At 35.9% G+C, this 72089-nt stretch overlaps 3 protein-coding genes and 1 long non-coding RNA gene across 5 annotated transcripts; 3 read left to right on the forward strand and 1 right to left on the reverse strand.

Annotated features, from left to right (window-relative positions):
* Positions 1-10606: 10606 nt before the first annotated feature.
* LOC130940373 (uncharacterized) lies at positions 10607-12669 on the forward strand. Of its 2 annotated transcripts, none has more exons than XR_009070292.1 (3): positions 10607-10761; positions 10853-10907; positions 12174-12669. It is a non-coding gene; the product is annotated as an uncharacterized LOC130940373 (long non-coding RNA). The 2 variants fall into 2 exon arrangements; XR_009070293.1 differs by lacking the exon at positions 12174-12669 and adding an exon at positions 10996-11102.
* A 2926-nt stretch (positions 12670-15595) lies between these two features.
* On the forward strand, positions 15596-16663 carry LOC130939624 (uncharacterized). Its single transcript, XM_057867714.1, has one exon. It carries the CDS (start codon positions 15596-15598, stop codon positions 16661-16663), a length of 1068 nt encoding a protein of 355 aa, XP_057723697.1.
* A 14921-nt stretch (positions 16664-31584) lies between these two features.
* Positions 31585-34499, forward strand: LOC130941802 (uncharacterized). Its single transcript, XM_057870396.1, has 4 exons — positions 31585-31934; positions 32423-32634; positions 32899-33169; positions 34070-34499. Exons 1-4 carry the CDS (start codon positions 31671-31673, stop codon positions 34352-34354), a joined length of 1032 nt encoding a protein of 343 aa, XP_057726379.1. The 5' UTR covers positions 31585-31670; the 3' UTR covers positions 34355-34499.
* Positions 34500-35212: 713 nt separating this feature from the next.
* Positions 35213-44270, reverse strand: LOC130941648 (cyanate hydratase-like). The gene is made up of 4 exons (XM_057870209.1): positions 43855-44270; positions 43298-43369; positions 35903-36011; positions 35213-35667 (listed from the first exon to the last, which is right to left on the reverse strand). The coding sequence occupies exons 1-4, from the start codon at positions 44124-44126 to the stop codon at positions 35623-35625; spliced, it is 498 nt and encodes a 165-aa protein (XP_057726192.1). The 5' UTR covers positions 44127-44270; the 3' UTR covers positions 35213-35622.
* Between the last annotated feature and the right edge of the window lie 27819 nt (positions 44271-72089).

A 72089-nucleotide genomic window follows, 5' to 3' on the forward strand; every position in this document is an offset into this window, starting at 1 on the left:
GAAGAGAAGAAAAAGAGACACAGAGAAAGAAGAAGAAGAGGAAGAGGAAGAGAAAGAGGAAGCACAGAGAAAGAAGAAGAAGAAAAAGAGGCACAAAAAAAATGTGAAACGGCGTGTTTATAAATGACTTGTATGACTTGTATGAAAAAACACTTGTACGTGGAGAATTACTCTTATTTGAAAGTAAAATTATCATATTGCCTTAATCAATTATCGTTACAAATTTATCCTTCTTTCGTTTATGTAAATCACAACGGTATTTAAATTTTGTATGAAATATCTTGTGACCTACAAGATCTACGGTCTTTAAATTTAGTAGTTTGAATTGTTAATGAATTACACCATTATAGGCTACAAGTTATTAGACTCCCTACAAAAAACAAAAAATCCACGGCTATATGATTTAAAATGAAAATATCTGCATAACTAAAACCCTGAAGTTTCCAACTATTTAATAGGAACCGCATCTAACTAACATAAGGTTGGGAAAACTAAGATTTAGATCAGAATCTATCTAATAGTGGAAACACTAAAAATAATTTTTTCAAAACCTATGCGATTAAAATAGGCAACATTAAAAATATTTCAAACAGTAAATATAATGGCAAAAATTAAATAATCAAATATCAAAATTTTATCATGAAAAAATCCTCACAAGAGGGACAAATTTCTCCCTCGTCGACTCAAGTGAGAATAGGCTGTTTTATCAAGCCCGCCTTCTCTTTGCAAGAATCAAACTTCATTGCAAGTAAACTCGTAGTCATTATATCTGAACTATTATCATCAGTATTGATTTTCTCAAGTGCATATGACTTCATCTCAAGCGCTTGACGTATCCAATGATATTTCACCTCTATGTGTTTCGATATAGAATGAAACGTCGAATTCTCGCTGAGATGGATAGCACTTTGACTGTCACAAAATAACACAAACTTCTCTTAATTGATGTCTAACTCTTGAAGAAATTTTTTCATCCACAAGAGTTTCTTAGAAGTTTCAACAACAACAATGTATTCTGCCTACGTAGTAGACAAAGCAACACATTTCTGAAGTTGGGATTACCACGACATAGCTCTCCCTGCAAAAGTCATCATATAACTAGAAGTAGACTTTCTTGAATCAAGATCCCCAACCATATCCGTATCTGTGTAACCATCCAACACAGGTTGACCACTCCCAAAGTATAAAAAAATTCTGAAAGTATCATTAAGGTATATGAGAATCCACTTCACTGTTTGCCAGAGTTCCTTGCCAGGGTTAGAGAGAAACTGACTAACAACTCCAACAGCATGAGCAATATCTGGCTTGGTGCAAACCATAACATACATCAAACTACCAACTGCAGATGCATATGGAATCTTCTTCATTTTTGTTTTCTCTTTCTCACTTGTAAGACATTGCCGCGAACTCAGCTTGAAATGACTAGCAAGTAGAGTACTAATAGGTTTGGAATTACTCATGCTAAATCTCTCTAAAAGCTTCTCAATATACTTCTGTTGTGACAACCACATTTTTTCATTCTTCCTACCACGAGTGATACTCATGCTAAGAATTTTCTTTGTAAGACCCAAATACTTTAGAGAAAAGGATTTGATAGAATTTTTCTTAAAACTTTCAATGTTCTTAGTGTTATGACCAACAATCAACATGTCATCAACATAAAGCAAAAGAATTATAAAATCACCATCAGATAATTTCTTAACATATACATAATGATCAGAAGAAGTCTTACTATATCCATGACTTTCCATAAAGGAATCAAACTTCGTGTACCACTGTCTTGGCGCTTGCTTCAGCCCATATAAGATCTTGTTCAACTTACATATAAGATGCTCCTTTCCTTTAACCTTGAAACCTTCTGATTGTTCCATATAAATTTTTTTATCTATGTCACCGTGAAGGAATGCAGTCTTCACATCAAGCTACTCAACCTCTAAATTCAAGCTAGTCGTCAATCCAAGCACAACTCGAATAGAAGACTTCTTCACAATTAGAGAGAAAATCTCCTCAAAACCAATACCTTTCTTTTGCTCAAAACCTTTCATAACCAATCGAGATTTGTACCTTGGTCGTGAGACATTTTTATCCGCTTTTAATTTGAACACTCATTTATTCTTGAATGCTCTTTTACCACCCGACAACTTCACCAATTCAAACGTATGATTCTCATGCAAGGATTTCATTTCTTCTTATATGGCCTTCAACCAATCTTCTTTATGCTCATCAGACATAACTTTCTGGTAGCTCTCTAACTCTCCAATCTCAGTGTTTATCACATACTCATAAGTAGAGTATTTCTGAGAAAGATGACACTCTCTAGTAGATCTTCTCAATTCAGACTCATCTGGTAATTCAGGTGAAATTTTAACATCTAGTGAAACTTCTACATCTAGCACCTCAGATTGAGGTGTAAGTTCATCATGCAAATCATCACCATCATTCAACTTGTACATATCTCCCATCAACAGTAAGTCTAGTGAAAGAACCAGGTTCATCATCAGCAAAACGTCTAATTGGTATTGTTGGCTTATTTGTCTTCTCAAGATCTTCAATAGTTCGGTCTTCAAGAAAAGTCACATCTCGACTTTTAATTATTTTCTGATCACATAATTTGTAACTAAATTTTTTGTGACCATAACCCATGAAAATACATTGCTTTGACTTTCTATCAAGTTTGGACCTTTCACCTCTTGGAGTGTGAATAAAAGCCCTACAGTTGAATACTCGTAAATGACTATAGGAGACATCTTTTTCTCTCCAAACTTTCTCTGGAATATCACCGTTTAGTTGAATTGAAGGAAAAAGGTTGATCAAATCTACCACAGTTCTCATTGCTTTTCCCCAAGAGGATTTAGACTACCATGCATGAGAGAGCATACACTTGACTTTATCATTGATAGTGCGATTCATTCTCTCTGCAACTCCATTATGTTAAGGAATCTTAGGAACTATCTTGTCAAACTTGATCCAATGTCATATACAATACTCTTCAAATGGACACTATATTCACCATCATTATCTGCTCAAACACATTTCAACTTTCTCCCTATTTCTCTTTCAACACTTGTATGAAAGTGTTTGAAGACACCGAGTACTTGGTCTTTAGATTTCAAAATAAAAGCTCACATTTTTCGAGAATAATCATCAATAAAAGTAATAAAATATGATGCACCGCCTAGCGTCTTAACATCCATAATGCAAACATTAGTGTGAAATAAATATAGAACATGTGATCTCCTATGAGATCTAGAAACTATGAAATGATACTCTAACATGCTTTCCAACAAAACAATGAGTACAAGTATTTAAAGTTGTATATTTCACGGAAAATGAGTACTTCTTGGCTAAGGCGCTTAGTCCTTTCTCGCTCAAATGACCAAGACGTATATGGCACAAATCAGAAGAGGAATCATCAGTTACATTCACCTTTTCTTTGCATAACTTTACTTGCAACCGGTAGAAAGTAATGAGACTATTGTCTTCTTTAGCAACAATGAGAGCTTCTTTGGTAATCTTGCATTTTTCACTACCAAAAGAAGTGCAATATCCCTCTTGATCCAATGCCATCACTGAAATCAAATTAAATCGCATATCTGGCGTATGCCTAACATTCTTCAACTGCAACTTGCATCCCATGTTGGTTTTAAACCACGTATCACTCATATCAATGATATCACACACTCCTTTATCTTCCAATTTGATCTTGCCAAAATTTCCAACAGTGTAGAAAGTGAAAAATTCACACCTCGAAGTGACATAACATGAGGTGCCAGAATCCATAATCCAAGTGGAATCATCACAGACAAGATTAACATAATTTTCATCATATGTGATAAGAACATCTTCATAAATAATAGCAACAATTTTTTTATAATTTTCTTTACCTTTGTCTTTGTTTCTTTTTCTTGATTGTTCTCTTTTCAAGAACCAACAATACCTCTTGATATGTCCCAACTTTTCACAGTGGTGACAAATGAACTCCTTTCTTAGCTTGTACTTTTTCTCTTGACTTACTTTTACTCTCTGACCTGTCAGAATTGTGAGGTTTTCTACTCTAACTGGGAGGATGCATTAATCAAATCCCGCTCTCTTCTTATCGCTTCTTCATTTAACATGCTCTCTTTCGTCATTGCTAACGTCAACTTCCCTTTTGGAGCTGAATTAGTCAGTGTTATAACCAAAACCTTTTAACTATCAGGCAAAGAACTCAACAATAACAAGACTCTCAACTCATCATTTAAAGTGATTTCATTATTTGTAAGTTGGTTCACCGTCTTCTGAAAAAATGCTCAAGTGCTCCGACATTGAGTTACTTTCAATATACTTCATATTAACAAGCTTCCTAATCAAGAACGCCTTGTTTTGTATATTCTTCCTTTTATATAACTCCTTCAATTTCTTCTATATCTTCTCGGCATTCGTTTCGGTGCCAACATGTGGATACACGCTAAGATCGAGCCATTGCCTAATCAAAGCAATTACCTTCCGATTCAACTTCTTACATTCAACATTGAATTTAGTACTTTTGGATTTATCCCCCTCCACAAGATCATGCAAGTCCTTGCTATACAAATCTCTTTCATGAGGTTCTTCCAAATCGAATAATTTTTGAAATTTAATTTGACCATATTTGACACATGAGTATTTTTTTTCCATTTAATCAGAGAAATAAACAATCAAAGTTTTGAATATTACTTTATTGAAAAAACTAAGGTTTAGATAAGAACATATCTAACAGCGGAAGTACTAAAAATAATTTTTTCACAACTTGTACGATTAAATAGGCAACACCAAAAAACTCTAAACAGTAAATATAATGGCAGAAATTAAATAATCAAATACTGAAATTTTTATCGCGAAAAAATCTTTAAAAGAGAGAAAAAAATTCACGTGAACTAGTCCAATAAAATCTTACACTATTAAAATAATAGATACACAATTAATTTTCTTAATAACATTAGAGTATCTCAATAATCAACAAAATACTTTATCAAAATTGATAAAATTAATATAAATTCTCCACAAAAATAGATATCTCAAATTAAATTAAAAAAGTTAATATAACTAACAAATTATATCCTAATATTATATCTTAATATTTGTTATTGCACCAAAAATAATATACTAAAATTTCATAAAAAATAAACAAATTTACCAATTTAGTATGTATAATATTAAACTGCCCTTTTTTCTTCTCTTCTCGACGCTGAAATCCTCTCTCCCTCTGCTTCATTTTTTTTTTCTTTCAAAAAAAAAAAAAGAAGAGTCTCTCTCTTCGTTCATGCGGCTTCCTCTTCTTATTTTATTTTTATTCTACTTTAAAATGTGGATTCCACTTAAATTGGGACCACTAACACATGATTCTAAAGCAGTTTAGCACGAATCTACCTAATATCCATATAAACATTGAAATTTAACTGGACACATTCTTCATATTTATACATTTCAATCGAATCTTCTTATTAGAAAATCTTACTACATAACCAACCAAAAAAAAAAAAAAATACAAAGGTACAATATCTCATATATATGCTTTTTTCTAATTTTAAGGCAAATATCGCTTATTTTATTCACACAATCTCTATGAATGCCAACTAAATCACAAAATGTACACAAAATCACAATATCGTTGAATATAAAGATTTAATAATGTTATTTGTTAACAGTTTAAACTTTAAAGTATACAGGATATTACGTCTAACGATTTATATAAATTAAAATCGAGACAATATGACAATTTTCCATTTTTGTTTACATGGATAAAAAGTACACATCATACGAGTAAATATCACCTTACAATCTACCTTAGACCATCAGAAGACATATCTTAGTGGCTTGCCACAATGCCACTTGCTAGAGATAATTGTGTCGATACCTTGGCTTTGTTTTTGTTTTTGTTTTTGTTGTTTGTTTCGTGGCTATCTACTAAGGGGATCAAGAAAGGGTCCCAATGGATTCTCCGTTTCTTTAGCCGTGAAAAAATTTGTCAACCACCCTTGTCCCCTTTTTTTACCACAAAATCCAACCTTTTAGGCTAAGAATTGACGTCTTTTAGCTGGCGTTTATTTTGCAGGATTGCGATTAGAATCTATTATATTTGGTGTGTGTTTGGACTGTGGTTGATCAAACTAGAGTTTGAATAAAAGTGATTTTATAGAATTAATTTTTGGATAGAAATAGGTTTGTGTCAACATAATTTATGTTTGGCAACTCTTTACCAAAATTGATTTTGATAAAATAAATATTGTTTGGATAATATTAGTTAAAATCACTTTTAGATAGATAATTACTTAAAAAGACATGACATTAAATTATAATATTATTTTTTTATACATGTTTAATTTTTTTATACTTTTTTATATGTTTTTTATATAGTATATTTTTAATACTCTTAGTATTCTTTTTTAGTACATTATAATTTTTAACTATTATTATTTATGATTAATTTTTTTATTTAATTTATTTTACCTAATGGGATCAATAGTTTTTATTATAAAAAGATAATAATAAATATAATACACAAAAATTATAACTATAAAAATATATAATGTCAAATAAAAAAATTAATAAAAAATATAAATAATAAATAATAAAAAAAGAGTTCATATAGAGAAGAATAATAAGAATTCTATAAATAATACAATAACATGTATAAAGGATAAAGTTGGTAAAAGAAAAATAAATATTGAAGGTATTGGCTAGAAGCACGTTAGTACAACGGAGAAGTTAGAAATTATTGCTTCTTGTAAACGTGATTTTAAGAACAAAATCACTTCTACGTTTATAGAGGAAAAAACTAACCAAACAAAAAAGTGAAGCTTTCAAGAAGTTCTAACGAGTTTTTTTCCTTAAAATTTTAGTTTTTAGCATATAAAATTTTAATTTTTTTAATATTTTTAAAAAATAAAAATATAAGAGATTAAAATTTTTGAAGATGAAAATTGAAATTATAATAATATTTTTTTAAAAAATACTCACTTTCAAACTCTTCAAATACTCATTCTATTCCATTTTCTAGTGAAGACAAAATAAAGAACAAAACAATGTTAGACAAAACAGTAGCAGTTTTTTGGTGAACTCTCCTTCTCCAGCTGCAAAGCAATCTCGCGAGAGTTAAAGTGACAACGGCGGTGATGGCAATGGAGAACTCTCCTTCTTTGGCATTGCAACAATGGCTTGTCATCATCGTTTTTTCTCTTTTTTCTCCGATCATTTTCTGGTTCTCTCTTTCTCGTTGCTTGAGATTTTTCTGTCTCCTCCGTCAGAAAATTTGCTCTCCTTTGTTTCTTCTCTAGCTCAACAGCAGCGACGGCAACGCCACCTTTTCTTGCCATCGTTTTCTTCTTTTCTTTTTTCTTTCTCTTTTTTTTTTCTCTAAGTTTAGAGTAAAGTGACAATTAGGTCCCTCCTGAGGATTTTGCGTTCAGACAATTTAAACCTTGAAAAAAAGTAACAAATAGATCCTCCAAGATGTGAGACGTTGGACACGTCACATCCTTCCGTCAGTCCATATAACAAAACAAAACGGAATTGCTTTGCTGTCCCGTTACGTGAACTGACATGTACGTTACTGCCATATCTGTAGTGGGACGACGTCGTTTTGTAGATTCTCTTCTTTTATATTTGTTTCACTTTGCCCTTAACCTCCAGTTACCCACTGTGATAACCTACTAACCCTAAGGAGAAGCTGAAGTCAAAGAGTCTTAGCTTTGCAATAACAAAAGTGATGATTCTTCTTCAACGTACCGGCAAGGAAGAAGACGTCGTCAAGGGAACCGATGTTAGTGGGGACATCCTCGAGTCAGGTAAAAAATGGTGATGCTTTTGTCAGTTAGTGTAACCCTTTGTCAATTACTTTCATGGTGGTCTCGTTGTTTGGAACAAATTGTTTAATCTTGTGCAAAGTATGATGGTCCCAAAGTTTTCAACTTATTTGCATGACACATTTTGCCACATATAGAATTATTTATGCATTTGTTGCTACTTTTTGGGGCTTCTGTTTATTTGTATATAATTGCTTAAACTAATGATTAGCAGAAAGACTAGTATCACTTTATGTTATAATAAAAAAAAGACATACATGTTCCTGATTCTTTAGTTAATTGTTGTAGCAATTTAATTGTGTTTCTACTTAACAGATGAATGAATTTGTTATTTCTGTGTTCAACCATGGGAGAAAATTTGTGAGGAACAAACAGGGAGAGTTGAGTTACCAGGATGGGTTAGTTGAGAGATTTTCAGAGATGGATCTGGACCTTATGAATTTTTTGACTTGAGAAAATTGTTCAAGAGCTTGGGATATAATGATTACAAAGCAATAATGTGGTTTGATTCGAATGCTGCTAATTTTGAAGCCGGTTTGCATCTTATTTTTGGAGATTCAGAGATCAATACTTTAAGGGAGCACAAAATACAAAACAAGGAGTGTGAGGAGTTTTATATATTTTTTAAGCATGATATTATTCGTGGTGAAGATGCTATAGGGTGTGATGAAGCTGGTGATCCTCCTATTTTTGATGATGATAGTAATGATGATGATTACGAGAGTACTGAAGATAAGTTGTACAAGTTCCCACCACCTGGTGTTGACCAATCAAACACTGGTATTGAAGAGGAGTATGCAAGAGTGATAAAAAAGAAGAAGGCTGCGGACAGTAACCGTTCTCCAAATGGAAAGAAAGTTACTTCTCTAAAAAAAAAGAAAGTTACTAATGAAGAGACTCATGTACTTAGCAATTTCCCTAAACCTCGAAAGAAGAAGGAATATAAGAAGGTGAGAAGGGGTTCAAGACTGCAACAACGGACTACAAAGCATGTGGGGAACTCTAAGTCAAGTTAGACCCTAATTGAACTTGGAGATGATGAAAATGAAGAACATCATGAACATGCAGAAAATACTGAAGAGGCTGGGGATGACCCTTTTGTTGGATCCTTTTTGGGGGAAACACGTGCTCACAAGGAGTCAGCTGATGAGAAAGTGTTTGACTATGAATTAGACGACTTTCACACTCCTGTTGGAACCAACGCAAAGAATGATGTTCACAAGACTGGTTTTGATGACTTTTCGGAGGGTGCTGAATTTGGAGAAGTGAAGCTAACAATTGGTATGAAATTTGACACTTTGGACTAGTTCAACAGGGCGCTAAAAAACTAGACAATAGCTCAAGATAGAGAATTACAATGGCTAAAGATTGACAAGTTGAAGTCAAGAGTCAAGTGTACTGAGAAAAACTATCCCTTCTTAATTTTTTACTCATGGAATTCATGTGAAGATTGTTTCTAAATCAAGACTTTTTTTTCCTGAGCATACATGCAATCGAGACTTTGGAAATAATCAGGCATATGTTAGATGGCTTACTAAAAAACTTGAGAAGCGATTATGGACACAGCCAAAGCTCACATAAGAAAAAGCATTAGAACACATAAAGCAGGATTATAACATGCAAATTCACTACAAGAGCATGCAAAGAGCACTTAAGAAGGCAAGGGAATTAGTAATTGGTAAGAAAAGTGAACAGTATAAAAATTAAGAGATTACCTGGCTGAGATATTGAAAAGTAATTTTGGCAGTACAACCTTGTTAGGAGTTGAGCCAATTTTGCAATCTCCTCCACTTTTTAACAGACTTTATATTTGTCTAGATGCATGTAAGCAAGGATTCAAGGCAGGATGTCGCCCATTAATTGGGTTGGACGGGTGTTTTCTAATGGGCTATTATGAAAAACAATTATTATCTGTTGTGACTCAAGATTCAAATAACCATTTCTATATGGTGGCTTATGCTATGGTTGCATTAGAGACCAAGAAAACACAGAAATAGTTTCTGACTCTATTGCTAGAAGATTTGGAAGATGTTCAAACACACGGATGGAACTTCATATTTGACCTGTAAAAAGGTAAAATTTTTACATGTATTCTCCACATGTTAGCATGATTTGACTGTGTATTATGCTTATGGTACTGAATTGTATGTGTTTGTTGTTAGGGTCTGGTTCATGCACTTCGAGAAGTAATATCCAACGCACATCACAGAAACTGTGTGATGCACATCTGAAAAAACTCATTGAAGCAATAAAAAAAATAAACAAACCAAATGTGTTGTGTAGGAGTGTGCTAGATGCACAACTGCAGTTGAGCTCAAAGCAAGTACAGAAAAGCTAAAGAGAATAACTGAGAAAATATGGGCCTATTTGGCTAAGTTTGAACCTGCTGTGTGGGTCAAAGCATACTTTAGCCACTAGTATAAGTAGATAATTTGACCAATAACATGTGTGAGGTCTGAAACTGAAGGATTGTGGAGTATAGGACAAAACCAGTATTGACTATGTGTGAAGAACTCAGATATTATATGTAAACCCCGGTTAAATTAGTAAATAATTAGTCAATAAATTAATTTTTAATAAGGAAGATTAGAAATGTGAATATTATATTAAATTAGGATAGAACTCATCGAAACGAGAATTTTGACACCAATTTCGAAGAAATCGGTCCAAGATTAGACCGAACGAGCCGAATCGGTTGAACCGGGCCCAAACCGAGCCGTGGCCCAACCGGACCAGCCCTTTAAGTGAACCCACGTTCTTCTTCTCCCCATTTTTGGCAGCGTCGAAGAGCATCAGGGAGAAGAAAGGAAGAACGTCAAAATTGTTACGTTAACTTCCGATCCTCGTAACTTCTCCGTCCGAGCTCCAATCGCCGCACCGTTTGCGGCCACGCGTTCACCGCGTCGAACTCTACATTTCTACCGGAACAATTTCATAGGTAACTCATTATTTTACACTCAGCCTTCATTCTCCCCAATTTTCGAATTTTAAGTGGGAATGTTGAATTTCTTTGATTTCTGATGTTTTAGGATCCAATTAGCTTGAGAAAAATGTTTACTCTTGCTTATGTGAAGCTTGGGTAAGGTGAGGATACGATAATTTTATTTTAATTTCATTAAATTTGAGCTTTGAGTATTAAATTGGATATATATGTGTTATAAATGTGTATTAGGTTGTGAATAAATAATTGGAGCTTGAAATTGTGAATATTGGAACTTGGAGGAAGCTGATTAGTTGAATTTTGAGGGGCTGCCTTAGTTTTAAATAATTTGCTTTGGTCGTTACGTGAAAATCGGCCAAGGTATGGTTTAGGTTTCTTGCATTTAATATATAATGTTCTGTGAAAAGTTAGGCTAGATGACCATAGGATAAGTTGGAATGCAGGTGTATGTTTAATGTTTAGTAATTTGTCGATGAATATATTTGGTTGAAGTTTATTGAATAATTAGTTATTAATTTTGGATGGTGAATGTTGTTATGTTAATTTGGAGAGAATTATGGTTGAATGTTATTGTTGATGAACATGGTTGGTTAGGTACTTGTTGATTAACTAATAATTTGGTGAATTATTGATTCGAGGCATTTTGTGTTAGAAGTCTAGGATTTGTGAACTATGATCCTTAGTTAAATTTTGGTTGTTGGATTTGAATATTGTATGAGTATAATTGTTGATCTGAGGTAGATTTATTGTGGTGACTGATATGATGATGAGGAAGGGTATGTTGAATTGAAAAGAAAGCAGGTTTGGACCCGAAAAGGGTGGCAAAGTCCGAGTTTTAGAGGAGATGCTGCCGAAATTTTATAAAAATTAGAGATGTAGTTTATATGATTATTTAAAAAGATTTAGATTCAAGGGTTATATGATTTGATTTAGAGTTATTAGGAAAATGAGCATGTTTTAAGTTTGATTTGTTTAGAAAAGAATAAATTATGTTTTGAATTGGAGCTATTGATGGACAGAGTGAGAGGTGTGATAATGAAGGATAAGGATTGATTATGTTTAATGTATGATGATGAATGAGATGCAATTGAGAATGATGTGGATGTTGATGAATTATAATTGAATTATTTATATGGCTTATGAATTTGAATGATCTGAGATACGAGATTCCCTGGATAAAGTGCCGTGGCTTGCCACCACGTGTACCAGGTAGAAAACTCGATACTCTGTTGACCCTACAACGTAAGTGTGACCGGGTGATGAGCGGATAATTTATACGCTTTTTAGCATTGTTTTTAGGTAGTTTTTAGTAAGTTCAAGCTACTTTTAGGGATGTTTTCATTAGTTTTTATGTTAAATTCACATTTCTGGACTTTACTATGAGTTTGTGTGTTTTTCTGTGATTTCAGGTAATTTCTGACTGAAATTGAGGGACTTGAGCAAAACTCTGAAAAAAGGCTGACAAAAGGACTGCTGATGCTGTTGGAATCTGACCTCCCTGCACTCGAAATGGATTTTCTGGAGCTACAGAACTCCAAATGGCGCGCTCTCAACGGCGTTGGAAAGTAGACATTCAGAGCTTTCCAGCAATATATAATAGTCCATACTTTATTCGGAAATTGACGATGTAACTTGGCGTTGAACGCCAAGTTCATGCTGCTGTCTGGAGTTAAACGCCAGAAAAACGTCATGATCCGGAGTTGAACGCCCAAAACACGTCATAACTCGGAGTTCAACTCCAAGAGAAGTCTCAGCTCGTGGATTGATCAAGCTCAGCCCAAGCATACACCAAGTGGGCCCCGGAAGTGGATTTATGCATCAATTACTTACTCATGTAAACCCTAGGAGTTAGTTTATTACTTACTATTGTATTAGACATCTTTTGACAGTTTAATCTCTTGACTGTTTAGCCTTTGATTATTCGATCTCTTGATCACTCAGGGGGCTGGCCATTCGGCCATGCCTGAACCTTTTACTTATGTATTTTCAACGGTGGAGTTTCTGCACACCATAGATTAAGGGTGTGGAGCTCTGCTGTACCTCAAGTTTCAATACAATTACTATTACTTTTTATTCAATTCTCTCTTATTCTTATTCCAAGATATACGTTGCACAACACTTTGATGAATGTGATGATCCGTGACACTCATCATCATTCTCACTTATGAACGCGCGTGATTGACAACCACTTCCGTTCTACCTTAGGCCGGACGCATATCTCTTAGATTCCCCAACAGAATCTTCGTGGTATAAGCTAGATAGATGGCGGCATTCATGAGGATCCGGAAAGTCTAACCTTGTCTGTGGTATTCCAAGTAGGATCCTGGGAATCCGGAAAGTCTAACCTTGTCTGTGGTATTCCGAGTAGGATTCCGGTATTGAATGACTGTGACGAGCTTCAAACTCCTGAAGGCTGGGCTTTAGTGACAAACGCAAAAGAATCAATGGATTCTATTCCAACCTGATTGAGAACCGACAGATGATTAGCCGTGCTGTGACAGAGCATTTGGACCATTTTCACTGAGAGGATGGGATGTAGCTATCAACCAAGGGTGATGCCTCCAGACGATTAGCCGTGCAGTGACAGCGCATAGGACCATTTTCCCGAGAGGATTAAAAGTAGCCATTGATGATAGTGATGCTCTACATACAGCTTGCCATGGAAAGGAGTAATAAGGATTGAAGAAAGAGCGAGTAGTGAAGTAGAGTTTCAAGAGGAACACAGCATCTCCATACACCTATCTGAATTTCCCACTATTGATTTACATAAGTATTTCTATCCCTCTTATTTTCTTTTTATTATTAATTTTCGAAATCATAAATCAATTTAATCTGCCTAACTGAGATTTACAAGGTGACCATAGCTTGCTTCATACCAACAATCTCTGTGGGATCGACCCTTACTCGCGTAAGGTTTATTACTTGGACGACCCAGTATACTTGCTGGTTAGTTGAACGGAGTTGTGAATTCAACTGGTGCCATAATAATGATTTCATACAAATACAAAGAATATGGATCACAATTTCGTCCACCACCGGGCACTATATAAATTCCCGGGAATGTTACCCCCATTGAGCAATATTGATTATTTGAGAAAAAATCTATGCATAGACTCTTGGGGATGCACGTCGGGGGACAGTCTAAGGACAATTCAGACTTGTCGGGTTGGCTGGATAACTGACAGATGAGCCTCATCAGCCATAGGACAGGCATGCATCATATGCATATTACTTGAATTACTTGCTTGTGTATTAACTGGGTGTGCCTAAATGTACTTTCCATGTTAAATGTATATTTGTTATCTGCAGTACTTATAATCTTCTTGTGCTTGCCTTTGTCTGTTTAGTTGTCTGTGAAAATGCATGATGGAGTCGGAGGTATGGAGGAATGGCAGAATGGGATTTAGATTTAAGGTTAAGTTAAGTTAGGTTTAAATATCCTTAGTAAACTACCTTTTATGGTTTCTGTTTAATACTTTAAGCTCTACAATCTGAGTGTCGGCGTTCTAGGATTGCCTCTGGCATTCCCAGGACCTTATATATTATGTGTGTGGCACCTTTACCATACTGAGAACCTCCGGTTCTCATACCATTCTATGTTGTTATTTTTCAGATGCAGGTCGAGAGGCATCTCGTTAGGCGTCTGGACCCTTGAATGCTATGATGTGTATATATGTACTTGGTTTTTTCTCCGCATAACTTGTTCTTTTGATCCTCCTAGAGGTTTATGGAGAGGCAGGATTGTGTATATGTACTTTTGGGTTTTGGATATGTATGTATATATATGTAAATATTCTCCGGCCAGTCTTGACTTCGCAGGCTGAGTTAGGAGCTTGTTATTTTGTATCTTTGGCACTCTATTCCTACTTCTGTTATCATATGTTTAATAGTTATGGTTTCCTTAGCACGCAGGTTAACCCGTTCCTTGAGCGTTGCGCTTTTATTTTGTGATTTTGTTTCCTCTTTTCTTCACGGCTCCTAGCATATTATAATTCTTCTGCTATTATATGTACTTATTTTATTTTAGAGGTCGTAATACCACACCACCTCTGTTTTACGGCTTAAGCGTAAAGTTTAGCATGGTAGGGTGTTACATTATGGTATCAGAGCAGTTCGTTCCTATAGAGCCTGAAAGACGGACTGATTGTACTTCTGTGCATTCTCTGTATATGTGTTTATGTGCTATTAGAATATCTGATTGATATATATGGCATAAACGTTTGTGAGCATGCATTTGGAACTTAAAGCATTAGACCTGCGATATTGAGACTGATCAACTTAATATCACTTGTTTGGTGTGTATAGGGACCAGATGTCGACTCGCGGACGCGGTCGCGGGCGAGGTAGAGGTAGGACAGGCAGCGTTACTCCTGCCTCTATAGGGACTGATCCAGTAGACTTTATGGCTGCCCTGGAAAATATGGCTGCAGCTATGCAGGCGACAGCCAAGACACTGGGTAATCAGATAAATCAGGGTAATCATGGGAACAATAATGATGAGGGCGGTCCAATGACACTTGCAACATTTCTGAAAGTTCACCCTCTGACTTTTAGGGGAACCTCAAATCCCACTGATGCAGATAATTGGATTCAGGCTATGGATAGGGCGTTACAGGCACAGCAGGTTCTTGAGGAGCAATGGGTTGAATTTGGAACTTATCAGTTGCAAGGTGAAGTTCAGTATTGGTGGCAAGGAACCCGACGTATCCTGCAGCCTGATGGTGCTGCGATTCCTTGGGAGGTTTTCCGGACAGAGTTCTATAAGAAGTACTTTCCTAATTCAGCCAGAAATGCCAAGGAACTTGAATTAATGCAGTTAAAATAGGGACAGATGACTGTTGCTGAGTATACTAGTAAGTTTGAGGAGTTATGTCGCTTTTCTCGTATCTGTCAAGGTGCTCTTGAAGATTTTGCTGAATGGAAATGTATTAAGTATGAAGGAGGTCTTCGGAGTGATATTTTGAGCTTTGTTGCCCCAATGGAGATCAGGGTATTTTCTAAATTGGTGAATAAGAGTAGGGTGGCTGAGGACTGTGTGAAGAAGGCGGCAGCAGAGAAAGAAAGTTTGAGGGTGCCTTTTCAGAGACCTTCTGGGTGGAACTTTGCTCCGAGAGGTAGAAATTTTAAGCGTGGAGGTTTTGTTCCACAGCAGACTCAGGGACAAGGTAATTACAGAAGGCCGAATACTAATTCTAGTCAAGGAAGAAGGTTTGGGAAGCAGCCACAGCAGGATCTGAATTGTCAGAAGTGTGGAAAGTATCATCCTGGAGTTTCGTGCAGATTAGGACTTGGAGTATGCTATTCCTGTGGACAGCCCGGGCATATAGCCAGTAATTTCCCAGAGAAGAAGAAGTATGAGACTGGTAGGGTGCAGCAGCCAGGGAGAGTATACACCACTTCTACCATAGGTGCTGAGGGATCTGAGATACTTATTAGAGGTAATTGTGAAATGGCTGGTAAAATCTTAAATGCTTTATTTGATTCAGGAGCGTCTCATTCATTTATTGCATTTGAAAAGGCCCATGAATTAGGATTGAGAATGGTGGTTTTAAGTTATGATTTGAAAGTATATACTGCTACTCATGAAGCTATAGTGACTAGGATAGGATGTCCACAAGTTTCCTTTCGAGTACAACAGCGTGAATTTGTGCATGATTTGATTTGTTTGCCTATGACTAGTCTTGATCTCATTTTGGGATTGGATTGGTTATCCAAGAATCATGTTTTGCTTGATTGTTCTGAGAAGTCAGTACAGTTTATGCCGGAAGGGTCAGAAGCACCGGTTGTGGTGAATAGTTACTATTTGAATTCTATGATAGTAAACTGTTCTGGAACTAAATGTCAGGGTATTATGTTATTAACTGCGGGAGTATCAGGTGATGATCAGAGTTTAGAGTAGATTCCGGTTGTATGTGAATTTCCAGATGTGTTTCCGGATGATATTAATGAATTCCCACCTAACCGAGAGGTTGAATTTGCAATCGAGTTGGTGCCTGGAGCCGGTCCAATTTCGATTACTCCTTATAGGATGTCACCTTTAGAAATGACTGAATTGAAAGCTCAGCTAGAAGATTTGTTGGGTAAGCATTTTATCCGACCAAGTGTTTCTCCGTGGGGAGCGCCAGTGTTACTGGTAAAGAAGAAGGATGGGAGTATGCGGCTGTGTGTCGACTATCGGCAATTAAATAAAATCACTGTGAAGAATAAATATCCGTTGCCTAGAATCGATGATCTAATGGATCAGTTACAGGGTGCCGGTGTGTTTTCTAAGATTGATCTGCGATCCGGTTATCATCAGATAAGGGTTAGAGACGAGGATATTCCGAAAACCGCTTTCAGAATCCGTTATGGTCATTATGAGTATACAGTGATGTCTTTCGGATTAACTAATGCCCCTGCAATATTTATGGATTATATGAACAGGATTTTCCGATCATATCTGGACAAGTTTGTTATTGTCTTTATTGATGACATTCTTGTTTATTCTAAGTCTGAAGAGGAACATGCTGAACACTTGCGAACTGTGCTGCAAATTCTGAGAGACAGGAAGTTGTACGCTAAGTTATCTAAATGCGAGTTCTGGAAGAGTGAAGTGAAGTTTCTCGGCCACGTGGTGAGTAAGCAGGGAATAGCTGTGGATCCTGCTAAGGTGGAAGCAGTGATGAATTGGGAGCGACCAACTTCAGTGACAGAGATAAGAAGTTTCCTAGGTTTGGCGGGGTATTATCGGAGATTCATTAAGGGATTTTCACAGCTCGCCTTACCTTTAACTAAATTGACTAGGAAGGATACGCCTTTTGTCTGGACTCCAGAATGTGAAGAGAGCTTCCAAGCATTGAAGCACAAGTTGACTACTGCACCTGTATTGATATTACCTGAACCAAGTGAACCGTTTGAAGTGTATTGTGATGCATCTCTGAAGGGTTTAGGGTGCGTTCTGATGCAGCACCAGAATGTTGTGGCGTACGCCTCACGGCAGTTAAGGCCGCATGAAATGAACTATCCGACACATGATTTAGAACTTGCTGCTGTTGTGTTTGCTTTAAAGATCTGGAGGCACTACCTCTATGGCGTTAAGTTTCATGTTTTCTCAGACCATAAGAGTTTGAAGTATCTTTTTGAGCAGAAAGAGTTAAATATGCGTCAGAGGAGGTGGATGGAGCTTCTGAAAGATTATGATTTTGAATTGAATTATCATCCAGGAAAAGCGAACGTTGTGGCGGACGCTTTGAGTCGAAAATCTTTATATGCAGCTTGGATGATGCTACAGGAGGAAGAATTACTAAGGGCATTTCAAGGTTTGAATTTGGAAATTAGAGAAGAATCTGGAATTTTGTGTTTGAGTCAGTTGCAGATTTCAAGTGATTTTAAATCAGAACTTATGAAGGCCCATCGAGACGGTGAAGCGTTACGTAAGGTATTACCAGCAGTTGAACAGGGAAAACAGTGGAGAGTGTCAGAAGGTCTGGATGGTTTATGGAGGTTCAAGAACCGGATTATTGTACTAGATATCGGAGACCTGCGACAGAGTATTTTGAAGGAAGCTCATAAGAGTGGATTCTCAATTCACCAGGGAGTACTAAAATGTATCAGGATCTGAAAGCGATGTTCTGGTGGCCAGGGATGAAAAATGATGTGGCATTGCATGTATCTAAATGTTTAACGTGTCAGAAGGTTAAAATTGAGCATCAGAGACCATCAGGAACCCTTCAGCCTTTAGAGATTCCACAATGGAAATGGGAGAGTATCGCAATGGATTTTGTGATAGGTTTGCCTAGAACCTGGTCTGGTTGTGACGCTATTTGGGTGGTTGTGGACCGATTGACGAAATCAGCTCATTTTCTTCCTATCTGAATAAGTTGCACAATGGAGGAATTAGCACGAATGTATATTAAAGAGATTGTCAGGTTGCATGGCGTGCCTTCTACCATTATATCTGATAGGGATCCTCGTTTTACATCAAGATTCTGGGGAGCTTTTCAGCGTGCATTTGGGACTCAGCTAAGTTTGAGTACTGCGTATCACCCTCAGACAGATGGTCAGTCAGAGAGAACTATTCAGACTTTGGAGGATATGCTAAGGGTTTGTGTTTTGGACCAGCCAGCAAGCTGGGATCGGTATATGCCATTAATAGAATTTGCTTATAATAATAGCTATCATGCGAGCATTGGAATGGCTCCATATGAGGCTCTGTATGGCAGAAAATGTCAATCTCCATTGTGTTGGTATGAAACTGGAGAAAGGAGTTTGTTAGGGCCTGAGATGATAGCTGAAACGACTGAGCAGATAAAGAAAATTCGTAGTCGAATGCTTATAGCCCAAAGCCGTCAGAAGAGCTATGCTGATCAGAGGCGAAAGCCTTTGGAATTCGAAGAAGGAGAACATGTCTTTTTGAAAGTTACACCAACCACTGGAGTGGGAAGAGCTATTAAGACTAAGAAACTAAATCCCCGTTATATTGGACCGTTTGAGATTCTGAAGAGGATTGGGCCAGTGGCTTATAGAATTGCCTTACCGCCATATCTTTTGAATTTGCACGATGTGTTTCATGTGTCTCAGCTTAGGAAGTACACTCCTGACGCAAGTCATATTCTAGAACCAGAACCAATCCAAGTGAGAGAAGATCTAACACTTCCAGTGATTCCAGTGAGAATTGATGATACTAATATTAAACGATTACGCGAAAAGGAAGTATCATTGGTAAAAGTGGCTTGGAGTCGAGCTGGTATCGAGGAACATACCTGGGAGCTCGAATTAGATATGCGAAAGGACTATCCACATCTCTTTTCAGGTAACTAGATTTGAATTTTGAGGGCAAAATTCTTTATTAGGTGGGTAGGATGTAAACCCCGGTTAAATTAGTAGATAATTAGTCAATAAATTAATTTTTAATAAGGAAGATTAGAAATGTGAATATTATATTAAATTAGGATAGAGCTCATCGAAACGAGAATTTTGACACCAATTTCGAAGATATCGGTCTAAGATTGGACCGAACGGGCCGAACCGGTTGAACCGGGCCCAAACCGGGCCGTGGGCCCAACCGGACCAGCCCTTTAAGTGAACCCACGTTCTTCTTCTCCCCATTTTTGGCAGCGTCGAAGAGCATCAGGGAGAAGAAAGGAAGAACGTCAAAATTGTTACGTTAACTTCCGATCCCCGTAACTTCTCTGTCCGAGCTCCAATCGCCGCACCGTTTGCGGCCACGCATTCACCGCGTCGAGCTTTACATTTCTACCGGAACAATTTCATAGGTAACTCATTATTTTACACTCAGCCTTCATTTCCCCCAATTTTCGAATTTTAAGTGGGAATGTTGAATTTCTTTGATTTCTGATGTTTTAGGATCCAATTAGCTTGAGAAAAATGTTTACTCTTGCTTATGTGAAGCTTGGGTAAGGTGAGGATACGATAATTTTATTTTAATTTCATTAAATTTGAGCTTTGAGTATTAAATTGGATATATATGTGTTATAAATGTGTATTAGGTTGTGAATAAATAATTGGAGCTTGAAATTGTGAATATTGGAATTTGGAGGAAGCTGATTAGTTGAATTTTGAGGGGTTGCCTTGGTTTTAAATAATTTGCTTTGGTCGTTACGTGGAAATCGGCCAAGGTATGGTTTAGGTTTCTTGCATTTAATATATAATGTTCTGTGAAAACTTAGGCTAGATGACCATAGGATAAGTTAGAATGCAGGTGTATGTTTAATGTTTAGTAATTTGTCGATGAATATATTTGGTTGAAGTTTATTGAATAATTAGTTATTAATTTTGGATGGTGAATGTTATTATGTTAATTTGGAGAGAATTATGGTTGAATGTTATTGTTGATGAACATGGTTGGTTAGGTACTTGTTGATTAACTAATAATTTGGTGAATTATTGATTTGAGGCATTTTGTGTTAGAAGTCTAGGATTTGTGAACTATGATCCTTAGTTAAATTTTGGTTGTTGGATTTGAATATTGTATGAGTATAATTGTTGATCTGAGGTAGATTTATTGTGGTGACTGATATGATGATGAGGAAGGGTATGTTGAATTGAAAAGAAAGCAGGTTTGGACCCGAAAAGGGTGGCAAAGTCCGAGTTTTAGAGGAGATGCTGCCGAAATTTTATAAAAATTAGAGATGTAGTTTATATGATTATTTAAAAAGATTTAGATTCAAGGGTTATATGATTTGATTTAGAGTTATTAGGAAAATGAGCATGTTTTAAGTTTGATTTGTTTAGAAAAGAATAAATTATGTTTTGAATTGGAGCTATTGATGGACGGAATGAGAGGTGTGATAATGAAGGATAAGGATTGATTATGTTTAATGTATGATGATGAATGAGATGCAATTGAGAATGATGTGGATGTTGATGAATTATAATTGAATTATTTATATGGCTTATGAATTTGAATGATCTGAGATACGAGATTCCCTGGATAAAGTGCCGTGGCTTGCCACCACGTGTACCAGGTAGAAAACTCGATACTCTGTTGACCCTACAACGTAAGTGTGACCGGGCATTATATAAATTCCTGGGAATATTACCCCCATTGAGCAATATTGATTATTTGAGAAAAAATCTATGCATAGACTCTTGGGGATGCACGTCGGGGGACAGTCTAAGGACAATTCAGACTTGTCGGGTTGGCTGGATAACTGACAGATGAGCCTCATCAGCCATAGGACAGGCATGCATCATATGCATATTACTTGAATTACTTGCTTGTGTATTAACTGGGTGTGCCTAAATGTACTTGCCATGTTAAATGTATATTTGTTATCTGCAGTACTTGTAACCTTCTTGTGCTTGCCTTTGTCTGTTTAGTTGTCTGTGAAAATGCATGATGGAGTCGGAGGTATGGAGGAATGGTAGAATGGGATTTAGATTTAAGGTTAAGTTAAGTTAGGTTTAAATATCCTTAGTAAACTACCTTTTATGGTTTCTGTTTAATACTTTAAGCTCTACAATCTGAGTGTCAGCGTTCTAGGATTGCCTCTGGCATTCCCAGGACCTTATATATTATGTGTGTGGCACCTTTACCATACTGAGAACCTCGGGTTCTCATACCATTCTATGTTGTTATTTTTCAGATGCAGGTCGAGAGGCATCTCGTTAGGCGTCTGGACCCTTGAATGCTATGATGTGTATATATGTACTTGGTTTTCTTTCCGCATAACTTGTTCTTTTGATCCTCCTAGAGGTTTATGGAGAGGCAGGATTGTGTATATATACTTTTGGGTTTTGGATATGTATGTATATATATGTAAATATTCTCCGGCCAGTCTTGACTTCGCAGGCTGAGTTAGGAGCTTGTTATTTTGTATCTTTGGCACTCTATTCCTACTTCTGTTATCATATGTTTAATAGTTATGGTTTTCTTAGCACGCAGGTTAACCCGTTCCTTGAGCGTTGCGCTTTTATTTTGCGATTTTGTTTCCTCTTTTCTTCACGGCTTCTAGCATATTATAATTCTTCTGCTATTATATGTACTTATTTTATTTTAGAGGTCGTAATACCACACCACCTCTGTTTTACGGCTTATGCGTAAAGCTTAGCTTGGTAGGGTGTTACATTATATTATGAGAAGGATGGCAAATCACAGGAGACTTTTGGGTGGGTATAAAAAAAAGATTGCACCAGTTCAATAAATAAAGATGGAGATGCTAAAGAAAGCTAGTGATAAGTGGCAGCCACAATGCATTGGTGATGATGATCGAGTCAAATATGAAGTTTAGTGTGATGGGAGGAAGGTGTATGGCAATTCACAGGTCATGTCAAAACTTCCTAATTATAGAACTTTTTGGATTAGATATAGACATAGTTTGTTAGCTGGATCTTCTGATTTTGTTTGTTGTTGTTGTTGTTTACTTGTATGTGTCAAGAATACCATGTGTGCATGCTATATTTGCTATAGCCTGAAAAAATGAGCGACCTAAAGACTATGACATCCATCGTTGAAATGACCTCATTTAACGCTACATACTAATATTGTGTTCAACCAGTTCCAAGTGAGTAATATTGGAAGAGGGCAGAAGGATCAAGAATTATTTCACCCAAGCCTAAGAGACCCATTGGACGTCCAAAGCTACATGTAAGAAGAAAAGATCCTGTTGAGCCACTGCTAAATGCAAATAAATTTAAGAGAAGCTGCACAGTGACTTACACCAAGTGTGGTAAATCTGGCCATTACTTCAAAACATGCAAAAGGGATCCAGTAACTAAGAAAGAAAAAAAAACTAGATCCTCGTCAAAGAATAATACACATGAAAAAGTACCGCTATCTCACAATGCTCCCCAACCAAAAAATCAAGAATCCATTGCTGAACCTAACCCACAGCCATAGGTAGGCATTTTTATTAAGGATTTAGTTGTTTGTTAGCATTTTCATTAGGAATTTAAATGTCATATCACTAACTTGTAAGGGGTTTAATGGTCATACTATTAAAATGGTTAATCAATTATTTAGATGTTTAGTCTGATATTGGAGCAATTGTTTTATTCATATCTATTTAATCAAATTCAATCTAAGCAGAAAATGCTAACCCTACTGTCACTACTCAAAATGTGGAACCAACTAGGTCTGTGACTAATGGAGCTGCCACTAATACAAATATTGCAAATAATTCTGATGATGTTGTTCAACATAGAACTATAACAACTAGATCTGACATTATTATAACTATGCAACTGTAAGTTCTTTGTGGAGGATATTATGTCTACTATATTTGTTTGTTTAATATCAAATGAATATGGATCATGTTGAATTTTTTTTTGTGAACATTGCAAGGCCAATTGAAAGATGCTGTAAAAGAAAGAAAAAGGAGGATAAGAAGGTCCACAGGGTTTAGGCCTCCTGGTCAAGTCCAATTCCAGTTCAGGCTTCCTAAACAAGCCCAAGCCCAATATAGGCCTCTTGCTCTAGTCTAGAACCAAATCAGGCTTTCAGCCCAATCTCAAGGCCATAATAAGCCCCCTTCAACAACAACTACCTAAGAAAAAAATCCAACTCAAGTCCAGTCAAAATCCTCTAGCCAGCCTTATTCAGAAAAAAATAATCTATTATAAAGCCTAAACAACCTCCACCACAACAACCAACAAGCTCAACTGATGGTATTTCTGCAGAAATTTTAGCTGCAAGAATATTTCACTTTATTCCTACCCTTAGATTTAAGCCTTAGTTGAAGTTTTCAATAAATGAAACTATAGTATTTTGGATATGATGGATTAGTAATTTGGATATAATCGACTAGTATTTTGGATATACTTTTTTTAGACTTAATTCCGGTTTTGAATTAAGCACAGTATATTGTACAATTATGATAATGTTGCTATGTAAGTTTTTTTTTTTTTGATTTAGTAACACAAACAAGTGTTCAATCTCTTTTTGGATGAACCCCTGCAATTAAAAATAATCTTTTGGAAGCTTAGATAATATAACAATGCTTTTATGCCTGTTATAGTTATTTGATTCTTTCATTTCATCAATGTGAACATCAAATTCATTAACACCAACATCCATCATAGATCATACAATGATTCAAAAATAGTTATTCATGATCGCATTCATAATAATATAATTATAAATACTACTACATTCATACTGCAACTATCTAATTTGATTCACCCAAAATTCTTGCCATACACATTCACAATAATTGCAATTAAAAAATCAGCCATAAAATACATAACATTGCTAAATCTACTACCATTAATTTTGGTTGGAATTTCTTTATTTCTACAATTCATTTTCAATCTCAGAATTCTCTCATCCAAATCAATTAATCTATTCTCCTCTACTTAGAACTTTGAACCTCCATATCTCCAGCAACATCATCTAACCATCTAAAGAACTTGTAGTATGACAACTTGTACTATAAATAGAACAAAAAAATATACCTTGAATGACAGCTATGAATTTCAATCTAATGGAATACTCAAAACTCAAATAATAAAAACAATTTGAATTAAACACTTATCTTATAGTTTGGGCATCCTAAGAACAATCTATCTGGATTCTCTACTGTTTCAGATTTGTATATTGTTGTATATAGCTGACAGTTACACTTGGGCGTGATTTTATTACTGAAACCTCTTCCATGTGTTGAGTCACCCCTACAATTTCCACCGCTGCCTTCATTTCTTTCCCTTTGGCGCCTCGTGCTTCTAGAGCTTTCGGTGGTAGTCATTATACGTTGTGCTATGGTTTTGTTTCAGAATGAATAATTGGGGATTCTAAAAAATTAGGATTTCGGACATTTTAAATTCAAACAATATAGAAGGATCAATTTGTCCTCATCATCTATAGTAATTTCAATGTGGTATTTAACAGACACCTCAAAACTTTAACAGTCCACGTTAGAGGCGACGTTAGTTTTACTAACAGAATGATGTAACGTGTTCACGTTTCATTTTTTGGGGGATCTATTTGTTACCTTTTTTTAGGCTCTAAATTGTCCGAACGCAAAATTTTCAGGGACTTAATTGTCACTTTACTCTTCTTTCTTCTTTTTATTTTTCTTTTTTTTTTTGGTATATGTGTTGAGTAAAAATAAGATAGATTTTTTTTGTTTTATAAAAAAAATGAGGTGAATTTTGATGATGAAAAAGAGAGTTTTTGTTTTTGTTTTAAAAAAAAATTAACAAGATTAGGATTTTTTTAATTAACGAAAATATTTAAGTAATTTTATTTATTTCAGTTTTTATATTTATTTTAAATCAAACAAAATATTAAAATATAATTTAATTATATACAGTTTACACTCAATATAATAAAAATTTTTATTTTTTGTCTCTCAATCTTCTTTTTAAATGTAACCTTATTGTTTGTGTCCGTCACAAAGAATTTTTTACACCCATACTTGTTCGGATTTTTTAAAGGGACAAAAAACATTAACTCAAACCCATAGACTGCTCAAAACAGGTCTGATTGATAAAGCTTTAATTTGGTCATTCCATTAATTTAATTTAGTCCTTTAAATGTGATTAAGTTAAGCATACTAAATAAGTCTCCCTCTCTCTCTCTCTCTTTTTTTTTTTTGTCTTGAATAAGTCTCTTAACAAGATACTGTTTGGTTACTTTTTGTGTCCTCCAGAAATATTATGATTTATGATAGATGTCCATTTTGTTGAGACACAAAAGTTTGATGAATATAAAAGTACATCAATACACATAATACATATTTTTAGTTTATTTCTTTAAAATTGCAATATTAAAATACAATTTTTGAGACACTAATTTTTTTATTTTTTTCTTATTATTTTTAAAACTTTTAGTTTGTTATTTATGTTTAGTTTGATAAAATTTTTATTTTTCAAAAATAACTTATAAAAATTAGCTTTTAAAAAATAACTTTTTAAAAATTGTAGTATCTATATTTGGTAAATTAAATAAAAAAATAATTTTTAAAAAATATAAACAACAACAATTGTAGTTAATAAAATAGTCTTTATATTATAATAAACATAAATATAAAACTTAAATTTAAAAATTAATTAATGCATGAAATTATATTAGACTTTTTAATTTTGATGAATACAAGTTATTTTTAAAAAATTCTATCTTAAACGTTTTCAAAAACATTCTTATCTTTCAAAAATTACAAACACAAGTATATACTTTTTTTTATTTACTAAACACAAAATAAATAGTTTCACAAACATCTCTTTATAAAATTTTAGCAAATCAAGTTTTACTCTAACCCTAATGTCTCTTAACCCCCCTCTTGTTATGCTCCACCTTTCGTGCTCCTACCACTGTCTCTATTTTTGTCTTTGCCTGTCTCTTTTTCTCTTCATGTCACCAATTTTTTTTTAATAATTGTTAAATTAATTATTAAATTAGAATCGTTGATGGTAGTAATTTCACTAATTTGGGTTGAGAAATTAGTAGTAGTGTAGTGAAAAGCAATAATACTAGTGGTAGTAGTGAAGTAATGAAAGAATAAAATTGACATTTGTTTTAATTTAGTATATCATGTATATCATCATCAAATATAGTAAACAATGTGTACATCTTTATATGTGTAACTCTTTCTATATTTGTGTCTTGAAGAACACTAACCTACCTAATAATTTTGTCATTGCACTAATGGGAAGACGCTAGTAACCAAACATTGCCCAATAATTTTGACATTTCTGGTTTGATAAAATATTTTATAATACTTTTTATGCTCTCATACATTACAAAAAAAATATTGAATACCGTCGAGTTATTATTAGGTTTAGTTTTGATTTGTACTGACAGATTTATTGTCGAATTTTCTAACAAAAAAGAGGAAAAATTCGTCACCATAAAAGATTATTGTCGAAAGAAATTTTCTATCGCTAAAGTCGATGGTAATTATTGGCGCAAAAATATAACTCAACGGTACCAATATTACTGTCGGATTTACCATCGGTATATTCTGCCGGTATAATGATTTTATGCGTCATTTTGGTCATTTACTGTCTGAAAAATCCAACGATAAAATTGGGTTAAAATTCACACGCGGAACCCTTTTCCCTCATTTGTCCGAACTCTCTCTCTCTCTCTCTCTCTCTCTCTCTCTCTCTCTCTCTCTCTCTCTCTCTCTCTCTCTCGTCTTCTCTCTCCCTCGTCGTCGAACTGTCACCATCGCCATGCCGGGAGCTTGTCGGGACCTCGTTGTCAACGTTGCCGCCACCTAGAGTACCCACCGAAGCCACCGCGCATGTCGTCGTCGTTCTGCTGTTGCTGCTGCTATTCCCGCTGCATCCTTTGCCGTGGTTGTCGCTGTCACTGCCGCCTCTATCACCACCACATTAGAGAGACCCTCCAACCACTATCATCGGATTTATTGTTGGTATGATTTTATTTTTTACATATTAAATTTATGACTTTAGCATTTGGTTAAGGTTTAGGTTAAATCAGTGGTTAAATTTGTTTAATAAAGTGTGTGATTAGGATTTGTTGTGTTAATTTAAGGGTTAAGTACGGTTTTGGTCCCTAACGTAAAGATCGAAAATTTATTTCGTTCCTAGCCTTTTTTTCGCTACAAAATGGTCTCGAAGGCTTAACTTAGTTTCAAAATCGTCCTTCAGAGCAACAACAAAAGCAGAATTAGAAGCAGAAGCAATCCAGAATCAAACCATAAACAGAATCAAATCAACAGCAATAACCATTTCCTAAAATCCACTCACAGAAAATTGACATTCGGCTAAACTAATCCATAATCAAACCGAAAACAGAAATTGAAAGCAAAATGATAACTTGAATTATGAAAAAAAAAAACAGAAAACATTATTCTTCTTCTTCTTCAATGAAATCAGAAACAAAAACAGAAGAAATAGAAGTGAAACAACATTGTCTTCTTCTTCAATGGAATCAAAAGCGTGGAACGGGTTCTCTATGGGATCAAGTTGTCCGCGGCGCACAGTCCAAATCCACCGTCGAGACTCTGCAATTGCCGTCGCCGCCATCGTCTGCCTGTTCCGCCTCCCTTGCCGCCAACGTCGCATCAGTCTCGGACCAACTGCCTACTTTAGATTCCTCGCCACCAAAGGCCGTAGATGCCTTACCGCTAGTGGACAACTGAAGTGTTATGATAGCTCCTCGTCGGAATGAGCTCTGGTTCGAGAAGGTCCGAGACAAGGAAGAAGAGAAGGAGGGGAGAAGGTCGCAGCGGCTCTGGGGTTAGCGCGAAGGGGAGAAGAGCAACAACAGCGGCCCTTCCCCTTTCCTTCCCCACCTTCTCTTCCCTTCCCTTCCCTTTCCTTCCTTCTTCTATCCTCTCTTCTCTTCCCCTTTTCCCATTATTCAATGTTTTGTTTTTTTTTTTTTAGTTAGAAATATTTTTAGAATAAAAATGTAAAATTTGGTAAAAATAACGATTTTAAAATAAACTAAAATTTTTGAGACCATTGTGTAGCGAAAAAAAACTGAAGTCTCTATGTTAGAAACCAAAATCGTACTTAACCCTTAATTTAATGGATATAAAAATTAAATAATATTAGAATATGTTAAATAAGATGAGATTAAGAGTACTTGAGTTATTAAATAATGAATGTAAAAGTATTAAATAATGAATGTAAAAGTGTACCTACAAAAAGTATTCAAATGCTTAAGTGGGTATTATATATTCAGTGTGTATATTATAAAAGATAAAATGTCCTACCTTTATAGCTAAGGTGAATTACACTTTTGTCAATCATTTTCATTGAATGGTAATACAGTATTAAACTATAGGAAAGTTATCAGGTGTACCTAGGAACATCGGTGTTTCAGTTGTTTTAACCGTTGATTTTAATTAATATATATTATATATATTTTTTATAATTCAGATTAACGGTTAAAATAACTAGAATACCGATGTTCCCGGTACACTTGATGACCTTCCTAAACTATAACGCATAAAGCCAATTAATTGCTTTTGAATTAGGTTTTACCAGTATATCAAAAACATTTTACATCAAAATTAAATTCAAATCCTATTAAACATGCAATTGATAACATTTACCAAATGACCTTGGTACTTGATATTTGATAATGAAAGGAAATAGTATTATAATGTACACGTTGTATATTATGGTCCTGTCTGGTTCTGGACCACCGGTGATCCATCTAAAATCTGGTAGTTCCTAAAACCAAAAGTCCAAAACCCTGTTCGTCAGATTCCAGTTCCACCACTAACCCTGTCCGCCACTGGCGCCACATCCTCAAACTCGATCTCTTCGGCCAACAACCTCTGTTTTATCCGAGGACCACAATCTTACTCCTCGATTCGGTTGTTTTCGAGCTGACATTTTTTAGGGATCAAAACCAAAGGAAAGATTAGCAGTGTAAAAAATTTAAAATTTAACATCAAAAATATTTTCTTTCCTCTAAAACCTAATTCACAATCAATTTCTAAATGTTCTCAAATGCATACTTCGAGCATATAATAAGAATGATTGGAACATAACCTTCAATTCTTCATGTTAGGGTTCCGAAAAGCCGATGAATAAAGATGATGATGATTCAGTACATCTGGTTAACCAAAGGAACACAGTAGAGAGAGAGAGAGAGAGAGTACGAGGTTGTCTTGGCCCTCAACTGTGATTCCTTTGATTAAAAAGATGGAACGAACCAGGGCTTCCGATCTCTTCTTTTCACAGCAATGGGGAACAACCACACTAGTTCGGAATTTATAGGGAGAGTGTGCGTGGAGCCCGTGCCCTCTTTACACTTGCTTTTGGGCTATGGCCTCCATCACAAGCCGGAATAACCACTACTTGCTTTACGCACTAAATCACTAATCTTTCGAAGGCCCAAAACAAAAGAATAAAAACTCATTTTATTTTATTTTTACCTTGTGGGATAACGGGAATTGGGAAATGGGAATGATAAAACAATATCTATCTATTTATATATCTATTATAGTATTTACTTTTTTCTGAAAATCGAACCGAACCGGACGAATTAACCTTGAACCGGTTTTTGGTTGGTTTGGTTGAAGCAGAAAACCACCTGAAAAAACCGGTAAAAGAAAGGTCGAACCGGTAATAAACCGATAGAACCTGCCGGTTTTTTAAAAATTTCCGGCTTTTTGCAATAAAAAACAAAAAACCCTCTCATCTCCAGTGAATTCACAAACCAAACCTAAACGGACCCAATCAGAGACTAGAGCAGCCCCCACCACCATCTGCCAGTCGCCCTCTTCGCCTCGGCGTGGAATCTCTGTTCGGAGACATCGCCGCCGCTCGCGTCGCCCACCTCACTGTCACACGTCGATCATCTTGTCGGCTCGCCTCTGCGCTCTCCGGCCTCTGCTCACCTCGGCTCCTTCCTCACTAGCCACTGCTTGCTTCAGTGCTTCGTGGAGTTTTATTTTCAAAATTTTTATTGAGGTATTCTTCAATCTTCAATGCTTCAGTGATCGTTGTCGCCGTCGTTGACGCAACCAGCGTCGGTCATCTCACCCGCGGCCCTCTCCTTGCTACTTCACGGTTCCATTTGCTTCGTCTCTGTCGCCGGCTCGCCGCCCAAATCACCTCTCTGCTCGCCTCTTCGTTCTCCGTCGCGAGTGATGCCGCTCCTTGCTTCTTCGACATCGTCCATGGTAAGCTCCTCGCCTCTAACCTTGTCGTTCTTCCCTGACTCCCCCTATATGGACGCCGTGGGTTCTTCAGTTACTCTTAAATTAATTTTGGGTTCATCTTTTTTTTTTAATTAATTTTTAAGATTCAGAGCTGAGTTTGGAATTGGATTATTTGTTTGATTTGTTGAATGCTGATGTGATTATGAATTCAATTTAATTTGAATTCTTAGTTTGGAATTGGATTCAATTTAGTCTTTGTTGCTAATGTGTTTTCAGTTTAATTTGGATTCAGAAGTCAGAATCACGTTCCTGATTAATTGATTAGAATTTCAAAAATTAATATGATGATATGCTTTGGATCTCTTATATTCAGCAGGTTTACAAATTTGTAACTGAATTGAATTTTGTTTTGTATTAGAATTGTATGATTCTTAGTTTGAGGATCTCTACCATTCTTATTGATTTGGATTTCTGAAATTATATATTAATTTTTTAATAATTTTATTGTATATTTAAATAAATCAGTTTAATTATGATTCGATCTCAATTAAATCATTGAACCCGTTATTTGACCGATTGATGTCGGTTCGGTTCTTGCAACCATTTTTTTCTTACCCTGTATTGATGACCTACCAATGTTGAAACTCCATAATAAAAAAAATATTGATTTGTATATTGTGTCTGACGCTACTGGTATACTTTTGAACAGAAGGTACAAGAAAATATTATTTTAATTTCCATAGGTGAATTTTCATTACAATAACTAATATTTAAGATCGTTGAGTCACCAAAAACAAAATATCTTATTATTTAAGATCATTGACTAGAGCATACAAGAGTCACTCATTTGTGATCCCTTTTGTTCCCAAAACAATAATGCAACAAAAAAGAACATTGATTTTCTTATTGGTTGCCTTGATAGCGTTGGCATACAGGGCAATCCAGCCGCCTCCCCCAAGAACATGCGGTTCACCGGGTGGTCCGCCCACCACAGCACCAAGAATAAGGCTTAGAGATGGGAGGCATTTGGCATACAAGGAACATGGTGTTCCTAGAGAATTAGCCAAGAACAAGATCGTCTTCTTACACGGCTTTGCTTCTACCAGACATGATACTGTGATTACAGTGAATCTTCCTTCGGTATTCTCCTTTAATTCATATGATGCTTTTTTTTTTCATACAGTAGAAAGGGTTGGAATTAATTTTTTTCCCTTTTTCTTATGTTTTTTCATGTAAAGTTCTCCCATTTCAAACAACAACCATTCAAACCACCAAGACCAGCCTCAATACAGAGATAATTTACTTGTGTTTGAATTGGCGTCTCCTGAGACTTTTTTAAAAAAAATATTTACTTAGTAAATATTTTATAAAGCATTCTTAAACTTTTAATTTTTAAGAAAGACATATATTTCTTGTTTAAAAATACATTCTTAAGTTTTTTTATTACTAGTATTTTTAATAATCATATTTTAATATCCTCAAAATTTTATAAAAATGTTTTGTTCCCAAACAAAGGCTTAAGAAGCTTTTGATTTGACCAGTTTGACAAGTAATTGAATTTACTTGGATTGATTCTAGATTTTGTAAAGCCTCCCTAAATAACAATAATTGATGATAATGATCACTAGGGTCTTCTAGAGGAACTGGGAGCATATATAGTGTCTTTTGATAGACCAGGGTATGGGGAGAGTGATCCGGATCCGATCAGAACACCCAAAAGTTTGGCTTTTGATGTTGAAGAACTTGCAGATAAGCTGGGACTTGGACCCAAGTTTTATGTTTTTGGATATTCCATGGGAGGGCAGGCTGTTTGGGGTGTCCTCAAGTACATCCCTCACAGGTAAACAAAATATTTTGTTACTATCTCATTAACCTTTTAGAAAGCCAGTCTAAAAATTTATATTTCTACAACGATTAGATAAATGTAAGCTTAACTTTTCATACACCTAGCTAGATCAAATTCTAATAACATAGATATACTTATACTTAATATTTATATCAATTGTAGCACATATTATTATTTACAACATTTAATACAATTTATTTGAATATAAGTGTTTGCTCCTTTATGACAAGAATATATAAATGCTACACACTTGCACAGACTTGCTGGAGCAACACTATTGACCCCAGTTACCAACTACTGGTGGAATGCTTTCCCTTCTAACTTGTTTACAAAGGCTTACTACAAGCAACCTGCACAAGACCAATGGGCTGTTGGAGTTGCTCATTACTTACCATCGCTAACATATTGGTGGATCACTCAGAAGTGGTTTCCAACATCAAGTGTTGTGGAATACAATCCTGCTATTTTCTCACAACAAGATTTATCCATAATTCGCTCTTCTAATTTTTCAAAAGGTCGAGAAAATCAGGTAAGTATTTCAATTATTTAACTCTATTTCTCCATGTTTAGCAAATAAATATAATATTGCAATCTTTTTCCCATACCCAAGTATAGTGATATGCCACACCTTTCACACCAGATCTCGTCACACATTATATTTCATGTTTATTGGGTTTCGACGCTACCTACTATTATTTTTTATTCTTTTAAATGGGATCGATGTTCTAACTAGTTAAAGAGAATTTGAAGATTTATTATTATTATTATTATTATTATTATTATTATTATTATTATTATATTATTATTATTATTATTATATCCCTAGAAAAAAGGCAATAAAAAATCATTTTAAAAAATTTACAATTTTCAGTTTATAGAAAAGAAAATTAATATTATATCGTAACATAAGTCTTAAAAAGAAAAACATATGTTTAAAAAATTCTTTCAAAAAGGATAATTTAGGAAAAAAATCTTCTTAGAAAAGTCTACCCAAACAAGTTTTTAGTAGCTTAAAAAATATTTAAAGAAAATTATTTGTAATTTGAACGAAATATACCTTAAAAATTACAAATGAGGGGGACCCCAGTATGTTATAAAATTGATGTTTTAAAAGTTATTAGTAAAATAAAATATCTTGTAAAATAAACTTCGAGAGACTACCCACTCTTAAATTATTTATTCAAAAGGTAGTATTAAGTTTAATATGGTACAGAATGAATCCATATCTTAATGGTTAAATCTTTTACATTTTATTTCAGTTTGAAAGTATGTGTTTCACTCTCATCCCCTCCCCGATTAAAAGAGAAAAAAAAATCTACGGAGATTAGATGTTCTAAAAAGTTAACCTAAAAGATAAATTTGAATATATCTAAGAGAAAGCCATTTGTTTGTTAACAAGATGTGATGTACGTTCTTGTTATCGTCACAGGCGGTGCAACAAGGTGAATCTGAATCCATTTGCCGTGACATGATCATTGGATTCGGAGCTTGGGACTTCGATCCCCTCAAGATTGATAACCCATTTCCAAAGAATGAAGGCCAGGTTCATCTATGGCAAGGTGAAGATGATCAGCTTGTTCCTGCTATGCTACAACGCTATCTTGCTCAAAACATTCCATGGATTCACTACCATGAATTGCCAGGTGCAGGGCACATGTTTCCGTTAGGAGACAAACTCAATGAAGTCATTCTCAAAACACAATTACTTATATGAGTATTGCAAGTGCAGAATTAAAGAATACTTTTTGTATTATTTTAGTTAAATTTGTATAAATTATTTGGTGGATATTTTAGAATATTTATTGTTATCTTTTTTATATTAGTTTTAATGTTTGAGAATTTTCAAGTCATTATAACCATTAGTGAGTCTTTAATTCGACTATTGGGGTGTGTCTAAAATAAGAAAGGTAATTTTGTGCGTATTAAAATGTCACTTTTCGTAAAATCATTGGATCTCATTAAATAAAAATTAAAAGTTGTTGCAGAAAAAAATATTGATGAATTTTAATAAATATAAAATATATTAATATATTTTTTAATAAATTTTTATTTGGATGTTATTAAGTTGATTAAAAAAAAATTTTAATATATTTTTTTTATATTTTAGTGTGATAAATTTTTTGTAATAAAAATAAAAGTATTAAAAAAATATAAAAATATCTTTTTTATATATTATTGTACTTAAACATAATTGATAAATAAAAAAAATTTTGTATGAAATATTCAAATATAAAATTATTTTTATCTTTTTAAAATTTTTTTAAAAAGAATAACTAAATATTTTTTTTAAAGTTCATCCAAACAAGTCTTAACAAGTCTTAAGTAGTAGTGAGAGAGGTAAAATTTACAAGCTGTTATTTTTTTCATTTTTTATATAAACACATAATTTATAACAAATATAACTTCAGATTAGACATTGTATCCATCAAACCACATTTTTATTATTCATAAATTTTTACAGATTTTGATTTTAATATTTTACTTTTTACATAAATTATGTAGTTCACACTTCACAGTTTCACATGTCTCCAGCTACTATTTTTCATAAATTTTGAACTTGAGAAAACCTATTGGTAAATGTAATTATTGATAAACATACCTAGGTTTTCAACAGCAAACTTCAGATATTTTACAATGTTGGACGGAATAAGGATGAACATTTTTAAGTTTCCTTGACTTCAATAAAAGCTTATTTACTGTTAAAAGACTTGAGAAGATACAAACGCCATTAATCCCAAAAGCCATACACGGCCAAGATTGGCTAGTCTAAAAACTTGTACATTATTTTGTTTTGGGTCAAGCTAGAGACACCCAAAAATATTTTAGGACTTACCTTTTATTCTGGCTTTGACACACATAAGCCGCACAAACAAGACAACAGCTAACAAAAACATCATGCAGTAATACGAAACACAGGCAGAGAGGAATGACTGTGCGGAAAGACGGACAATTTTGGTATCGGTTGACGCATCGCGGCACTCATTAATTTCTGTGTGGCCTTTGTCTTGAAACCATGTGCTCTGATTTCTGCTCACAATGGGAAAGTTTGGACATAAGTATAGCAGTTAGCAAAGTGAGACACTCTTGAGGCTGCAGAATTATAGAAATTTTCTGTTATCCCCGCTTTTACATGGTATTAGCATTATTTTCCTGACTTTTTGTTTTGTTTAATTTTATCTTTATTTATATTTTTCCGTTGTGTGGATCATTGTTCCATGCAGCAAAATCTCGCAAGAGAAAAAAGACATAAGATGCAACTCACCTGCTCCGAATATGGCAAAAATTTTCCATCAAATGTCAGGACCACACGATCTTTCCCATCTACTCCCTTGACTTTGTCAACTGAGCAGTAGAAATCTATTGCTGACGTGCTGAAAATGAAAATTAACAAAAACTATTTGTTAGGCAGGGAAATCTTCTAAAAATAAAATGTTCAGTTTGCTTTCCACAAGAATTTTATTATTTGCTGAGATCTTAAGCACGTTTATGTGAAAATGTTCCATTATAGATTGGACAATGGAGATAGTAAAGACTAAAGAAGGATAAAAGGTGATAATAATGTATGTCATAAACTGTGAGTGGTAAACTTTCAATCTCCAAAAGAAAGAACTTCAAATTTCTTCACTTCCGACTTTGCTCCTTCAATTTTAACTTGCACTCTGATAACAATAAGAAAAGGAAGGGTGCAGGAAGATACGTTTAAGAACATATGAATGGACATGCAGGACAAAACAATAACCTGATATTCTAGGAGAAAGAGATAATGCTGGCTAACGAGGAAATAACATATAAGGAATACGATCATTAAATCACAGCATGTCTGTGTGTGATTAAGCCTTGCGAGGTTTAGTTCCCTCATCCGAAAATCATTCATAAGCATCCGGTTGTAACAAACACAAGATCAAGGTTTCAATTAGACTATTAGAGATCATTAACCAGGACTCAGTTTCAGAAAAACCAGAATGTCTCTTGGTGTCTTGTCTGAAATCCTCCTAACAAGACATTATTAATAAACACAATTTAACATTAAACCTTTTAACAATACGATATTCCCATTAGCTTCGGAATAAAACTCTTCTCTCACGACACTTCTAAGGAAGACTGAAACTCATTATTTAGACCATTCTTTTAGTTTAAAAAAAAAAAAAAATTAGTGCTTCCAATTAATTTGGACTTTTGTCAAGTTGAAACACTCATTATTTTTATTCCTGAGTGCTTTTTTATTGTTAATAATTTTTTAAATTGAAATTTATTTTTAAATACTTAGATTATTGATTCTGGTGCTATAGATAACATTTTATTAAATTTATCTTGGTTCATCTTTTACACTCAAATTTGTTTTATTATTGTTCATTTATCAAATAGTATTACTATTTTTTATAAATGCAATGTTCAATTTTTACCATCTTTAATTTTTCATGATATTCTTTATTTACTCTATTTCAATTTTGATATTATCTCCATTTCAAAAATTACTTCCGTATTCAAATGTATACTCACCTTTTCATTTTCTTTTTAAAGACGATTGATTTAGGTAGAATGAGAGAGGGATTATATGTCTTTGAATGCAACTTCACTAATAATTCATTTACTATACATCCCGTAAATTCCATCCAATTCTCACCCATTATACCTTTAAATATATAGCATTTTCGTTTAGAATTATTTTTTAGACAAAAGCTTAATCATTTACATAAATATTTTTCTTTTATTTCTATGCATCATGATGAAACTTGTGACATTTGTTATCTTTCTACGCAAAAAAAAAACTTTCATTTTCTCAAAACTTTAATAAAGCTAATATAAGTTTTTATTTATTACATTTTTATTTCTAATCATAAATATTTATTAATTATTATTGATGATTTTAGTCGCTTTACATGGATCATTTTATTAAAATCAAAAGGAGAAGTGCAAAATCATATAAAGAATTTAATTAATTTAGTTGAAACATAATTCAACTCTAAAGTCAAAACTGTCAGTTCCAGTAATAGACCAGGATTCATTTTACATGATTTTTGTACTGCAAAGGGCATTATTCATCAACGTAGTTGTGTTGAAACCCTTAACAAAATATAAGGGTAAAATGCAAGTATCAACATATTTTGAATATAGCCCGTGCTCTTATGTTTCAATCTAATTTACTATCATCTTTTTGGTCTTATGCTATTAATCATGCTGTTTATTTGCTTAATAGAGTTTCATCATTTGCAATTAATTTTAAAACACCATTTGAGATTTTATTTAATCATCCATCAAATTACCATGAGTTTAAAATTTTTGGATGCTTATATTTTGTTGGAGGTAAATATCAAATCGGTACCCGAAAGATTTTGACGCTGACAAAATGGTACTTAACTTTTGCTATTGACAAAATTTGATTGTCACTTGGTCCGACAGAAAGCTCAAATTGTTGTGATGAAATTTCTCCCCATTTTTTCTTCTGGCCAGCTAACTGACATCTTCACTAAATTTTTGTCTCCTCAATCATTCCATCTTAATCTAAATAAACTTGGTGTTCTTGATATTTTTCATCCTCTAGCTCGCGGGAGCGTATTAAACTTCTCTTCCACATTAGCCAATGACAACAACAAAAAGGTTTCACAACAACCCACAAATTCAATCCAACAGAATACATAAATTTAGCCATAATTTTAGCTTTTATAGTTTTTATTTATTCTTACCTTATTTTTATTTGTTCTTATTTTATCTTTATTTGTTATCTTATCTTTATTGATTTTTATTTTTCATAGACAATGTTGTATATATATTCAGTTTTATCTTTATAATTTTTTAATTAAGAAATACAAAGCACAATATTTTTTATCTTGTTTTTCTTATTTTGTGAGAGTTTTACTACTACAAGATCTCTGGATCCTTTGGTTTTACCATCCAAAGTTTTTGGAAATGATTCATTCAATGAGATTTATGACATTGATTATCACTTTGATATTTCTTCTCTGGAAACACAGGTGCCTTTAGTGGTGCCAAAGAAGACAAAAGCCTTTATTAAGGAGGTGGTTAGACTACACGGATTTTCCAAGTCTGTCATATCGGATAGGAATAGGATGTTCATAAATAAGTTTTAGTCCAAACTATTCCAAGCCGCAGAAAAAAAAATTCAAGTACAGCACGACATTTCATCCATAAATAAATGGTCAAACCAAAGTGGTGAATTGCTGTTTGAAAACTTATTTGCGGTACTTTGGAGGTGGCTATTCGAAGAAATGGATGGGTGTTTTAGTTTAATACCTCCTATAATGTCTCATCCCAAACAACACCATTTCAAGCACTTTATAGGATGCCGGCACTAGTTGTTTTCCATGGAGAGACATTTTACATCACATGTCGAGGAAGTGACAGCATTGATCGAAGCCAGAAATGCTGTTTTGGCAAAGCTAAAGATGCATTTGTTGCAGGCACAGCAGCGGATGGGCATCAAAGGGATGTGGAGTTTAAGTTTGGCGAGTGGGTTTATTAGAATTTGCAACCTTATCGGATGCGGACACTAGCTCGAAGGTTTAATGAAAAGTTGAGCCCGCGTTATTATGGGCCGTTTGAAGTTATTTGAAAAGATAGGGACGGTGTCATATAGGTTAGCTATGCCTCTAGGATGCAGACTTCACCCGATCTTCCCGTTAGCAAGTTGAAAAAGGATGTCCCGTCACAGCAATAAGTGCAGGCGCTTCCATTGGATTGGCTGAGGATGGTGAGCTGGTGATGAATCCTTCTCAGATCGTGGCATCGCGTACCGCAAAGGATGGGGCTGGAGTATTTGGTGTGCTGGGAGGGCCTCTCTCCTTACGAAGACAGCTAGAGCGAGTAATAATATTGCGGGATACTTTTTTTGGTGTTTCACCTCGAAGACAAGGTGATTGTTCAAAGGGAAAGTATTGATATAGAGACGCATACTACTATCAGGTTTAGGCTGTGTTACTAAAAGAGAGGTAAGTAGAAATTAAGTGGCAATTTAAAAGTTTTTATCATAGTCTAACTAGCTGATATGTTGTTAGACTCTATTACTCACTGCCTATAAATAGTTAGGTTATAGTTAGTTTAATTTATTGTGCATTTTCTATTGTGAATTCTGTTAGAAACGGGAGAGAATCCCTCTCCCTGAGTTGTTAGTTTTAACTGTGTAGAATCTTCTAGGAAATGCTAATTGGCAATTTCCGTGCACCAATAAAACTTACCCGTTCTGCTAGGCTGCGTTTGTTTTTAGAGACAGGACGGAGACACTAAAAATTATCTTTTGTGTATTGTGTTTGAATACGATGGACAAGACACTAATGTAATGTCTAGTATTATGCTTGGATACACATGGACAAGACTAAAATATTATATGAAATGACTAAAATAGCCCTGTAATTCCAAATTTTCTACATCAATACAAATTAATTTAATAAAAAAATGAGAGTACGTAGGAGTACAGACAGAACTTGAAAAAAATATTTGAAGAGGCAAAAAATTTTAATAAAAAAATATATTAGTATTTATATTAAAATAAAATTTATAAATATAATTATTTTATTTTAAAATTTATTATTAATATGTAGGAATACATATGGTTAAGATTAACAAAAAAAATAATTTTGAGTTTGATTAATAAAAAATTTTGTTTAAGTTAATAAGCCAAATTAAATTTAAATAAAAAAATTAATTTTAAAAAAATCCATTTTTACATGAAAAAACAATTAGTTTTTGCATATAAAAATCTATTTTTATTTAAAAAAATTAATTTTTTTTTATCTAAAAACTGATTTTTCTTTATAAAAAACTGATTTTTTCTTTAAATTATATAAAATCAATTACAATTTATAAATTATTTTTTAGCATTTTAAAAGATCAATTTTATTTTTAATAATATTTATCTTTCAAAAGTTTTAAGATTAATTATTTTTGTTATTATTTTTATTACAAATCAAATAATATAATATAAGATTAAAATGGTATTGAAGTAAAACGATAAAAAGAAAAGAATTATCTATCCCCAATAAAAAATTCTACAGAAAGAAGAGAGTACTTGGAAAAGAGAGAGAGAGAAAGAACAGGAAGAAAAAAGTATCTATGAACAACCCAATAGGAAAAATAAGAAGGGGTAATAGTGGAAAAAAAGGAAAACAAAATTTATAAAATTGGCCGTGTCCACTCTTCCAAATCTCGTGTCCATCATTGTCCTTCGTAAAAGAGTGGACACAAAAGTATAAAAAACTGTCTCGGAGACAATATGTCCACTGTCTATGTCTCTGCTTCCAAACACTTTTTAAACAAGTGTTGTCCATGTCTCCGTATCCTGCCCCCGAAAACAAACGCTACCCTAATGTTGGTTCTATCGTAAAAAGCAAGGTTCTGAAATCGGTTTAAATCGGTCAGTTAGACCGGTCGAACCATAAACCGACGAAGAAACAATTCGGTCAGTAGGTAACTAGGTATAATTGCCTATTTTAGAAACCGCTTTCAAACTGCTGAACTGGCCAAAAACCGTCTAATCGATCCGAATTGGAACCCAATCGGTTTTCACATTTGAAGCTTGTAAAACGTCGTTTCCTTCATTAATCAGAGAAAAAAAAACGGTAATTAACCTGTAACTTTAATGGCCTAATTCCCTAAGGCCAGAAAACCCAAGGTTTAGTGGTTCCACTTTCATGCATCTTCTTCCTCGCACCCAACCGCTGCACATCCTTCTGCTACCATCTCGCCTCCCTTTCGTCAGAGAAGCCCCTTCTGTCATCATCTTCACCACTCCTTCTATTATTGTTTTCGTCTTCTTCTTTGTTGAATTGTATCCGTGTTATCTTTCATCATTTATTTTTTTATTGTTAACCTTCTGCCTTCTTTAATTTGTTGCAAGAAGTAGTTAGAGAGGACGACGACACAATGTCAAAAATGAGAAGGAGATTACTGAATTGGTATTAGTGTATTACTGTATTAGAAAACTTTTTTTTATTATATTCATTGGATATCGAGTTAGGTCCAAATTTATGGTTACATTCTTTTTTTTTTCCTTGTGATTACATTTTTTACATTAAAAATTTTATCTTTCACTTGTTTGTACCCAAAAAATAAAAACATTTTATCACTTATATTTTTAAGGCAAAATAAAAAATATTAATTTAAACATCAAAATTAAGGAACCTTTACATATTAAATATCGAGACAAATAACTTTAAAGAATAAAAAATATTAGTTATTGTTATTATTATTATCATTATTATTATTATTATTATTATTATTATTAAATGATAAATATTTTTATTGTTCGCTGTTTATTTCACAATATATATTATATAATACAATAATTTTATATATATTATTCATTTTATTTTAATATATAATTTGTTTGATTACCAATTAAATAAATCGAACAGTTTAATTAAACTTTTGAATTGGTAGTTTTAACGATTTAATTTTCAGTTTAATTTTTAAAATCTTATTTATATAGGATTGTGAGACTTTAGTTAGTGTTATACTTTTAATTTTTTATTTTTAGGATTTATATTAGAATATATTTATATTTAAATGTGTTTGTTTATAATTTTATATATAATTTTAGTATGACTCAATTATTTCGAATGAACTACGGTTAAACTAGTTGAACCTATAAAACTGTAAATCAATAATTAAAACGGTTCAATAATTGGTTCAATTTTAAGAACCTTGCTAAAAAGAATTCTAAAATCCTGATTTTAGAGTATATTACATCAGCACTTTGAATTATTAATTTAAATTATCAGTTAACAATGCTTAATAATTTGTACGCTTCATATTGAAAACAAGGTGGATACAAAAATGTCCCAACCCTGATTGAAAATGGCATAACCACAAGCATATGATATGAATATCAATACATAATGTATTATCAGTTGAATATTCTCTCTAACATAGAAACCATGTTTCAATAAGCCTCAACATATTTAGGCTGGGTTTGGTAAAGCTTTTTCAGGAAGTGTTTGTGCTTTTAAAAAGCACAAGCACGTCATTTTGCGTTTGGTAAATTAAAAAGCTCAAATGCTTATGCTTGCGGCTTTTAAAAGTTAGGGGTGTTTTTGAAAGCACCTAGGAGGGAGCTTTTCAAAGCTGGCTTGTGTTTTTTAAAATTTAAAAGTCTAATATAACCTCATATGTTAACTAATTTTTAAATTTAATGTTTGCATTTATGTCTATTATAGTATTTTTAAATTTTAAAAGCTATTTTACCAAACACAATTGATGTTACTTATGTTTATTAAAAATTGTTTTTGATTTGATTTACCAAACATAAATGCTACAACTTTTAAAAAGCCATCTTTTAAAAGTTAACTTTTATAAACTATTTTTAAAAAGTAAAAACTTTACCAAACTAAGCCTTAGTGCACATTTTTATTTGTAACTTAAAGAATATATATAACATACATAGCCTACTGCGTTATAAGAAAATCAAAATTGATTTCAGCGGCAAGAGTTAGTGTCAATTTTTCAATAAGGACCAGTCTTGACAATAATTTAGAGAATTCCTTAGACCTAATATCCTCTTTTTAAACAATAAGCTGTAAAAATTGAATGGCATAGCATATATGACACTGCGGCATAGCATTATCAATATAAAAAAGCATCATAAACAGAGTATAATTTGATCAAGCAAGAGAAATTTATAAAAAAGAAAAAATTCGAAACTTACATCCCATCACCAAAGTCTTCATTGATTATTTCTTTAATGCTCTCCCCAAAATGCATAACAGCTTCATTCAACCTATGAAAGAGAATATCAATAAAACCCGAGAAACTAAGCTTCCAAAAACTGCAAGTAATATGATGCATCATGCGTAATACATTCCTAATATTAGAAACCAAAAAAGCGAGTAACACAGGTCCACAAAGTACATGTAAACCACTTGGAATAATGAAGTATGTCACATATTCCTTGAGTGAACAGAAGCATTTTATATTTAGCTCATATAGAATTGAATGCCACTGCCTCCATTCCCCTTTTATCAGTCACTAATCTCGTACATTCTTGAATTAATTTATCTAAGTTTATATTCAGATACACTGATCCAAGAATTTACCAAATTTCGTTGTGACAAATAAAAAAGAACAAAGACAATAGCATTAATCCTTATCCATTCTCAGACACTGATAAATGGTTTCAATTCTACACCATGTTTCATAATTAATTCATTTTTTGAACTTAAACCAAATTTACAGCACCGAAATGTGAGGAGCAAGAAGAAGAACCTGTATACAGTGGGGTCTTGGATGAGGTGAGGGTCATAAGACCTCAAGGGAGGCCTCATCATCTCTTCCAAAAGATCATCGGTCAGCTCGGGGAGGGCTGCCCGGAACTTAGGGGCAGTTTGGGGTTTGAGCTGAGCTTGTCTTTTGAGGAGCTGGGCAACATACACGTTGGTCAGTCCGGTTTCCTCCGCTAACTGACTGTACGACTTGCCGTTCTTCTGCTTCACAGCTTGGAGCTTTTTCACTACGCTCGCTTTGCTATTATCCTCCATACCTAAAGATGATTAACAAATAATGGTTCAATAAGAAATAGTGTGTTCAGCAGTGATCAGATTATTGTGGACTATGAAATCATTATTTATCATGTGGGGAGCAGCGGCCCAGACAGCGGCAGAGATGCGGAGCTCCAGCATTAACCCCTCATCAAAAATCGTTATTTTATTTTAATTATAATTTATAAAATATTTATAGTGATAATTATTATATATAAATTTTATTTAATTTTTTTAATAAAAAATTTTATATATTTTTATATATTATTTCGTGCAGTATATGAAAATATATACTAATTTTATTATAAAAATTAAATTTTTATATTTAATAATAGAGTTGAATTGGCATATTTTTAAAAATATTTTTTAATTTATTTTTTTAATACATTAAATCTAATTTATTATTGTGAATTAATTATATCAATTAATTAATTTAATTAGATATTCAAATATTACACAATTTATTATAATCAATTAATTAATTATAACAAATAAATTAAATCAAATTAATTATAACAAATAAATTATACAACTATTGATTTAATTAATGCATATTTACACTAAACCCTAAATCAATTATAACTAATTAAAAAATTGATAGATGTAATTTTTTCTTGAAGATATTTTTATTTTATTTAATTAATTAAACTAAATTAACTATAATTAATTCCCAAATATATGATTTGAGGTAAAATTAATCGCTTGTTATTTTTTATGTGGGAGAGAGAGAAGTGTATAACAAGAAACTGTGAATAGAAGTGTGTTTTACATTGGTATGGGATGTACAAATCGGATGCACCGATTTGTTTGTTTTATTTTTTTTTTCAAACAAACAATCACAAATCGGACGGTCTGATTTGTGAATTCGAAAAAAAAAATTTTAATGTTGAAATCGGACCGTCCGATTTTTATTTTAAAAAATAAAAAAAAATAAAAAATACAAAACAGACCCTCCGATTTGTAATTTATTTTTTTCTCCAAATAAATCGGACCCTCCGATTTGTAATTTATTTTTCTCTTCAAACAAATCGGACCGTCCGATTTGAATAAAACACCATATCAAAAAAAAAAAACACCCAGTCTTCCAATAATAATGTATTACACATATATTTAAACAATATAAAAAAAATTAGCCAAAATTAATCACATTAAAATAGGGCAAATCACTTAATTAAGCCAAGGGTAGCAGAAGATTACACAAATCAGCTAAACCAAAAACTGGTTCATGAATCCACCAATGCATATTTTTATATAGTTCGAATTAGTTTGTTTCGAACTTCATTTACATGTAATTCGAATCACCTAAATTCGAACTACACACACGCACACACTTACTAATTCGAATCAATCTGATTCGAATTACACAAAGCTTAATTCGAATCAAGGTGATTTAAATTACACCCAAGGACGAAGTCCCAAGTAATTCGAATCTGGCTGATTCGAATTACTCATTTGTTAGCTATAGTAATAATTTGAATTGGGGTGTTTCGAATTACACTTAGTTTGCCTATAAAAGGAGTTCGAACCACCCTCATTCGAATCACTTTTCCAAACTTATACCCCACCAAATCCTAGAGAAAACGAACCAGATTTGCTCCGACAAAGGCTCGAGCAAATACTAAGCCGATGGGGGACAATCTGGAAAGACTATATCGTTTGGATGAAGTAGCTCATATAGCCGGGGTCATCAACGACAAGGTTAGTAGTTAAAGTTTTTTTTAGTGGTTTTGCAAGTGGTTTTGTAAGTGGTTTCGCATGTGGTTTATTGTAGTGGTTTATGTTAGTGGTTTATGTTAGTGGTTTTGCAAGTAATTTTGTTAGTAGTTTTGCATGTGGTTTATGTTAGTGGTTTTGCATGTGGTTTATGTTAGTGGTTTTGTTTGTGATTTTGTTGGTGGTTTATGTTAGTGGTTTTGCTAGTCGTTTCAGAAGTGGTTTATGTTAGTGGTTTATGCCAGTGATTTTGCATGCGGTTTATGCTAGTGGTTTTGCTAGTGGTTTATTTTAGTGGTTTTGTTTGTGGTTTTGTTGTTGGTTTATGTTAGTGGTTTTGTTAGTGGTTTCGGAAGTGGTCTATGTTAGTGGTTTATGCCAGTGGTTTTACAAGTGGTTTATGCTAGTGGTTTATGTTAGTGGTTGTTAGTGGTTTTGTTAGTGGTTTGCATGTGGTTTTTGTTAGTGGTTTGCATGTGGTTTTTGTTAGTGGTTTATGTTAGTTTTTTATATTAGTGGTTTATGTTAGTGGTTTTGTAATTAGTTTTAATTATGCGGTCCTTCATATGCGCAACCCCAGCGATGCATCTCTAGCATGCGGCGACAGCAGGCAATGCGACTCGACGACAGGTACGTTCCATACTTGCAGATGGCGGGATTATACCATCTTGCGAGACTGAACGATAGATGGTTCAGATTGGATGAGTCCCTTGTCAGTGCTTTCGTCGAGCGGTGGCATCCAGAGACGCACACATTTCACTTGCCATTCGAGGAGTGCACGATCACACTACAGGACGTGGCGTACCAGTTGGGGTTGCTGGTCGACAGACGTTATGTCAGTGGTTGCTTGAAGGATTTCCAAACATAAATCCAAGGTGGTCGTCCAGCTTGGGTGTGGTTCCAGGAGTTGCTTGGTGTGTTACTGATGAGCGGATAATTTATACGCTTTTTGGCATTGTTTTTATATAGTTTTTAGTAAGTTTAAGCTACTTTTAGGGATGTTTTCATTAGTTTTTATGTTAAATTCACATTTCTGGACTTTACTATGAGTTTGTGTGTTTTTCTGCGATTTCAGGTAAATTCTGACTGAAATTGAGGGATTTGAGCAAAACTCTGAAAAAGGCTGACAAAAGGACTGCTGATGCTGTTGGAATCTGACCTCCCTGCACTCGAAATGGATTTTTTGGAGCTACAGAACTCTAAATGGCGCGCTCTCAACGGCGTTGGAAAGTAGACATCCAGGGCTTTCCAGCAATATATAATAGTCCATACTTTATTCGAAGAATGACGACGCAAACTGGCATTGAACGCCAAGTACACGCTCCGTTCTGGAGTTAAACGCCAGAAAAACGTCATAATCCGGAGTTGAACGCCCAAAGCACATCACAACTCGAAATTCAACTCCAAGAGAAGCCTCAGCTCGTGGATAGATCAAGCTCAGCCCAAGCATACACCAAGTGGGCCCCGGAAGTGGATTTATGCATCAATTACTTACTCATGTAAACCCTAGTAGCTAGTCTAGTATATATAGGACCTCTTACTATTGTATTAGACATCCTGGATTGTATTTTGATCTAGTGATCACGTTTAGGGGGCTGGCCATTCGGCCATGCCTGAACCTCTTGCTTATGTATTTTCAACGGTGGAGTTTCTGCACACCATAGATTAAGGGTGTGGAGCTCTGCTGTACCTCAAAGATTAATGAAGTTCTATTTTCTTTATTCAATTCTCTATCTTATTCTTATTCCAAGATATTCATTCGTACTCAAGAACATGATGAGTGTGATGAGCTAATAACTCTCATCATCATTCTCACTCATGAGCGCGCGTGATTGACAACCACTTACGTTCTACATGCAACACAAGCTTGAATGTGTATCTCTTAGATTCCCCAACAGAATCTTCGTGGTATAAGCTAGATAGATGGCGGCATTCATCTGGATCCGGAAAGTCCAACCTTGTCTGTGGTGTTCCGAGTAGGATCCTGGGAATCCGGAAGGTCTCACCTTGTCTGTGGTATTCCGAGTAGGATTCCGTTCATGAATGACTGTGACGTGCTTCAAACTTTAACCTGCTGGGCGTTAGTGACAAACGCAAAAGAGGGATTCTATTCCAGTAGGAGCGGGAACCAACCGATGATTGGCCGTACTGTGACAGAGTGCGTGCATAGCTTTCACTGCGAGGATGGGATGTAGCTATCAACCATGGGTGATGCCTCCAGACTGGTTAGCTGTGCGAGTGACAGCCGTGCAGGTTATTTCCCCGAGAGGAATGAAAGTAGCCACAGCTGATAGTGAACCCCTATACAAGGCTTGCCATGGAAAGGAGTAAACTCAGGATTGAATTGAAGCAATAGGAGAGCAGGCGTCCGAGAGCTCTACAGCACCTCCATTCTGCTTATCTGAAATTCCTACCAATGAATCTACATAAGTATTTCTATCCTTTTATTATTTATTTTATTATTAATATTCGAACTCACCATAAACAGATTTAAACTGCCTAACTGAGATTTGCAAGGTGACCATAGCTTGCTTCATACCAACAATCTCTGTGGATTCGACCCTTACTCACGTAAGGTTATTACTTGGACGACCCAGTACACTTGCTGGTTAGTTGAACGGAGTTGTGAAGGAAGGTCAATTTCTAAAAAGGAATAATTTTACAATGATGCCAAAAGGCACAAAATAGGAATCACAATTTCGTCCACCAAGTTTTTGGCGCCGTTGCCGGGGATTGTTCGAGTATGGACAACTGACGGTTCATCTTGTTGCTCAGATTAGGTAATTTTCTTTTCAAAAATCTTTTTCAAAAAAATTTTTCTTTTATTTTTCGTTTTTCCAAAACTTTATTTTCGAAAATATTAAATAAAAATCCAAAAAAATTAGAAAATCATAAAAATCAAAATATTTTGTGTTTCTTGTTTGAGTCTTGTGTTAATTTTTAAGTTTGGTGTCAATTGCATGCTTTTAAAATTTTTTCTTGCATTTTTTTTCGAAAATCTCATGCATTCATAGTGTTCTTCATGATCTTCAAGTTGTTCTTGATAAGTCCTCTTGTTTGATCTTGATGATTTCTTGTTTTGTGTTGTTTGTTGTTTTTCATGTGCATTTTTGCATTCATATTTTCCATGCATTAAGAATTTCTAAGTTTGGTGTCTTGCATGTTTTCTTTGCATCAAAAATTTTTCAAAAATATGTTCTTGATGTTCATCATGATCTTCAAAGTGTTCTTGGTGTTCATCTTGACATTCATAGCATTCTTGCATGCATCTTGTGTCTTGATCCAAAATTTTCATGTTTTGGGTCATTTTTGTGTTTTTCCTTAAAAATTTAAAAATCAAAAATATCTTTTCCTTATTTCCCTCCAAAATTTTCGAAATTTTGGGTTGACTTGGTCAAAATTTTCAAAATTAGTTGTTTCTTACAAGTCAAGTCAAAATTTCAATTTTAAAAATCTTATCTTTTCAAAATCTTTTTCAAAAATCATATCTTTTTCAATTTTCTTTATAATTTTCGAAAATTTCAAAAATATTTTTCAAATTATTTTCAAAATCTTTTTCTTATCTTTTATATCTAATTTTCGAAAATTAGCTAACAATTAATGTGATTGGTTCAAAATTTGAAGTTTGTTACTTTCTTGTTAAGAAAGGTTCAATCTTTAAGTTCTAGAATCTTATCTTGTAGTTTCTTGTTAGCTAAGTCATCTTAAAAATCAAATCTTTTTCAAAATATCTTTTTCTTAAAAATCTTTTTGTCTTTTAATTTATCTTTTTCAAAAATTTTATATTTTTCAAAATTTGATTTCAAAATATCTTATCTAACTTACTATCTTCTTATCTTTTTCAAATTTGATTTCAAATCTTTTTCAATCAACTAACTAACTTTTTGTTTGTTTCTTATCTTTTTCAAAACCACCTAACTACTTCTCTCTCTTCTATTTTCGAAAATATCTCTCCCTTTTTCAAAAGTTCTTTTTAATTAATTAATTGTTTCATGTTTTAATTTTAATTACATTTTATCTCTAATTTTCGAAAATCACTAACTCCTTTTCAAAATTATTTTCGAAATTTCTCTTCTCTCTTCCTCTTCTATTTAATTATTTAATTACTAACACTTCTCTTCACCCCTCTTCATCAAAAATCCGAATCCATTCCTCTTCTTCTACCCCTTTCTTTTTCTACTAACATAAAGGAATCTCTATACTGTGACATAGAGGATTCCTTCTTTCTTTTTTGTGTTCCCTTTTCTTTCATATGAGCAGGAACAGGGACAAAGGCACTCTTGTTGAAGTTGATCCAGAACCTGAAAGGACTCTGAAGAGAAAATTAAAAGAAGCTAAATTACAACAATCCAGAAGCAACCTTTTAGAAAATTTCGAACAAGAGGAAGAGATGGCCGAAAATAATAATGATAATGCAAGGAGAATGTTTGGTGACTTCACAAAGCCAACATCCAAGTTTGATGGAAGAAGCATCTCCATTCCTGCCATTGGAGCCAATAACTTTGAGCTTAAGCCTCAACTAGTTGCTTTAATGCAACAAAACTGCAAGTTTTATGGACTTCCATCTGAAGATCCTTACCAGTTTTTAATTGAGTTCTTGCAGATCTGTGACACTGTAAATACAAATGGAGTTAATCCTGAAGTCTACAGACTCTTGCTTTTCCCTTTTGCTGTAAGAGACAGAGCTAGAGTATGGTTGGATTCACAACCCAAGGATAGCCTGGACTCATGGGATAAGCTTGTCACTGCATTCTTAGACAAGTTCTTTCCTCCTCAAAAGCTGAGCAAGCTGAGAGTGGATGTTCAAACCTTCAAACAAAAAGATGGTGAATCCCTCTATGAAGCTTGGGAAAGATACAAGCAGCTGACCAAGAGATGTCCATCTGACATGTTTTCTGAATGGACCATATTAGATATATTCTATTATGGTCTCTCTGAATTTTCGAAAATGTCATTGGACCACTCTGCAGGTGGATCTATTCACCTGAAGAAAACGCCTGAAGAGGCTCAAGAACTCATTGACATGGTTGCAAACAACCAGTTCATGTACACCTCTGAGAGGAATTCCGTGAACAATGGGGTACCTCAGAAGAAAGGAGTTCTTGAAATTGATGCTCTGAATGCCATATTGGCTCAGAACAAAATGTTGACTCAACAGGTCAACATGATCTCTCAGAATCTGAATGGATTGCAACATGCATCCAATAGTACTAGAGAGGTAGCTTCTGAAGAAGCTTATGATCCTGAAAACCCTGCCATGGCAGAAGTTAATTACTTAGGTGAACCCTATGGAAACACCTATAATTCATCATGGAGAAATCATCCAAATTTCTCCTGGAAGGATCAACAAAAACCCCATCAAGGTTTTAACAATGGTGGACGTGCAAGGCTGAATAATAGTAAGCCATATCCATCATCTTCTCAGCAACAGACAGAGAACTCTGAACAAAACAATTCTAATTTAGCCAACATAGTCTCTGATCTGTCAAAGGCCACTTTCAGTTTCATGAATGAAACCAGATCTTCCATTAGAAATCTGGAAGCACAAGTGGGCCAGCTGAGTAAGAAAGTTATTGAAACTCCTCCCAGTATTCTCCCAAGCAATACAGAAGAGAATCCAAAAGGAGAGTGCAAGGCCATTGATTTAATCAAAGTGACCGAATGCACTAGGGAGGAGGAGGACGAAAATCCTAAGGAGAAAGACCTCCTGGGACATCCTTCAAGCATGAAGGAGTCTCCTATTAAGGATCTAGAGGAATCTGAGGCTCATCTAGAGACCATGGAGATCCCATTAAATCTCCTTCTGCCATTCATGAGCTCTGAAGAATATTCATCCTCTGAAGAGGATGAAGATGTGATTGGAGAGCAAGCTGCTCTATATTTAGGAGCTATCATGAAGCTGAATGCCAAACTGTTTGGTAATGAGACTTGGGAAAGTAAACCTCCCTTACTCATTAGTGAACTAGACACTTGGATTCAGAAAACTCTACCTCAAAAGAAACAAGATCCTGGCAAGTTCTTAATACCTTGTACCATTGGCACCATGAGCTTTGAAAAAGCTCTATGTGATCTGGGGTCAGGGATAAATCTTATGCCACTCTCTGTAATGGAGAAGATGGGGATCATTGAGGTACAACCTGCCTTGTTCTCATTACAATTGGCAGATAAGTCCATAAGACAAGCTTATGGATTAGTAGAGGACGTGCTAGTAAAGGTTGAAGGCCTTTACATCCCTACTGATTTCATAATCCTAGATACTAGGAAGGAAGATGATGAATGCATCATCCTAGGAAGACCTTTCCTAGCCACAGCAGGAGCTGTGATAGATGTCAACAGAGGTGAGTTAGTCCTTCAATTGAATGGGGACTACCTTGTGTTTCAAGCACATGGCCATCCCTCTATGACAAAAGAGAGTAAGCATGAAGAGCTTCTCTCAGTTCAGAGTCAAGAAGAACCCCCACAGTCAAACTCTAAGTTTGGTGTTGTGAGGCCACAACCAAACTCTAAGTTTGGTGTTCAAACCCCATATCCAAACTCTAAGTTTGGTGTTGGGAATACCACACTTAAATTGACCTGATCACCTTGTGGTTCCATGAGAACCACTGTCAAGCTATTGACATTAAAGAAGCGCTTGTTGGGAGGCAACCCAATTTTATTTATCTAATTTTATTTTATTTTGTTTCTTTGTTATTTTGTGTTTTATTAGGTACATGATCATGAGGAGTCACAAAAAAATCAAAAAATTAAAAACAGAGTCAAAAACAGAAGAAAAAATTTTTCACCCAGGGGACGCACGGGCTGGCGTTCAACGCCCAGAAGGAGCATCTTTCTGGCGTTCAACGCCAGAACAGAGCATCTTTCTGGCGTTGAACGCCCAAAACAAGCAACAACCTGGCGTTTAACGCCAGGATGCGCACACAGAGGACAATCTGGCGCTGAACGCCAGAAACAAGCATGAAACTGGCGTTCAACGCCAGAAACGTGCATAACATGGGCGTTTAACGCCCAGAACTAGCATCAATGGGCGTTTGAACGCCAGAATGATGCATCAAGGCATGTTACATGCCTATATGGTGAAAGAATGGTATTTGTTTTCACCTCAGGATCTGTGGACCCCACAGGATCCTCACCTCAGGATCTGTGGACCCCACAGGATCCCCACCTACCACATTTCTTTTAATCCTAATCACACTCTTCTAATCCAAATCTCATTCTCAATGTCACACTTCCCAAAAACCTTCACCTATCACCTCAATTCCTCTTCCCAATTACCCCATTCACCATGCACATCAACCCCTCTTCCCCATACACCCCACCTACCCCCACTACTTTCAAATTCAATTTCCCACCCTTTCCCACCCAACATGGCCGAACCTATACCCTCCCCCCTCCCTATAAATACCCTTCTTTTCTTTTACATTTTCACACAACACAAACCCACATTCTCCCACATAACCGAACCCTCTCTTCTCCCTCTCTCCATATTTTCTTCTTCTTCTTCTACTCTTCTTTTCTTTTTGCTTGGGGACAAGCAAATTTTAAGTTTGGTGTGGTAAAAAAAGCCTAAGCTTTTTATTTTTCATTCACCATCAATGGCACCCAAGGTCGGAGTTTCCTCAAGAAAAGGAAAAGGGAAGGCAAAAGCTTCCACTTCCGAGTCATGGGAGAAGGAGAGATTCATCTCCAAGAGCCACCAAGACCACTTCTATGATGTTGTGGCAAAGAAGAAAGTGATCCATGAGGTCCCTTTCAAACTCAAGAAGAATGAGTATCCGGAAATCCGACTTGAAATTCAAAGAAGAGGTTGGGAAGTCATAGCCAACCCCATACAACAAGTTGGAATTTTAATGGTTCAAGAGTTCTATGCCAATGCATGGATCACTAGAAACCATAACCAAGGTATGAACCCAAGTCCGAAAAACTATATCACCATGGTTAGGGGGAAATACTTGGATTTTAGTCCGGAGAATGTGAGGTTGGCGTTTCATTTGCCTATGATGCAAGGTGATGAACACCCCTACACTAGAAGGGTCAACTTTGATCAAAGGTTGGACCAAGTCCTTAGGGACATTTGTGTGGAAGGCGCCCAATGGAGAGTTGACTCCAAAGGCAAGCCAGTCCAACTAAGAAGACTGGACCTCAAGCCTGTAGCTAGAGGATGGTTGGAGTTCATTCAAAGATCCATCATCCCTACAAGCAACCGATCTGAAGTTACTGTGGATCGGGCCATCATGGTTCACAGCATCATGATTGGTGAAGAAGTAGAGGTTCATGAAGTCATAGCCAATGAACTCTACAAAATAGCTGACAAGCCTTCATACATGGCACGGCTAGCATTCCCTCACCTCATATGCCATCTATGTTATTCAGCTGGAGTTATCATAGATGGAGATGTCTCCATTGAAGAAGACAAGCCCATCACCAAGAAAAGGATGGAGCAAACAAGGGAAGTTCCTCACGGCCCTCAAGGAGAACAAGAGGAGGTTCACCATCAACAAATGCCTCAAATGCACTTTCCTCCCAACAACTATTGGGAGCAACTTAGCACCTCCTTGGAAGATTTGAGCCATAATGTGGAACAACTAAGGGTGGAACACCATGAACACGCCCTCACTCTTCAAGAAATAAGAGAAGATCAAAGAGCAATGAGGGAGGAGCAACAAAGGCAAGGAAGGGACATAGAAGAGTTGAAGAACATCATTGGTCCTTCAAGAAGAAGACACCACTAGAGGTGGATTCATTCCTTGTTCTTTATTTCTTTCTGTTTTCGATTTTTAATTATTATGTTTATCTATGTTTTGTGTCTTTATTTCATGATCATTAGTATGTAACCATGCCTTAAAGCTATAAATAAATTCCATTAGTCCTTCACCTCTCTTAAAAGAAAAATGTTTTAATTCAAAAGAACAAGAAGTACATAATTTTCGAAATTATTATTGAATTTAGTTTAATTATTTTGATGTGGTGACAATGCTTTTGTTTTCTGAATGAATGAATGAACAGTGCATATGTCTTTGGATCTTGTTGTTTATGAGTGTTTAAAATTGTTGGTTCTTGAAAGAATGATGAACAAAGAGAAATGTTATTGATGATCTGAAAAACATCATGAAAATTGATTCTTGAAGCAAGAAAAAGCAGTGAAAAAAAAAAAAAAGTGGCAAAAATTTTAAAGCAAGGATCCAAGGCTTTGAGCATCAATGGATAGGAGGGCCCAAGGAATTAAAATCCAGGCCTAAGCGGCTAAATCAAGCTGTCCCTAACCATGTGCTTGTGTCATGAAGGTCCAAGTGAAAAGCTTGAGACTGAATGGTTAAAGTCGTGATCTAAAGCTAAAGAGTGTGCTTAAGAGCTCTGGACACCACTAATTGGGGACTTTAGCAAAGCTAAGTCACAATCTGAAAAGGTTCACCCAGTTATGTGTCTGTGGCATTTGTGTATCCGGTGGTAATACTGGAAGACAAAGTGCTTAGGGCCACAGCCAAGACTCATAAAGTAGCTGTGTTCAAGAATCAACATGCTTAACTAGGAAAGTCAATAACACTATCCCAAGTTCTAAGTTCCCCCAGAGACGCCAATACCTCTAAACTACAAAGGAAAAAGTGAGGTGCCAAAGCTGTTCAGAAGCAAAAAGCTATAAGTCCCGCTCATGTAATTAAATTAATATTCATTGATATTTTGGATTTTATAGTATATTCTCTTCTTTTATCCTATTTGATTTTCAGTTGCTTGGGGACAAGCAACAATTTAAGTTTGGTGTTGTGATGAGCGGATAATTTATACGCTTTTTGGCATTGTTTTTATATAGTTTTTAGTAAGTTTAAGCTACTTTTAGGGATGTTTTCATTAGTTTTTATGTTAAATTCACATTTCTGGACTTTACTATGAGTTTGTGTGTTTTTCTGCGATTTCAGGTAAATTCTGACTGAAATTGAGGGATTTGAGCAAAACTCTGAAAAAGGCTGACAAAAGGACTGCTGATGCTGTTGGAATCTGACCTCCCTGCACTCGAAATGGATTTTCTGGAGCTACAGAACTCTAAATGGCGCGCTCTCAACGGCGTTGGAAAGTAGACATCCAGGGCTTTCCAGCAATATATAATAGTCCATACTTTATTCGAAGAATGACGACGCAAACTGGCGTTGAACGCCAAGTACATGCTCCTTTCTGGAGTTAAACGCCAGAAAAACGTCATAATCCGGAGTTGAACGCCCAAAGCACATCACAACTCGAAATTCAACTCCAAGAGAAGCCTCAGCTCGTGGATAGATCAAGCTCAGCCCAAGCATACACCAAGTGGGCCCCGGAAGTGGATTTATGCATCAATTACTTACTCATGTAAACCCTAGTAGCTAGTCTAGTATATATAGGACCTCTTACTATTGTATTAGACATCCTGGATTGTATTTTGATCTAGTGATCACGTTTAGGGGGCTGGCCATTCGGCCATGCCTGAACCTCTTGCTTATGTATTTTCAACGGTGGAGTTTCTGCACACCATAGATTAAGGGTGTGGAGCTCTGCTGTACCTCAAAGATTAATGAAGTTCTATTTTCTTTTATTCAATTCTCTATCTTATTCTTATTCCAAGATATTCATTCGTACTCAAGAACATGATGAGTGTGATGAGCTAATAACTCTCATCATCATTCTCACTCATGAGCGCGCGTGATTGACAACCACTTACGTTCTACATGCAACACAAGCTTGAATGTGTATCTCTTAGATTCCCCAACAGAATCTTCGTGGTATAAGCTAGATAGATGGCGGCATTCATCTGGATCCGGAAAGTCCAACCTTGTCTGTGGTGTTCCGAGTAGGATCCTGGGAATCCGGAAGGTCTCACCTTGTCTGTGGTATTCCGAGTAGGATTCCGTTCATGAATGACTGTGACGTGCTTCAAACTTTAACCTGCTGGGCGTTAGTGACAAACGCAAAAGAGGGATTCTATTCCAGTAGGAGCGGGAACCAACCGATGATTGGCCGTACTGTGACAGAGTGCGTGCATAGCTTTCACTGCGAGGATGGGATGTAGCTATCAACCATGGGTGATGCCTCCAGACTGGTTAGCTGTGCGAGTGACAGCCGTGCAGGTTATTTCCCCGAGAGGAATGAAAGTAGCCACAGCTGATAGTGAACCCCTATACAAGGCTTGCCATGGAAAGGAGTAAACTCAGGATTGAATTGAAGCAATAGGAGAGCAGGCGTCCGAGAGCTCTACAGCACCTCCATTCTGCTTATCTGAAATTCCTACCAATGAATCTACATAAGTATTTCTATCCTTTTATTATTTATTTTATTATTAATATTCGAACTCACCATAAACAGATTTAAACTGCCTAACTGAGATTTGCAAGGTGACCATAGCTTGCTTCATACCAACAATCTCTGTGGATTCGACCCTTACTCACGTAAGGTTATTACTTGGACGACCCAGTACACTTGCTGGTTAGTTGAACGGAGTTGTGAAGGAAGGTCAATTTCTAAAAAGGAATAATTTTACAATGATGCCAAAAGGCACAAAATAGGAATCACAATTTCGTCCACCAGTTACCTCCTGCGAACCAAATTCAAAAGTTTGCAGTGAACTGCACCTGGTTCCAGGAGACGTTCGGAGAGTGCCCCGAGGGAGCCGACGAGGAGACAGTCAGGCGCTATACTCGTGCCTATATCATGATGCTGTTGGGTACTCAACTGTTTGCTGACAAGTCCGGCAACCGTGTTTACATTAGATGGCTACCCTATGTGGCTAGGTTTGAGGAGATGGATGGCTATAGCTGGGGGTCGGCAGCACTGGAGATGTACCTTGGGGATTCGAGAGCCGTGCCTATTCCTGTCGAGGTGACGCATAGGGGTGCCGGACAAGTGCCTGAGATGGATCGTGTTAACGACGTTTCGGATAGGCGTCGGGTTGAGCGGAGAGCTTGTGTCGGGACACGACGGAGCCAGCGTGAGTGGAGGTGGCTTGACCAGGCCATGGAGGAGGGTGACGGCGTGACGCGGCGTGTAACACCCTAATTAGCCAAAGCCTTACTGGCGTGGTGGAAATTGGCGAGTTAAGAATTTATTAATAGGGATACGTTGCAAGTATAGTCCTTAACCAACCAAAAATCCGCTTATCAATTTAAAAGGGGTTGTCACAATATTGAAAATTAAAATACTGGGAGTATGAATCCCAAGTCGTCTCCCAACGAATTGCAGAGAGATGTGCTATTTCATCAATCGGGTGTTTTCAAAAATGGTTGAGTTGATAAACAGAAATTTAAATTAGAGAATTTAATTAATTTCAAATAAAAGCCTTAACTGGGGGTAGATTAGTTGGAAGTCCTATTCTTATTGAAATACTCTCAAGATTAATTAATAATTGGAAGTTACTCTGCTTAGTTAACCCTTACTAGGTAAAGGAAAGTCAAGCAAGTTGAAAATCGGTTTCTAGTCATAAGTCCTAACCCTCTCCCTTGGGAAGGACTAGAGTTAATGATTAGAGGGTGATTCAACAATAAACCCAATTATAATTTTTCTCTTGAGTATTTCAACTCGAGGGTTCCTTTCAATCATCCCCCAATCAAGTCATGGAACTACTCACTCATCATAATTATAAAATTCACAGAATTAATGGTGAAAATAAAAGAAGACATGATAAACAATAATGAAAGGATTAATTGAAAATAAAAATAATCTATATTAATAACTTGTAAAAATAAGCCAAAGTCAACTCTAGAGGGATTAAAAATATAGAAGAATAAATATAAAAAGTAAATAATAAAATAAGATGACTAGTACCGGAGGTAGACTCTTCTCAAAAGTTAAAGCCAAAATCTTCCAATGCTAATTATGAATGCTTAAGTGAGTGAAAAACTTAGGGGAGGATTAAATCCAGATCTAAAACTAAAAAATTATGCAGAATGAATTGTGTCTCTCGTTTCTGCATGTTTCCTGACTCTAGTCTGTAATTTCGAGCCGAAAACTGGGTTGAAATCCGGCCCAGAAACTCTGCCAGCGACTTTTGAAATTCTGCAGATCGCGCACGTCACGCGGATGCGTCATTCACGCGGACGCGTCATTCGGCGTTTTTCTTTTCCATGCGGGCGCGTCGTCCATGCCTCCGCGTCGCTTCTGTTTTTCCAATCTGCGCGTCCGCGTCACTCATGCGGCCGCATCACTGCGTATTCCTCTCTTCCGCGCGGTCGCGTCGCTGACGCGTACGCGTCACTTCTCGCTGATCATCTCCTCAATTTCTTGTATTTCTTCCATTTTTGCAAGCTTCCTTCCCAATCTCTCACTCATTCATGCCCTATAAAGCCTGAAACACTTAACACATAGATCACGGCATCGAATAGAATAAAGGGGGATTAAAATACCTAATTAAAGGGTCTCCAGGAAGTAAGTTTTCAATCATGTAATAATTTTAGGAAGAAAATATAAATGCATGCTAATTATATGAATAAGTGGGTAAAGACCATGATAAAACCACACAATTAAACACATTGTAAACCATAAAATAGTGGTTTATCAACCTCCCCACATTTAAACTTTTGCATGTCCTCATGCTTAGTTGAAGGAGATAAAATAAATGAGTAGGAACATGTAAAACTCATGCAATGCAATGCAACCTATACATGTGAATGCAACTATATGATTCTTGCCCACTTGATCAAGAATAAATAAGCTCTTCAAAATAATTACAAATCAAGCTCCACTAATTCAATTCTCATACAGTAAGAACAGATAAAAATGCAAGAAGGTAGCTCATGAAAGCAGAGAACATAAAATTGTAAGCATTGAACCCTCACTAATGATGTATGTATCTTCTAATCTCTCCAGTGTATAGGGTAATCACTCTATCCTTCTCTAATCACGCTCCCTAAATTTTGTTCTTCTCCTAACCAATCAACAACATTTAATATACCAATGCAACATCATGAGGTCTTTTTAGGGTTGTAATGGGGCCAAGGTAAGGGTAAGGATACATATATGGTTAAGTGAGCTTATAAATTAAATCTTTAATTAACTCAAACTCTAACATAACCTATATATTTTGTATAACTATGGAGTTCGTACCTAGCTACCCAGGATTCTCTTTCACATTCCATACTCATGTATCAACTGTTTATTTTAATTCTATCATACATGCATTGACCTTTGAATTCTTAACTCAACATTGGGGCAATTTTGTCTCCTTATTATTATTATTATTATTATTATTTTCAAAATCAACATAGCTTATCAATGCACATAGATTTTTTTTATTCTTATAGTTTCACATGAGTAGGTGTCCAAATTCCCATTATATTATCATGACATATCCCCTTAATATCCTTTATTCCCATAATTTTCCATACTTAATTAGCACACACAATTCTATCTCAAGCTAATCAAAGATTCAAATTGGGGTATATAATTGTTTTTCCGCTTAAGGCTAGTAATGTGGTAGATTATAGAACAAATGGGATTTAAAGGCTCAAAGTGGCTAACAAAGGTAATTGAAAGGGTAGGCTTAATTTGGATAAGTGAGCTAAACAATTAATGGCCTCAATCATATGCAGCATATAAATATATTAAACATTAGACATATAAGATGGGACAAAATATAGGTTACAATCATAGAGAAGTAAATACACAAGAATAAAACAAATATGGTTAAATAATGTAACCATACATAAAGGCTGAATTCTCATAGGTTGTGTGTTCTTTAGCTTTAAAATTCATGATCCAAATACAACTTCAAGCAAATTTAACGTAAGAGTTTTAATTAAAATTAGTGAAATTTTGTTCCAAAGATAGAGTTTTAGAAGAAACTTATTGTCTTTTCAATCAAGTAGAACATGCATGCAACTAATCTATTACTATGTAATTTATCCTATTCTACAAAAGAAAGAAAAACTAACTAAATATCCTAATTTATTGGTGTTTAGGGAAGAAAAATTATCTCCGGAAGTCAGGTACTGACCGACCTCCCCACACTTAAGGATTTGCACCGTCCTCGGTGCCATCTGTCAGGAACAGTGGTGGGCTGGTGGCAGTGTCTCCACAGTCGGGACCGTCATGGCTCCCTGTGCTGGTGAAAGAAGTGGAGTCTGGAGTGCCTGGATCGTCATTGGGTCTGTGATTGCCTGTAAGTAGCTCCTTGAGGTGTTTGAAACAGCGGTGGTTGCGGCGCTCTCGGAGCTTTGCTTTCTTTTCTTGTTGGTCCAATCGCTTCAGTATTTGGTGCAGCAGCTGACTAGTAGATGGTGGAGGAGTTGTAGCATCCTCTGTTGACTGGCCGGTAGTGGCAAGTTGTGGCCTGAGATATCTCCTGCTAGAGACATACTGATCATCCCGTGGAAGAATGGCTTTGGTATCTTCAGCTCTGTAGGATACTCCGGCTACCGAGATAAGATCAGAGACCAAGGCGGGGAAAGGTAGGTTGCCCGCGATCTGCACGTGTTCCATAACATTCCGGATATGTCTCGATAAATTAAGAGGCTGGTCTGTGAGGATGCACCATAGTAGAACGGCCATGTCTGCCGTGAAGGAGGACTCATGAGTACTCGGGAAGACGTAATGGGACATAATCTGTGCCCATACGTGAGCCTCTAAGGTAAGTGCAGAAGCCGAGATTCTCTTAGGACGGGAACGATGGTATCCGAAGATTCATTTGCTGCCGGTTGAGCGATAACTCTGAGAACAGCGTCCCAATCAAAGGTGTACGCCTGGCGTTTGACGGCGACTTTCTGAAAAGCGTCCAATCCTTCTGGAGCAGGGGGGAGATCTAAGACTTGCTGAATGGCCTCTTCTGTAATGGAGACTTGCTTCTGGCGTAAATAACCTGACTGCAGAGTCGGCAGGTGAAAGTTGGAGTAGAACTCAACAACCCAAGAAAGATTAACCTGTCGTGGCTATCTCTGTAAGAATCCCCAATGTCTCAGATACTGCTTGTAGGTTATCAAATGGAAAATTATCAGCTATAGGAGTGGAGTCATCCTTAATGTGTTCAAGGCGACTCAAGTGGTCTGCCACTAGATTCTGGTTACCACTCCTATCCTTTATTTCTAAATCAAATTCTTGTAGTAGCAGTATCCAACGTATAAGCCTTGGTTTGGATTCCTTTTTAGCTAATAGATACTTTAGAGTTGCGTGGTCTGAATACACTACTACCTTAGTACCAAGTAAATAAGCTCAGAATTTATCCAGAGTAAAAACAATAGCAAGAAGCTCTTTTTCAGTAGTAGTGTAGTTAGACTGAGCGGCATCTAAAGTTTTAGACGCATAAGCAATAACAAAAGGGTCCTTACCTTCACGCTGAGCTAGTGCTACTTCTACTGCATGGTTAGAAGCATCGCACATGATTTCGAATGGCTGGCTCCAGTCCGGTCCTCTCACAATTGGAGCTTGAGTCAGGGCGGTTTTCAGCTTATCAAACGCTTGTTTGCAATCCTTACTGAACTCGAATTCAATATCCTTCTGCAGTAGTCTGGATAGGGGAAGTGCTACCTTACTAAAGTCCTTAATGAATCTTCGGTAGAAACCTGCATGTCCAAGGAACGAACGGACTTTCCTCACAAAAGAGGGGTAAGGCAAACTAGAAATAACATCCACCTTTGCTGGATCTACAGAAATGCCAGTATTAGATACAACATGTCCTAGTACGATTCCTTGTTTAACCATAAAATGACATTTTTCAAAATTCAATACAAGGTTTGTACTGACACATCTATCTAATACTCTAGATAAACTATCCAAGCAAAGGTTAAAAGAATCACCATAAACGCTAAAATCATCCATAAAAACCTCCATACAGTCCTCAATAAGATCAGAGAAAAGACTCATCATGCACCTTTGGAAAGTAGCTGGTGCATTGCACAGGCCAAAGGGCATTCTCTTGTAAGCATAAGTCCCAAAGGGACAGGTAAAGGTAGTATTTTCCTGATCCTCAGGAGCTATATGAATCTGGAAATAGCCTGTGTAACCATCTAAAAAGCAATAATGTGATTTACCTGACAGGCGATCCAGCATTTGATCAATGAATGGAAGAGGGTAGTGATCCTTACGAGTAGATTGGTTGAGACGCCTGTAATCAATGTAGACCCTGCAGGCGTTTTGTACTCTGGTTGCTATGAGCTCTCCATGCTCATTCTTCACTGTAGTGACTCCAGACTTCTTGGGCACCACTTGTACTGGGCTCACCCATTCACTGTCTGAGATGGGGTAGATAATACTTGTCTCTAATAGTCTGGTCACTTCCTTCTTGACAACCTCTAAAATAGTGGGGTTCAATCTTCTTTGGGGTTGACGAACAGGTCTTGCTCCTTCTTCTAAAAATATCCTGTGCTCACAAACTTGATGGTTGATGCCTGCTATGTCTGCTAAACTCCACCCAATTGCTTTCTTGTGCTTCCTCAGCACACTAAGTAATTGTTCTTCCTGCGGAGAAGTGAGGTCCCGTGCAATGATAACTGGAAACTTCTGCTTGTCCTCGAGGTAAGCATATTTGAGGTGTGGAGGGAGGGGTTTCAATTCTAACTTCTGTTCATGGTCTGGCTCTGGATTATCTGGAACTGGTGGCAGTGGTAGAGTACCTGCATTGTCCTCGGAATTCCCCACACTTGGACTTTGTCCTATGTACTTATCTTCAAACTCTTCCTGGTGAACTTCAGCTACGGTTTCATCTATGATGTCACACTGGAAGATAGAACGGTCTTCTGGAGGGTGTTTCATAACTCCATTCAGATTGAAGCTTACTACTCGGCCGTCTATTTCAAAAGAGTATATGCCTGCGAAAGCATCTAATTTGAACTTTAAGGTCTTCAAGAAAGGTCTTCCGAGTAGGATAGACGATGGCTTCTCTGAGTCATTTTGGGGCATCTCCAGGATGTAAAAATCAATGGGGAAAGTGAGACCTTTAATGCCCACCAATACATCTTCAGCAACTCCAGCCACTGTAATAATACTTTTATCTGCTAACACAAAACGAGCTGCCGACCTTTTTAAGGGAGGGAGCCTCAAAACATCATATACAGATAAAGGCATTATACTAACACATGCTCCTAAATCACACATGCAGTCAGAAAATATCACACCTCCAATGGTACAGTTAACCATGCATGGACCTGGATCACTACATTTTTCAGGTATATTTCCCATTAAAGCAGATATAGAACTTTCTAAAGGAATAGTTTCTAATTCATTAATTTTGTCTTTATGTATGCACAAATCTTTTAGAAACTTTGCATATTTAGGTACCTGTTGAATGACATCAAAAAGGGGAACAGTTACCTCAACCTTTTTGAAGATTTCTACCATTTTGGGATCAGGTTCCAATTGCTTCTTGTGCTTCCTTGCAAGTTGTGGAAATGGAATAGGAACGGCGTCCTCTATAGTGTCTGCGCCCTTTGGTGCTTCTTTCTGTGATTTGGCGTCTTCATCTTCAGCCATGTCCTGTATGCTCTTTTCTTCTTCAACATCTTCTATTTCCACTACCTCTTCAGCTGAGGTGTGTTCAGGTGGATTTGGCTCTTCCTGATTCCTCTCTTGCAGTGTGGTTCCAGACCTTAGGGTGATGGCATTAATACCACCCTTTGGGTTGGGTAATGGTTGAGAGGGGAGTCCACCAGAGCTTGAGGACTGGTTGTTGGAGTTGTTCATTGATCCAATCTGTGAGACAAGGGCTTGCAAAGTAGAATTCAAACCATTCAGAGTAGAAGTAAGGTTATTTTCCATGGCCTGTTGTCTCTGATCAATAGATTGTAGTAACTCATCATTAGGAGATGAAGAGGGGTAAGTGATATGAGAGGTCTGCTGAGATGCTTGAGGCTGTCTTAAATGAGGTGCTCTGTAGGACTGATTCTGATTCTGCTGCCTGAAGTTGTTATTGTTATTCCGCCTCTGATTTCCATTGTTATCTCTGCTTCCTCTGTTATGATTGTCCCTCCAACCCTGGTTAGAATTGTCTCTCCAGCCTTGGTTAGAGTTATCCTGCCATCCTTGGTTATAGTTGCCACCTTGATTGTACCCTTGATTGGGGCGGTCATGAAAGTTATGAGTGGCTGCTACAGTGTTGTCTTCTAGTTGGAGTTGTGGACACTCATCGGTATAGTGACTGTAATTTGCACAGATTCTGTATACTCGTTGTGGAACCAACTGCTGGTTGTGCTGTGGTGGAGAAGGCTGAACTTGCTGAGGCTATTGTTGATTCAGTTGCATCTGCTTCAGCAAGTTGGTCATTTCACATAAGCTCTGAGCTATAGCAGCAGTCTCTTTACTAGTGGATACCTCTGTAACAGCTCTTGACTGACTTTGTTTTTGCCTGTGATTCCTAGTAGAGTCAGTGATAAACCACTATTTTATGGTTTATCTTGTGCTCAATTGAGTGGATTTTATCAACTCTTTACCCACTTATTCATACTATTTGCATGTTTTACATTTTCCTTCCTAATTATGTGCTTTGATTGAAAACATGCTTCTTTGGACTTATATTTGCTTATTATTAATCCTCTCTTATCACCATTAGATGCCTTGATATGTGTGTTAAGTGTTTTCAGAGATTACAGGGCAGGAATGGCTCAGAGGATGAAAAGGAAGCATGCAAAAGTGGAAGAAATACAAGAAGTTGGAGAAACTGCTAAGCTGTCCAGCCTGACCTCTTTGCACTCAAACGGCTATAACTTTAGCTACAGAGGTCCAAACGACGCGGTTTCAGTTGCGTTGGAAAGCTAACGTTCGGAGCTTCGATTTGATATATAATTTGCCATAGCTGCCTCGACTCCAGGCGACGCGAACGCGTGGGTCACGCGGACGCGTGACCTGGCAGGAGCGCGCGCGGCGCGTGGGCCACTTTTCCGCGACCTGTACGGACCAGAAAGTGCTGGAAGTGACTTCTGGGCTTTTTCTGACCCAGTTTTCGGCCCGGAGAACACAGATTAGAAGCTATAAAGTGGGGGAATGCATGTATTCATAATTATTCACTCATAATTCACTTTTTACAGTTTTAGATATAGTTTTTAGTGAGAGAGGTTCTCTCCTCTCTCTTAGGATTAGAATTTAGGACTTCTCTTAGTTTTAGGAGTGACTCTCAATCCCAGGTTCTTTATTTTTATTTATTTTTCCAATTAAATTTATGAACTCTTTCATGTTATGATTTTCTTTGAATTAATATTATTTGAGATATTTCAGTTATTTGCTTTCTTTTAATTACATGATTATTGCCTCCCAAGGTTTATTACAGCTATTATTATTTTATTTTACTTGTCATATAATATTCGCACCTTACTTCCAAAACCCCAATTTTACCTTTTTCGTAGCCAATAATAAGAACATACCTCCCTGCAATTCCTTGAGAAGACGACCCGAGGTTTAAATACTCGGTTATCAATTTTAAAGGGATTTGTTACTTGTGACAACCAAAACGTTTGTACGAAGGGATTTCTGTCGGTTTAGAGACTATATCTACAACGCGACTGTTTTTATGACATTCTTTACTGGCAAAAATCCCGACGTCAAAATGGCGCCGTTGCCGGGGAATTGCAAACGTGTGCCTCAGGGGCGGAGCTACATATAATAAAAGGGGGGCAATGGCCCCTCCCAAACTTCAAATTTTCTTTATAAATTATGTACAAATTTTATTTTAGCCCCCCTTAAAAATTTTATTTTACTCTTTTTCTATTACAAGATTAATTTTTGGTCCCTCCCTCAACTTCAACCTAGCTTCGCCCCTGGTGGCCTTATTTTGGTTATTGAAATTTTCTTATAAATTATGTACAAATTTTATTTTAGCCCCCCTTAAAAATTTTATTTTACTCTTTTTCTATTACAAGATTAATTTTTGGTCCCTCCCTCAACTTCAACCTAGCTTCGCCCCTGGTGTGCCTTATTATTGGTTATTGTAAATATTTTTCTAAAAAAAAATATTTTTCTTTTACTTGTTTATTTGTTTCTCCTTTTTCCCCTTTATTTCTGATAACTACTATGAATTCTCATCCCTCTCGCTTTGAGTTTGGTTCTAACTTTGTTGAAGGAAATAGAAACCACAGCAGGAATATGCATCAAGGTCAGACCAATCAAGGATGGATGGAGCCAGAGGATCTAATCAACCCTTTAGGCAACAACACTATCCTAGATATCATGGACAAAGACCAGGCTACAATGCATCCCAAGCTGATAGATATGGACCACTTGTAGTTACCAACAAGCCCCCCCCTATGCTCAGAGATCATCTTTCAACACAACCTCAACCCACCACACTCACAAGCCCCTTTCCACCATTCACCTCCATATGACCCTAACCCTCACCACCATACCAACCACCTTATGAGCCATATGAACCATATATAGAACCACCCCAATTCTAACCCAATTACTCACAAGAACCACCACTTCAATATTCACCATCTCCATATCCATCAATCCAAGAGCATTATGATCCTACTTATGAAACCGAGTGCATCAAGAGGCAAAGGATCGTCTCAAGGAAACAATGGATCGATTTCAGGCAACCACTCAACAACTGGGGCAAGTATTAATTCAATGGACTTCTAGACGCTTAAATACACAAGGATCAGCCACAGCCCCATGTGGACCAGTCTAGTGAAGAGCATAGCATAAAGGAGACCAGAAACTCCAGTGGACAAGACAGAACATGATTTCATACTAGAACAAGTAGAAGAAGCTATCATTGTTCAAGAAGAAGAGTTGGTTGAAGACTTAGACGCAGAAACCTCCATGGGAAAGACAAGACATAGAGCCTCCTTCCAAGACAGTTGAAATTGATGAAAGGGTGTACACCTCCAAAGCATATCATAGTGAAGACTTGGAAGAGGTTGATCAAAGATGGAGATTCAAGAAGAAGAAGCACAACCTCCCATGCCCTTGGAAAGCAATGAAAAGGAGATTGAATTGAAAGAGAGTACCAAGAGGAAGAAGTTGAAATTGAAGAAGTTTGCAAAGAGGTGGTAATTATCAGAAGAGCACAAGGAGTGGAGCTTGCAATTTCATTAAAGATACCTCCCCTAAGTCGCCATCATCCTTCACAACATTCAAGTGGGTAAAATTCATATCCCATAGCTTTCTAATCCACTTGAATATGGGCTACTGGGAGACGGATGGTCAACTTAGAGCTCTTTGTGGCATTAAGAGTAAAAGGAAAATGATCAGTGGTAAGAATTGTCCTGCAAGGTTCATCATGGTTGGAAAGCTTAAGCTTAAACGTAAAGGTTGGTATAGAGCTCAACTGAATGGGTCTAGGAAGTTGTTTGGCCGCTTTAGTGAGAATTCAGATTGCTTGCTACCGGATGGAATCATGATAATCAACACGGAACGGGTGTAAAAGCAAGATTTGGGATTCTGGAATCTGTTCTGACATCCAACACCCCGAGAGCTAAGAATCTTTTTGAAGCTGCTCAAGGGTTTTACATGCCTAGTTTGGGACCCGGAGGTTACTGGAATCACAAACACTGGTGGAGATTCCTGGATGAGTTCAAGCATAAGCCACCATAACAGGAAGCATCACAAATGTCCAAAATTAAGGACTTTAACTAAAAGTGGTGGGAGACAAACCCACCATGGTATGATCGTCTTTTTCATTTTATTTAGTTTTATTTGTTTTTGAATTTATTTTATTTTGTATATTGAACCTGGAGTTGCTAGGTGGGAGACCCACCATGGGTATGATCGTCCTTTTTCATTTTTATTTAGTTTATTTGTTTTTGAATTTTATTTTGTTATATTGAACCTGGAGTTTTGCATCACATTCATATTAACACTGCATTCTGCATTTTTCAGATTATAAAAAAAAAAAGCGAGTACGCGACGCGACCGCATCAGCGACGCGTCCGCGTCGAAAGGAGATGGGAGACAATATTAATATGAACAGAGAGTCTCGCAGGAGCAGCGCTGGAGGCGTGCCAATGGCACAAATCAACCCACACGATCGCGTCGCTGACACGACCGCGTCACATGGGAATAATGGCCTTCCACGCGGCCGCGTGACCTGAAATCGGCGTAAAAAAAGGTGTATGGCAGAGAGTTATGCTGGAATTGGGCTGGACCCGTGCTAGTAGCACAAGCCCTGCCACGCGAACGCGTCACCCACGCGTCCGCATCATATTGGAAATAAGGCCACCCGCGCGATCGCGTCGACCACGCGACCGCGTCACCCTGGATTTTGGCAATACTGACGTTTTGAACAGAGAGTTGTGCGGCCGCGAGGCTGCACTCGCGCCACTAGCACAAATCGAGTCACGCGATCGCGTACCCCACGCGTCCGCGTCGCCCAACCTTATCGCACACCATGCGACCGCGTCGCCAGCGTCGCACAACCTATCCAGATTAGTGCCAATTTTCTTATCTTTTCTCTTCTAATCCTAATTTCTTCCTTCTCTCTCCTTTCTCACTTTCTTTTTCTACTTCTCATTCTTTTTCACTTTCATTTTATTTTATTTAATTTATTTGCATACTTTCATTCATTGCATATTTTATTTTTCTAAAAGTTATTATTGGTGTTCAAATATTCTTATTCAACTGTTACATCTTTTCTGGTATTTTCTTGGTGCTTCATGACTTGTTTAATTCTGATTGAGTAATATTATTTAAATCAATGCCAATCTTTTATACCTATATTACTTTTGCATTGACATGAATTTATATTATCTCTCCTTACCCACACTCTCTTCCCTAGTGTTGCAACTTTTTGCACTCTTGATTTGTCATGTCCTTCTATTATTTTCTCACTTGCATGTTGTAGCTACCATGTAATTGAGACCCTTATTTTTGGCATTAACCAACCCCTGTCTTATTTGTTTTTTATCTTTGCTTTGGGTTACTTTCCTTCCCTTTTTCTTTCAGGATGGCCACCAGGAAGAGACCGGAAGACGTTTACATGGGAGAGACAAACAAGTTCCTACGCACATTCCTTGATGAGAAAAGCATCAGTTGGAGCAACCCATCCACCTGCACATCCTAGCATGCACCAAGGACGGTGCAATCTTTAAGTGTGGGGAGGTCGATACCGATCTCCATGGGTTAGTACTTTCTTTTCAACACCAATAATCTTATTTTCTTTGTTAATTCATTATTGCATTTACATATTTGATTGCATGTTTATTTGATTTTGTGCATTTAGTTACTACTTGGTTGAAGTAATATTTTCTTTTTCAAGAAATTTTTATAGTATTTCACTAATTTAAATTGAAAAATTTTTTCTGTTAAAACTTGTTTGAAGTTGTATTTGGAACATGAATTATAGCTAAATAACACACAACCTGTGAGATTTGAGCTTATTTATATGGTTACATTATTTAACCATAAATTTTTATTCCTGTGTGTTTTTTTCTCTATAATTGCAATCTTTGCTTTGTTCCATTCTATATGTCCATTATTTAGTGTATTTACATGCTTGCATATGATTGAGGCCATTATTTTTTATTAACTCACTTATCCCAAATAAGCCTACCTTTTACATCACCTTTGTTAGCCCCTTGAGCTTTTAATCCCCTCTTGTTCTATAACCACATTACTAGCCTTAAGCAGAAAAACAAATAAAAAATTCCAAGTGAATCTTTGGTTAGCTTAAGATAGAAATTGTGCATCAACTAAGTGTGGGAAAATTGTGGGAACATTGGTTAATAAGGGAATGTATTTAATTTATTTGAATATTGGAAATTTGGGAACCTACTCATAAAAAATCAAAATAGAAAAATAATGAAGAATCCATGTGCATTGATAAGTTATGTTTGCTTTTATGATTCAAAAAAAAAAGAGAGAGAAAAAGAAAAAATATATATATAAAATAAATAAGGGGACAAAATTACCCCAATGTTAAGTTAATGAAAAAAATCAATGCACATGTGATAAATTAAAAAGAAAAATTTGGTACATGAGTATGGGAATCATACCAAAGTGGGAATTATGGGTAGCTAGGTATGATTTTAAAGTTATATAGAGTGTATGTATGTTAGGTGAGAGCTTGGCTAGTCAAAGATTCAATTTATTAGCTCACTTGATCAAATATATACCTTTACCTTTACCTTAGCCCCATTACAACCTTGAAAAAGACCTCATGACGTTTGCATTGGTACACTAAATTTTTGTTGATTGGTTAGATGAAGAACAAGGTTTAGAAAGCATGACTAGGGAAGAGTATAGTGATTTACCCTATACACTTGAGAGACTAGAGTGATATACACTACCAGTGAGGGTTCAGTGCTTAATTCTATGTTTCCTGCTTTCATGAGCTATCTTCTTACAAGTTTACTTGTTTTTACTGTATAATTTTAATTAGTGACATCTGATTTATGTTTGTCTTGGAGAATTTATTTACTTTTAACCAAGTAAGTAGAAACATTTTTCATTTAGTTGCATTCATAGGTTGCATCTCATACATTCTATCATTCCTCTTCATCTTTATAGTTTCTCTTGAGCTTAGCATGAGGACATGCTTTTGTTTAAGTGTGGGGAGGTTGATAAACCACTATTTTATGGTTTATTTTGTGCTCAATTGAGTGGATTTTACCAACTCTTTACCCACTTATTCATACTATTTGCATGTTTTACATTTCCCTTCCTAATTATGTGCTTTGATTGAAAACATGCTTCTTTGGACTTATATTTGCTTATTATTAATCCTCTCTTATCACCATTAGATGCTTTGATATGTGTGTTAAGTGTTTTCAGAGATTACAGGGCAGGAATGGCTCAGAGGATGAAAAGGAAGCATGCAAAAGTGGAAGAAATACAAGAAGTTGGAGAAACTGCTAAGCTGTCCAGCCTGACCTCTTTGCACTCAAACGGCTATAACTTTAGCTACAGAGGTCCAAACGACGCGGTTCTAGTTGCGTTGGAAAGCTAACGTCCGGGGCTTCGATTTGATATATAATTTGCGATAGCTACCTCGACGCCAGGCGACGCGAACGCGTGGGTCACGCGGACGCGTGACCTGGCAGGAGCGCAACCCACGCGGCCGCGTCACTTTTCCGCGACCTGTACGGACCAGAAAGCGCTGGAAGTGACTTCTGGGCTATTTCTGACCCAGTTTTCGGCCCGGAGAACACAGATTAGAGGCTATAAAGTGGGGGAATGCATGTATTCATAATTATTCACTCATAATTCACTTTTTACAGTTTTAGATGTAGTTTTTAGTGAGAGAGGTTCTCTCCTCTCTCTTAGGATTAGGATTTAGGACTTCTCTTAGTTTTAGGAGTGACTCTCAATCCCAGGTACTTTATTTTTATTTATTTTTCCAATTAAATTTATGAACTCTTTCATGTTATGATTTTCTTT

Source organism: Arachis stenosperma, chromosome 7 (assembly GCF_014773155.1).
Source record: "Arachis stenosperma cultivar V10309 chromosome 7, arast.V10309.gnm1.PFL2, whole genome shotgun sequence".
Taxonomy (NCBI): Eukaryota; Viridiplantae; Streptophyta; class Magnoliopsida; order Fabales; family Fabaceae; genus Arachis; species Arachis stenosperma.

Excerpts from the sequence above, each read along its gene's own strand:
- LOC130941802 (XM_057870396.1), top strand. The coding sequence starts at position 31,671 with ATGCAACAAAAAAGAACATTGATTTTCTTATTGGTTGCCTTGATAGCG. Across the intron at positions 32,635-32,898 it reads CTCAAGTACATCCCTCACAG|ACTTGCTGGAGCAACACTAT; the intron begins GTAAACAAAATA and ends ACACTTGCACAG. Across the intron at positions 33,170-34,069 it reads CAAAAGGTCGAGAAAATCAG|GCGGTGCAACAAGGTGAATC; the intron begins GTAAGTATTTCA and ends TTATCGTCACAG.
- LOC130939624 (XM_057867714.1), top strand. The coding sequence starts at position 15,596 with ATGACTGTTGCTGAGTATACTAGTAAGTTTGAGGAGTTATGTCGCTTT.
- LOC130941648 (XM_057870209.1), bottom strand. The coding sequence starts at position 44,126 with ATGGAGGATAATAGCAAAGCGAGCGTAGTGAAAAAGCTCCAAGCTGTG. Across the intron at positions 43,370-43,854 it reads CAAGACCCCACTGTATACAG|GTTGAATGAAGCTGTTATGC; the intron begins GTTCTTCTTCTT and ends TCTCTTTCATAG. Across the intron at positions 36,012-43,297 it reads GAAGACTTTGGTGATGGGAT|CACGTCAGCAATAGATTTCT; the intron begins GTAAGTTTCGAA and ends TTTCATTTTCAG.